Here is a 72,089-nt window from a genome sequence, read left to right on the forward strand (position 1 = left end):
TTAAATATACTAACCTGATGTTCAGAAGGTGTCATAAATACAGTAATAATGGTAATGACCAACCCACGTACCCAGGTACGTCACACCTCCCCCATAAGAGCGAACCTGTAGGGTTAGCAAAACATTATTACTTATTACCCAACATCCGATTAGTACCACACACCAGGGAAAACAGAAACAACAGAAAAAAAAAAAAAATTCTCCTCCCACAATCACCCACCAATGGGCACACCAGCACCACACAGGCCTAGAAAACCCAGCCTCCACCGCTTTAGAGCGAGCAATTGCTCGGGCGACACTGCTTCACGAATGTAAAAATGAGGTGGATACGATCCAGGTGATATGTCTTTCATCATCATCTCTCCAATAGATGGTTCGGGAATTACCAGCTGCCCCTGAACGCTACATACAGCAACCTCTTCCATCTCGCCAACAGATGGCCCCTTGTCCTCGGCGAGAGCCTCGCCCCCGACAGATTCACTCAACGTCAAAACTTGAGTTCGCTCCCCGGCCTGTGCCTTGGTGACAACACAAGCAGAAAACACATTGGGGTGATTATCAAGCAATTCATCACAACACAAGTCAGTCAATGGAGCCTTTTCAACCCCCACTACAGGAATCACACTCTCCCCAGCGAACTTGTTCCCCATGACAAAATCAACACTCACACCTTTTGGTTTCTGGGCTGACTTCGTGATTTTGTCCTGTCGCTTCCTCAGCGTACGACATCCTTTTACCACATGGCCTGTCTCTTTACAATAATTGCACACCACCGGTCTCCTAGACGGCGGCGAGCGTGGCCGGATTGCTGACTCAATCAACGCATCGCACAGAACTTTCCCCCCAGCTATATCATTTCCCATGATAAAATCAATTCCGGCTACCGGAAAAGAGGAACGAACCGCCACGGGAAAACAACCTGTGACTAGTTTTGACCTCACATGTATCATATGTAACGGAGCGGGCGTGTAGCCCATCTCTATCCCGCACACAATAGCACTTGTATTACAAGACGACTCCACACTTAACGGCAATACATCCGCCAGCATAAAGGACTGTGAACCACCTGTATCATGAAGGATCCTCACCTCGCGCTGGTCACAGACCTTACCCGACAGTGACACAAAACCAGAACATATAAAAGGATCAAAACAACTGTCCGGTTTCCCCCGCCCAGGGCGTGAGACAGTGCTAACCAACCCCACCACCCTTGGTTCCTGAGCTGGCCTGTCAGTATTTTGCCGATTGCGCACAAATGCATAACAGTCCGCCGCCAAATGACCTGGCTTGCTACAATAATTACAATGTCTCTTTTCAGACGGAGGCGAGCGTGGTCGAAATGATCGCTCGTCGCCTCCTACACACACATCATTTCGCACAGAACCATGTGATGCAGAAACATTTTTGTAGATCATTGCCAACTCGTCACACAAAACTGCAGCTTCCTGGAGGGTAGAAACCTTTCGCTCCTCCAACTGTATTATCATGTGTTCGGGCACAATTTTTTTAAATTGTTCCATGAGGATTAACTCGCTCAAAGCCTCGACCCCATCCACCTTACACGCTTCACACCAACGAGTGAACACCATCCGTTGTTCATGGGAAAATGCCACATGTGTTTGCGAGGGAGCTTTACTTAGTCCCCTAAACCGCTGCCTATACGCCTCCGGCACCAGTTCATATACGCGCAAGACAGCACCCTTCACTTTCTCATATACCATGCTGTCCTCCTTTGATAAAAACTGGCATGCGTCCTGAGCCCGACCCGTGAGCTTATATTGCACTAATAGTGCCCACTGATCCTCCGGCCAATTCGCAGCCCCCGCTACCCGCTCAAAATTAACAAAAAATGCTTCCACCTCAGATTCACGAAAAACAGGAACCATAGCAATATGTTGCCCAACATTAAAACTGCCCTGGCAACTTTCAGATGAGGGCGAAGAAGAGCCAACACTCTCCAGCTCCATCCTCTTCAGTGTAATCTGGAGCTCTCTATCTCTCTCCTTCTCCCTTCCTCGCTCTTCCCTGTCTCTCTCAGCTGCTCTGTCCTCTCTGTCTCGTACAGCCGCTTTGTCCTCTCTGTCTCGTACAGCTGCTCTGTCCTCTCTGTCTCGTACAGCCGATTTGTCCTCTCTGTCTCGCTTTGTCCTCTCTGCTTTGTCCTCTGTCTCGTACAGCTTTGTCCTCTCTGTCTCGTACAGCTGCTTTGTCCTCTCTGTCCTCTCTGCGCAACAGAGCTCTCTCCTCCATCTGGAGACGGGCAAAACGCAGACTAGAGCGCGCATGGCCAGAAGACGTGGAGTCTTTATCCGAATCGCCCGCGCCCTCACTTCCAACTCCGGCCGTACTACCATTCCTCCTAATAGCACCACCTTCCGGGTTAAGATCACGTAAGGGAGAGTCAACCCATTCGCCAGTGTGTGCAACCTCCTGATCACTATGACTCACTACTCCCTGAGCCGTGCTAAACACCTGTTGCTCCACCAACCCCGCTATTACAGCTGCCTTCATATCCGCCTTGGATTGGGAATTTTGCACAGTAATATCATAATGCCTAGCAATAAGGCCTAATTCCGCCTTAGTGCAACCTTCCACCTGATCCTCTGTCGGATCCGCCACGAAGGCTTCAAAAACAAACGCAGACGCAGCCATATTATGTTTTTATGCGTGCGTAAAAAAAATATATACACATATATATCACGTCCTCACTTAATTAACCATGACCGTGCACAATAATAATAGACACATTCTGCTTTTATACCTCTTAACCAAAACAATCCAACTGACCACATCTACTAAATGAAAATAATAACAAATGGTCCTAACCACTCAACTAGGAGTCACCTGTGTCACTCTAGCCTATCCCAGATAAACTACTCCACTACCTGGATGAAAGGCTACACATATCTTCAGCCGCTTACCGATTTCATTGCGCGCTCCACCGGAATCGCGGCTCGTGCCCCCCACCCTCTAGCCAAGCAGGTGACCCCCCCCCCTGTTACCTATGTGGCAGAAAAATAGAATGGTTAAGAGCATCACAACAATAATGGTTTACATCAATCAACTGTGCACGGACAATGGACCCCACTAACTTACCAATTTAGAAAACGCTATCTTATTACACCTGATATGCTTCAATCGACAAGTCACCCCGTTATTTTACCAACAAGGAACCATACAATTGCGCAAACTTAACGAGCCCCCATGTCATGTACAGAGGTCTATCGACCATATAAGATAGTAACTGGGCAGGTGGTACATGAGCAGAAACAACCCCCTCAGTAGAAAAAAACAGTCCCGGGTAGGCAGATAGTAAACAAAGACGTTTTCAAATGGTAAATTGGGTTTTATTGTAATGTGGGGGTTTCAACCCACGGCCTTTTCCCAAAGGGAAAAGGGATGTTATCAGTGGGGATTTCAACCCACAACACACACAAAGGAAAAGGGTAAGGGGAGAACAAACAAAGTGAAGAACAATAATAAGCAAGGCAAACCCGAACCACACAACCACATGCCACGTGGTTGGCAATCTGGGACCGAAGGAACACCACTCTAACCATGCAGTTCACCGTGTAGGACGAATCTAATATGGCCAACAATATACCTACCCCCCACAGGGTTTGGTCCACGCAGGCAGCACATAATCAAAAGTCCACATACCGTGGCAATTGGCATAACCAGCAAAGTAATAATTACTACACAAACAGTGGCAACCAGAGGCCACCTCACTCCACTTGGTCACTGGCAAAATGACACCATGACGTGCCGAGACGTGTGTGTGCTGTCAGGTATTTGGCTACCCATCCCTCTTGATGTGACTGCCATCAGCTGTTATTCATTAGGCAATCAGCACTCTTCAGTAGGGATGGGCAGCACCTGACAGGGAGAGAAGAGACAGCATTAACTCCCATGTTCAACACACACACATCATATACAAAACATGACACATTAAATATACTAACCTGATGTTCAGAAGGTGTCATAAATACAGTAATAATGGTAATGACCAACCCACGTACCCAGGTACGTCACAGTTCATACAAAGAACAAATACAAAAATGTTAAAAGCAGAGTCAAGAGACCCAAATGGCCTCCACTTGAGGCCTCCACTTGATTCAGAAAATACATTAAACAAAAAACAAAAACATGTTCGCTTTTTATGAGAACATATTGAAGACAATGAAAAAAAACTGTACAAATCACAGAAATACTGCCCGAAAATATGTTTTCTATCTACGTTCAACTGCGTTTGTAAACATTTAGAGAAGTAAATGTTATTGCATTATTTTGATAGTCATTCCAATGAATCACGCCCCTTAGATTTTATGTAAATGTAAATATATTTGAAAGAAAGCTAAGCTAGCATGTGCACTTCCTATTTACACAGTACAAAGTATTATTATACGCAGGGTCTCTTACTCTTATCAATCCCAGTTATTCCATTATATTGTGTCATATTTATTAAATGTCTGTCTGCATGATTCCCCCCCCCCATTATTTATGTGTTTTTTTACTTATTTTAAGTTGCCTGTAATGTCAACATCATTGCAAATTAAGGAAAACCTCATTGATTCTTTAGAGAGTAAATAATGGTAGCCTACCTCAAAACTGTACTTAAGTACACCGCTTTGAGTAGTAAAGCAGTTGCGTTTCTGGGCACCCCTACAATTGCATGTCTGATACGTCAGGCAGAAAGTAAAGGCTGAAAAATAATCGGATTCCCGCTAAAAATTGGACTCCATCGCATATCAACAAGAGGGAAGAAATGTATGCTTAAGTTAAAAGTAAAAATCTAGAGAGATGATGAAACATATCGCAGCGCAACGCAGCATGATAAAGTATTGGGGAGTATTTCAATTAGTTCAGCTATACTTAAATTCTTAGCAGTTTCTTTTGGTTGTTAACTACTTTTGGTTGTGTTATTTATGCAATTAACTACAAAATACAAATTTCTTTAAAATTGTTGCATCATTTGTTTCCTCTCATTTCATGCTGATTATATTATAATAATGTATCATTGGCCTCTCCTTAAAGGAACACGCCAACACTACTGTCTTCTCCAGAGTCAGACAAGAAGATTGATACAAATTTCCTCTCTGTGCGTTCAGTAGAAAGAGGTGTTTTTGGCCAACAGCTATAGGTTATGGGTCCATATCCATATTAGTTTGTGCTAGGGCTGACCCTGATTAGTCCAATAGTCGACTAATTGATCGAAAGGAGCCGTAGTCGACTGCCAAATTTTGTATCATTCTTTCCAAAAGCAAAGAGGCCTAGAAGCGTGGCTAATGGCGTGGAGAGGCTAACTGCCTAAGAAACGGGCACAGAGGCACTGAAAGAGGATTTCACCATCTAATGAACACACTAGACTAGACAAATATCAAGATGTATCCATCAGTGGACCAATTGCATGATTTCGCAGAGGACAAGACAGACAGGACAGTCGACTCCTTCAGACATTAAGCACCCCCAACAGCCCAAAAGAAAAAGAAAAAAATATATTATTTTACCAGTTGACTATCTGCACATTTTGGCCAATCAAAGTCGACTATACAAATCCTTAGTTGGGGACAGTCCATATTAGTTTGTGCTAAGGTAGTCTAGCTAGGAGCACGATATTAGTTGTGTCCTGCTACGACCTGTACATGACAACATCCCTGCAGTATTATCTGGCCTTGCGAGATCAGGTCAGGGGAGAATGCCTCTTGCACAATACCTGCCAATAGAGGCCTTTACCTTACTCGCATGGAATGTTAGTTTCTCTTTCCTCCAATGTGGCTTGGTTATTCCTAATGTCTGTGCAGTGGTAGAGTAGGTAAAACACAGGAAAAGCATAGTATTACTTTTCCACTGTGACTTGTTTACAAGATCCAGTAATAATACACCAAAGTATTACGGTACGGTGGTGTAGTGGTTAACACTGTCGCCTCACAGCTAGAAGGTCCTCCGGTACCCAGGTGGGGTATCTCCTGGGCCTTTCTGTGTGGAGTTTGCATGTTCTCCCCGTGCTCGCAAGGGTTTCCCCTCCCGATAAGATAAACCCAATGGAAAAACATGCACAACAGATTGCCAACACTGACGCGTCCCTGACGAAGATGGACAGGAGCACTTGGATTGGTCCCCGGGGCGGCGGGGCGCGGTCCCTCGCCGACGCCCCTACCTGCTCCCGGCTGCCCTTGGGGGGAAGGACGATGGGATGGGTCAAGTGCAGAGACTCAATCGCATCGGCGACCCCAAAAAAAATGCATGTGTTCCTGTGTGTGTGTGCAAGTGTGTCGTTGCATGCCGAATAAAGACTTCTAAAAAGTCCTGCATTATTATTATTATTGTTAAATCTGCGTGACAAATAAAGACTTCTTCTTCTTCTATTACATTCGTATTGATATTTCTCACATATCAACGCATAGCAACCATTGTTTTACACATTCCAACTGTTATATTGAAATTCTTTATTGGGAAAACCACATTGAGATACAGTATCTCGTTTTCGAGAGGGTCCCACATTTTGTGCAATGTAATTCAGAATCAGAACACATAACACATAACAACAACAAAAATATATAAAGGACGCATACAAAAACACAACAGAACAAGTACACATTATAAGAGGATATGTCTCATTATAAGAGGATATGTCTCAGACTTGGAAATAGATTTTGATTGGAAAGAAGTCTGGGCAAACGTTCGAATTGCGTCACACAACCCGGATCATCAACAAATTAATCTTAATTATATTCATAGGACATACCTGACTCCTATAAGATTGAACAGAATGGGACTTAGACAAGATTCTCTATGTTCCTTATGTACAAATGGTGATGAGGGTACATTTATGCACATGTATTGGAATTGCCCACCGGTTAAGATATTCTGGGAAGAAGTGACCCTGCAATTATCAGAATTCTTATTTCTGAACATACCTGTACACCCCTCTGTATTGCTGTTGAATGATGTTTTTCAGTTTGCAGCCCCTATACAGCTAAAGAGACTAGTTTTATCCGGTCTCACAGCTGCTAAAAAGCTGATAGCATCACAATGGATTCAACCGGATAAAATGTGCCGGAAGGTATGGGTTCTTACCTATCTCGATGTGATTTATCTAGAGATATCTACAGCAAGAATTTTAGGTGTCAGTGAAACCAACATTGCAATCTGGTTAGAAGTGGTGGAGAGAATAAAGGCTAGCATATGAATTGTAGTGCCTGGTTAGAAACAAATGAAAATAGATGGATTATCCAAGTAGGGGTCCTGGGGGGGAGAGCGAGCGAGAGCATATGTATGTATTGTATTAGATAGCAAGTATTCGGTATATATCTCGTAAACTACATTTATATTGATTCAAATGGAATTTATAGTCCTGTGATTTACTTTGGATGTTTACTGTTAATGCTTGTGTGTCTAATTTTATGTTATGTTTAAAAAATAATAAAAAAAATAAAATACAAAAAAAAAGAGGATATGTCTCAATCTCCATCATGATAGGCCTCTACTCCACGGCAGCCACATGACAGTGGCACCGCAGGGCAAACAAATATGCTTAACCCCGCGATGACACCGCCAGGCAGCCGCCGCGAGAAAGGCCCAACAAAACATTGAAAGGGTTAGTAGAATACAGGATGTAATAGATATTGAGCTCCAGGACTGGCAGGAGAAGAGGAGCAGTCACCCCCACCCAACAAGCGCCCCAAATCCACCAATCGGCCCCCCCCTGCCTAACAATAGGAGTAGAGCCAACTGTTGGACCTTTTCCCCTCACAATAAACTGTATTTTTGTAGAGATGCTCGTTACCTCTGTAATAATGCTACCTCTGTAAGTGTGTTCTAATCTAGTGCACAGGGTGTACAGTCTCCTCCCCACCGTATGTATATATTCTCTCCATACCATATGTATATTTCTCTCCCACCCACCCACCCCCTCCTAATGTACAGTCTCCTCCCCATCATATTTATATACTCTCTGTCAGGATCTATGGGTAACAGTACTGTATATTTGCATATCGTATATGTCACAAATGTAACAGTACTAAATACCTGTATGTCATGTATGTCCCTATGCCATAAATGGCATGTATGTTGTGTATGTCATAAATGTCGCTATGAATTGAAAATGGGGGACCCTGATGTAAACAAGACAAACGTCTTTCTCTGGTCTGCATCCCCTTAACAATTGTGTGTATTGAGCCGTACTGTATTGTAACCATTCTGCAATCTGTTAAATAAAGTTTTCATTCATTCATTCATTCATTCAGCCTTGTCACAGGCCATACCTATTAATGTCCTGTTGGGGGCAGTAACGCGCCAAGATGCGTCTAGTTTGCCCTCAAATCTCACACGAAGGAGGAAGATCATTGTTGTCATATTACCTTTCCACTCTTTCTAACGTGTTCGTGTGTATAGGTCAGTGTGTTTATGTTATAACTTCAGTACTAAGCTCTTAAAACACAATTATTCTGAACACTTAAAAAAAAGAGTCGTGAGTTCCATGCTAGTAATAATGTGTTAGCTTCTATGTGAGACGTTTCCTATAATAATGAAGTAGCATCAAGCTAAGTGTTGATCCACATGTCCACTGCCACTGGCTGCTGGCTCCTATGACAGTTCATGCTAGCTGCTACTTGTATTTTCATTTCTACTTATTTCACCACAACGTTTAATTTATTTTATTGCAAGTTGTTGCATGACACTGTTTAGGTAACCTATGTAAGAGATATGTCAGTCTTGGATGGGGTGGGTGGGGTATAAGGGATTATTACCACATTGACCTTGAATGAATGAATGAAAACTTTAATTAACAGATTGCAGAATGGGTACAGTACGGTACAGCTCAATACACACAATTGTTAAGGGGATGCAGACCAGAGAAAGACTTTCCTCTTGTTTACATCAGGGTCCCCCATTTTCAATTCATCAGGACATATATGACATACATGACATACAGATAGACAGTACTGCTACATCTATACATTTATGACATACCAGATTTGCAAATACAGTACTGTTTGTGATACAAGAAGAGTTACCTGGTTAGAAAAACGCCCCTACAATGTTCCTCAAACTCAAATGGTGCTTCTTTGACGCATTTGAACAATACCAGGAACTGTTACTGCAACTATTGGATCGGATTTAATTTGTGCCCACTTTCCTGAGTACTGTAATTTGATGAGTAATAACAATATTGAGGGCATAGAACTTTTCCAAAATCCAAATATCTTCCCAAATAGTTTAAAATTCGTACTTACCTGTTGCCTCAGTGTCATTGTATCAAGAGCTCAGCAAATCAACTAGAGAATGAAAACATCTTATTTTCGGTGGTGAGGGAGTATCTACATTTGGATCACTGGTTGGGCCTTTAAAGACAGTATAGAATAGTTACTCTCTGCTGGTCATATATCACATTCAGTCGCCAAGTGACTTAGGCTAACTGCAGAATATGCTAATACATGGGCTACCAAAAACAATATACTTTCAATGGACAATGTACAGTAAATGACCACGTATGTCTTTGTCAATATTCCAATGTACCGTTTTGCTTGTACAGTGTACACTGTCCCACACCCTACCCAACCGCCCCCCCCCCCCCCCCCCCCCCCCCAACCTCCTACAATGTACAGTTTCTACGTCAAATGTATATACTCTCTTTTCTGGACTCTTTTTGTATAACAGTACTGTATTTGCAAATCTTGTAATGTCATAAATGTATAGATGTAGCAGTACTGTCTATCTGTATGTTGTGTATGTTATATATGTTATGATGAATTGAAAATGGGGGACCCTGATGTAAACAAGACGAAAGTCTTTCTCTGGTCTGCATCCCCTTAACAATTGTGTGTATTGAGCTGTACTGTACTGTACCCATTCTGCAATCTGTTAATAAAGTTTTCAATCAATCAATCAATCAATGGACATGGTTTTTTCATCCCAAGGGTTCAACTGTCTATCGCCTGTTGTCTTATCACAAAGGTTTCTATCACCTCTGTCTCATTATCTCCAGAATGGCTTTGGCGTGTGTTCGACTGTGTTCCCGACACAGAAGCACAGGAGGGCTTGTAGCCGTACAGGGCTCTGCTAGACTCAGCAGTGCACCCAGACCACGGGAGAAAGCCAGCGACGGGCCGGTGTTTCAGTACGTCGGCAAGCACCGCAAGGCCAACCACAAGGTGTTTGTGTGGGGGTTCAGCTACACCGGGGCGCTCGGCATCCCCAGCTTCGTGGTGCCCGACAGTGGCAGGAAGAGGCCCCGGAAATACCAACTCACTCCTTACCGCCTGGAGACAGAAGACCAGGTAAAAGTCTCATCAGTAGTACCTCCTTTTCACTGTCCTTATACCCTCCTATTCCACCTGAATCATTACCAAATCACTCCTATTCCACCTGAATCATTACCGAATCACTCCTATTCCACCTGAATCATTACCAATTCACTCCTATTCCACCTGAATCATTACCGAATCACTCCTATTCCACCTGAATCATTACCGAATCACTCCTATTCCACCTGAATCATTACCAAATCACTCCTATTCCACCTGAATCATTACCGAATCACTCCTATTCCACCTGAATCATTACCAATTCACTCCTATTCCACCTGAATCATTACCGAATCACTCCTATTCCACCTGAATCATTACCAAATCACTCCTATTCCACCTGAATCATTACCAAATCACTCCTATTCCACCTGAATCATTACCAAATCACTCCTATTCCACTTGAATCATTACCGAATCACTCCTATTCCACCTGAATCATTACCGAATCACTCCTATTCCACCTGAATCATTACCAAATCAGTCCTATTCCACCTGAATCATTACCAAATCACTCCTATTCCACCTGAATCATTACCAAATCACTCCTATTCCACCTGAATCATTACCAACTCACTCCTATTCCACCTGAATCATTACCAAATCACTCCTATTCCACCTGAATCATTACCAAATCACTCCTATTCCACCTGAATCATTACCAAATCACTCCTATTCCACCTGAATCATTACCAACTCACTCCTATTCCACTTGAATCATTACCGAATCACTCCTATTCCACCTGAATCATTACCGAATCACTCCTATTCCACCTGAATCATTACCAAATCACTCCTATTCCACCTGAATCATTACCAAATCACTCCTATTCCACCTGAATCATTACCAACTCACTCCTATTCCACTTGAATCATTACCGAATCACTCCTATTCCACTTGAATCATTGCAGAATCACTCCTATTCCACCTGAATCATTACCAACTCACTCCTATTCCACTTGAATCATTACCAATTCACTCCTATTCCACTTGAATCATTGCAGAATCACTCCTATTCCACCTGAATCATTACCAAATCACTCCTATTCCACCTGAATCATTACCAAATCACTCCTATTCCACCTGAATCATTACCAAATCACTCCTATTCCACCTGAATCATTACCAAATCACTCCTATTCCACCTGAATCATTACCAATTCACTCCTATTCCACCTGAATCATTACCGATTCACTCCTATTCCACAGAATTATTATTATTACCAACTCACTCCTATTCCACAGAATTATTATTATTACCAACTCACTCCTATTCCACAGAATTATTATTATTACCAACTCACTCCTATTCCACAGAATTATTATTATTACCAACTCACTCCTATTCCACCTGAATCATTTAACGTCATTCACAATGAGAGAGAGAGAAGGAGTTGTTTTGTGCTGCTGAAATGTGTTGCGCTAACGGCAACTAACAATACTAACAATCAGGGCTGACCCAAATGCTTCAAAACTTCAATCATTGCCATGGTACTTGATAGAGAAATTTACCAACACACTTCTCTCTTTCTCTCTCTTTCTAACACACACATACACGAACACTATCTCTCCCTCTTTCTGTCTCTCTTACTATCACACACACACAATCACATGATACACATACAGTAGTTTACCTTCACTATCTACACACACTACCCCACTCTCGCTCTCTCTCTCTCAACTTGTACACACATATGCACACACACAGCTGTGTAAGTGTACATCATTATCCACATATCTCTGTACATCATATCTATGATTCATATTATATATGTCAATGCTCCACTTGTTTTGTATGCTCCTGTATAAATAGTTTGTTAGCTCGCCATTCTACGGAGATCTAGTCTAGGTGTCTCCATGTTGCAACATGTCATTCTGTCAGTAAACTCTATTCTTAATCAAAGACTCTGTTGCCCAGGGCGGCTGGGTGGCGCAGCGGACATTGCGCTCGTCACCAACGCGAGAAGAGACACCGGGTTCGAATCCGGCTGTCGGCGTTGTATCCGGCTTGGGCCGGCCGTCATACTGGCTCAATTGGCAGAGTCAGCGGGTGGAAGTCGATGGGGTGGGGATTGGACGTTGTGGACAGCGACTCCTACAGGTCGGTTGGGGGACGCCTGCACAGCAGAGACAAGAAATGGTGAGGGTAGTGTGAGCCTCCCACATATTACTCCTCGCCAATGAGAGTCCGCGCTGGCGGGTGAAAAGATGTGACAGGCTTCCTCCTTGTGTACCGGAGGGGACACGTGATGCAAGGCTTCTATCCTCCCTACAACCGACCAGTGGGGGGCATATGCGAGCAACGTTCAAGACAGGGGAGGGGAGAATTGGAAACAGCAAAATTGGGATGGGAGAAAAATAGAAAATAAGGAGAAAAAGTGGATACAAAAAAAAGACTCTGTGGTCCACCCTCCGTGAATAATATCCAATATCTGCATTTGAATACTTTTTTTTACCCCTCCAAAGATAGGAATTAGCCCAGGAAATTAAATATTGCTTATTGAATTAATAACCAGCATTATTCATTATGAATCAACCAGTTATTCTCAAACAACAGAACCCCCCCCCCCCCCCCCTCCGCTTGTCATCGCAAAGTTTTTAATGTTCGATGATAATCGGTGCTGAAGCTTTGAATCCCCAAAAACGATGTTTGGGACAGCCCTACCTCCCAAGACCTGACCCCTTCTATACATGCTCCATGAAGTGGAGTCCTTAGTTACCATGGCAATCACTCACTGCAGAGATTGTTATTCATTTGAAACCTCTTAAACAACAGATGTATGTTTATTTTGCAGCAATTCTTTGTCGTTGCCGCCATCTTTAGTGTTACAGCCCCTCACACTCCAGTTCTCAGGCTGCAGCTGGTTTGAAAGCGAAAGTACTGGCTGTGGCTCCAGGGGAGTTGGAACAGTTCTGGCTCTGCTAGTTTCTTTTCTATCTTTTGGCGCTTTTTTGGTGGACAAAAAAAAAACGTGACTCGCGACTGGAGACTAGCTCTGCTAGCACACATAGTCTACACTGTACAGACGGTTTCAAACTGTATTTTAAATTAGAAAGCAAACAATGGACAAGAGAAAAATAAATCTCAATTTGGTCAGTATTGTCATTTGGACAAGCAAAGCCATTACTTTTAAGTTGCAGGCAAGAAAGACAAGTCTGTCCACTGTCTCTGGTTTTAAAGCTGCCCTGTTGCAGGTCACAATAAACATTATATATATTTTTATTTATTTATTTATTTTTTATATTATCGATCGATATCAATTATTAAAATATATCGCGATAATTATCGTTATGGTTTTATCGCCCCCAGCCCTATGTTTGGGTTATAATGAGCTGTTCTCTGGTCCTCCACCTCTCCCGATGTCTGGGTTAATCCTCTGCTCCTGTGCGTCTGTAGATCTCGTCTGCTGCGTGTGGTTTTGGCTTCACCCTCCTGGCCTCCTCCACCAGAGACGTGACTAAGCTCTGGGGCATGGGCCTCAACAAGGACTCCCAGCTGGGCTTCCAGCGCACACAGCACAGCCGACGTAAGACACTCGGCAACACACAACCGACGGCGATGCTCCATCATTAGCATCATGATTACTGATGCTAATGATGGAGCATCGCCGTCGGTTGTGTGATAGTAAAGGGCTAACCTTCTGTCGTGTGGCAGTGAAAGGGTTAAGATAAAGTAGGAAATGTCAGCATTTGTGTTAGCATCATGCTATGTATGTGGGGCTCGATATTCTATTGCTATATATACAGTATTCATGCTTCGTTTGACTAATATGTCTTGTTGTCGTGTCTTCCCTTACCCACTTGTCTAGATAAGAGCTATGACTATATGTTGGAGCCCTCCCCAGTGGCCCTGCCCCTAGCCAGGCCCCAGGAGACCAGAGTCAGGCAGGTGGCCTGTGGCCGGGCCCATTCCCTGGTCCTAACAGACCTGGAGGGAGGTAAGACAACAAGAGGACAATAATATAATTTATATATATATATATTAGGGCTGTCAAAGTTAGTGTGTTAAATAACGTATTTATGCCACTAATTGTTTTGATGCATAAGTAACACGCATTACAAATTGTAATTTCAGAAATGTAGGCTACAAACATTCAGTCATACCAGTTTTCGTATATCACGAGGAGGAAATGTCATTTTGGTGGCAGACTTCAAGTCAATTTGAATCACTGACATGCATTTCTTGTATGTACTGTATGTGATTGTGTAATGTATGCGTCTGTCTCCCAATATTCCCAGACTATGAAAATAAACACTTGCATGGTACAGTGTGAGAGGGGGAGAGAGAGAACTTCAGTTTTACTGTACAAAAGTATTTTGTCTGTAAACGTTTGGCAAGAGATTAACTCTTTCTGCGCCATACCCGAGATTTCCCGGGTTTCAAATCCAACCATTGAGCGTCAACCCCGAGATTTCTCTGGTTTAGATCCTTTTAAATTTTTTCCGATTTCCCCATTCTAAACACTCGTGCGGACCTGCCTGTGTCTCCCTGGCACCGCTGCCTACGTTAAAATTGCAATGACGGGCGGCTAGGTGGTGTAGTGGGCAAGGCGCTCGCCATCAACGCTGGAAACGCTGGGTTCGAATCCAGCTCTCGGCGTTGCTATCAGCTTGGCTGGTCGTTCATACTAACACAATTGGCAGTGTTAGGGGTGGGAAAGCTGATGGGTGGGTCCTGGGCGTTGTGGACAGCGACCCCTACAGTTCGGTCGGGGAGCCTGCACAGCGAGGGTAGGATCTGGAGGGAGGTAGTGTGACCTTTCACACGTTACACTCTCCCAGTGAGAGTCTGCGCGGCCAGGCTGGCTGCCGGCTGGCTGCACATGCGTTGGAGGAAAACATGTGACAGTCTCCGGCCTCCCGGACCAACAGTAGGGGGGAGTGTGCAACAACCAGGAAGGGGGTTGGGAATCGACATAACGACTAAAACAGTGGGATGGGAGAAAAATCGGAAAAAGGGGGGGGGGGGGGGGGGGGAGAGATAATAAAAAAATATATATATAAAAAAAAAAAATGCAATGACGATCGAATCCCGACAGGTGGCAGTATCGCCTACCTTTTGAACTGGGTCTCTAAGGTGTCTCTGCCTCTGGCTGCAGGAATCCCTTCCCCCTCAAAGTGAAGCAGCACAGAGCCATCTGTTGGAGATTTGCTCGCCTGAAACCTATTGTTTCCTGTATTATAGCCGGGCCCAATGCACACGAGTAATTGACCTGTCTCAAACCCCGCCCTCTTTTCTTGATCCTCCAATCACAACTGTCGCTTACCTCGGACAAACCAAGTTTGTCCGAGGTAAGCGACAGTTGTGATTGGAGGATCAAGAAAAGAGGGCGGGGTTTGAGACAGGTCCATTGCGATCGCGATGGACCTACTGGGATTATTCATTTTGGAGTACCTTCTGACTAAGTGTAACGGAGGTACCGTGAGTATATCCACAGTCACGAGGGACTTCATGTGGAGTACCTTCTGACTAAGTGTAACGGAGGTACCGTGAGTATATCCACCACCGTCACGATGGAGTACCTTCTGACTAAGTGTAACGGAGGTACCGTGAGTATATCCACCACCGTCACGATGGAGTACCTTCTGACTAAGTGTAACGGAGGTACCGTGAGTATATCCACCACCGTCACGATGGAGTACCTTCTGACTAAGTGTAACGGAGGTACCGTGAGTATATCCACAGTCACGAGTACCTTCTGACTAAGTGTAACGGAGGTCCGTGAGTATATCCACAGTCACGAGTACCTTCTGACTAAGTGTAACGGAGGTCCGTGAGTATATCCACAGTCACGAGTACCTTCTGACTAAGTGTAACGGAGGTACCGTGAGTATATCCACCGTCACCATGGAGTACCTTCTGACTAAGTGTAACGGAGGTACCGTGAGTATATCCACAGTCACGAGGGACTTAAGTGTTGTGAAGTGACTGTGGCACGTAGCGGTACTGCAAGTAAACTCATCCACCCATAAAAGTAGGGCTGGGCGATATGACGATATTATATAAATATCGGGTACAGTTCATTAACGATACACTTTTTAAACGTATTGTGGATATCGTGATGTTTTGCCCTCGCGTTAGAGGATTGTGTCGCGTCAATCTGGTCCACACGTTCAAACTTTGAAAAAAGTTTCAGTCAAGCGACCTGCACAACCCCGCCCCCACACACACGCTACTGCATCAAAGTTACTTATGATTAAGTACAAAGGCATTTGTTTTGTGGCATTAACGTTATATAGTTACACATTCAATAACATCAGTATATTTACCCGACCATAGCTAGCATTGTTGGTCATTCATATTTCAGTTCCTTCCTTTGCTCAGAGAGCCCGTACTGAATTGTACCCATTCTGCAATCTGTTAATAAAGTTTTCAATCAGACAAATGTATAGAAAAGCTTTTATTATAACATTCGTTGCAGTAAAATCATCATGCCTCGTTTTGGTACTCCTGCGGAGCGCTGGTAGTCTACTCATGGGTGGCGGGGAGCTAACGTTATTAGCTCCGGTAGGTTTGTTATTGATACACTCGTGTAGATCAATGGCGGACTTCCCGGAAGTACAAAAAATTTAAATAAGCGCTTGCCGATTGGTGGTAAGAACAGCAGAGGCGGGTGCAAGCGGTGTGACGTAATTGGCAGAATTGACTGTCAATCAAATTTGTTCTTTTGCCGTCTACCATGCATTGCTTTGGTTGAGAGAGATAGTGCTCTCTTATTAACTCTTTCAATGCCACGCCTGGTTTTCCGTTTTACCGCTTGAATGCCACCATCGGCGCCAATGTTAACGTTAATATCGCCTAATCTATGTTTTAAATTATGGCTATGTGTCTAATCTGCCCATCGCATTATCAAAGACTATTTTCCAGTCAGTGCTGTGAAGGCAGATTGTTTTTTTATCGCGTCGTTGCCGTTTCAGAGCAGTTAGAAAAGCCCCCGTTTTGATATAAAAAACAGCTCATTCTGGAGCATTCTATGAAAATCGTCTTTTAGTGGAATATTCCACAACGTTGATATTCGTCGGCCTTTTTATGAATCGTTTTCAAATAAACGCTAGATGATCAATATTATACGTGCACGCACGCACATTACGGCCGCGCACTGATAATCGCCTCCTTGATTTCCTCTCTGACTTTTACAGTGAAACCGAAAGAAGACATTTCACAAAACAGCTTATAACTTCATCAAACTTACTCTGATTATCCTACCACTGATAACATAGAGTCCTTACCTGACATCAGATGGTATCCAACTGGTATATTCCAATTCCTGATCACCATTCGAAAAAATCGATACGTGTATGGATCCAACGCGACACAGTAGATCTCTATGATCCGCGGGGATCTGAGGCTCCAGAATGAACTCTGGTAACCCCGGCTGGATCAGTGAACTGGAAAATGTGGAGTACCGGATTTTTTTCCCCATTCATTTTCATTGAGTCCATTCCAAAATCACTTATGTCATCTGGGAGACGACAGGGGGCGCTTTTTTCCACAGTGATCGTCGGCGCCCCTCGGCTATACTCGGGTAGGCTCGGGTGATGCAATAATTTTTCAGATCGCAAAAAAAAAAAAAATCCGAGAAATCTCGTGAGTGGCTAGCAACCACCTATAAAAAAACACGAGAAATCTCGTGAGTGGCACTGAAAGAGTTAAAACTCATAAACAAGTCTCGAGCAAGACAAGTTAGTCTCTTAGGTTATGAAAGCCAGTGAGTATTGTATGACTCAGACTTCATCAATAATCATGACTCATGAGCATTATAAAATAAAAACACACACATGGCATGGTGGAATACCATAAACATATTTCTTGATGTTTCCTTTTTTTAAGTAAGTAAAGAGGCCTATGTTCATATCGGTGAGCACAATTTGTAACACAAAAAGAGAGCCGTGTAGCCTATTTATTTATTTAATATTTTATTTATTTATTCATTTTATTATTATTATTTTATTTGTTGCCATGCCTAAAATAATAAAGTCAAGCATAGGGCTAAAACATTTTCATAAACAATAATATAACTTTTTGTTATATGGTTATAATAAAAGCTTTTCTATACATTTGTCTGATTGATTGATTGAAAACGTTATTAACAGATTGCAGAATGGGTACAATACAGTACAGCTCAATACAACAACAGTGGACTGGAGGATGAAGACCAGAAAAATACTTTCGGCTTTTTTACATAAGGGTCCTCCATTTTCAATTCATCAAAACATTTAGAGACATACAAATATACAGTAGTTTCATAAAAATGCTAAATATATGCAATATATAATCTAATAATCCAATCATCTAAATCTAATATATAATATAAAAATGCTAAATGCATGGGTCTTTTGTCTTTAATATTAACTTGCAAACTAAAATACTGTCTTGGTAAGCCTCATAATGAATTGTTTGGGGGAAAAAGGAAAAACAGGCGAGCAACCGAACATAATATATATTGACAGTCCTAATATATATATATAGCTATATAGTAATTTCTCTCTTGGTAGAGCCTGAGGTGTGGCCAGCAATAGCAACCCCTCCACTATCCCTACTCAAATTCAACCCACACATCAGACCAAAACAAAAAAGCCACCGGCCAATATGGCTTACTACCTTAGTGTATTCATTTATACGTGTATCACTTTACATAATAATACTGTACATACATCAGATTAGCATATTTACTCAGTAGTACATTATTATAGTAGTTTATATCTTCCATTTTAATCAAAGCCATCAAAATAGAATGTTGAAAGTGTATTTCCAATTAATGGAACAATAACCACTGTCTCTCACGATGACAGGTGTCTCCAAAATTCTTTTAGGTTTCATGAAATGACATAATGCACTTCTATTGTCAAATTGTTCCCACCAAGCTCCTCAGTGAGAGCTTCTGTACTCCAGGCTGACCTACACACCGACTGGATTAGATTTCCTCTCCCATCTCCTCTCTTCTCTCTCTCTCCTCTCTCAACTCTTCTCTCTCCCCTTCTCTCCCCTCCTCTCTTCTCGCTCTCCTCTATCCCCTCTCTCCCCTCTCCCATCTCCCCTCTCGTCTCCCATCTCCCCTCTCGTCTCCTCCCCCCTCCTCTCTCCCCTCTCCCTTCTCTCGTCTTGTCTCCTCTTCTAATGGGGATCCTTAATTAAATAAAATCAAAATCTCTCTTCTCTCTCCTCTCCCCTCTCTCCTCCCTCCTCTCTTCTCTCTCCCCTCTCCCTTCTCCTCTCTCCCCTCTCCCCTCTCCCTTCTCCTCTCTCCCCTCTCCCATCTCCCTTCTCTTCTCTCTCCTCTCCCATCTCCCCTCTCGTCTCCCATCTCCCCTCTCGTCTCGTCCCCTCTTCTCTCTCCTCTCCCCTCTCCTCTCCCATCTCCTCTCTCCCCTCTCGTCTCCCATCTCCCCTCTCGTCTCGTCCCCTCTTCTCTCTCCTCTCTCCCCTCTCCCATCTCCCCTCTCGTCTCCCATCTCCCTTCTCTTCTCTCTCCTCTCCCATCTCCCCTCTCGTCTCCCATCTCCCCTCTCGTCTCGTCCCCTCTTCTCTCTCCTCTCCCCTCTCCTCTCTCCCATCTCCTCTCTCCCCTCTTGTCTCCCATCTCCCCTCTCGTCTCGTCCCCTCTTCTCTCTCCTCTCCTCTCCCCCACAGTGTTCAGTTTGGGGAACAACTCCTATGGTCAGTGTGGGAGGCAGATAGTTGCAGATGAAGTCTACAGGTATGAGTGGTAGCAGTGTACACACACACACACACACACACACACACACACATTGGGTTTGTACACTCACACACACACACGTTAGGTTTGTACACACACACACACACACACACACACACACACACACACACACACACACACACACACGTTAGGTTTGTACACTCACTCACACACTGTACACTAGTTTGTGTATTAAGTTAGATGTCAATTAAAGATTTGATTAAATAACATAAAAAACAAACAGTCTCTCACAACACAGTGACAGTAACTTAAACAGTCTCTCTCACAACACAGTGGCAGTAACTTAAACAGTCTCTCTCAACACAATGGCAGTAACTTAAACAGTCTCTCCCACAACACAGTGGCAGTCACGTCATTCACAAGATAGATGGCTTCGACACTCGGATCACCCAGGTGAGTTCAGCCTTCATGTCTGTGTGTGGATTCTGACAAAAGTCTTGTTAATTGGACAGCTATTCAGGAAAGCAAGTCATATACTGTGTTGTTGGCATTGTACATTTGCACATTTACACATAATTTCTAAAGCTTTAGTTCCAGGTCGTGGACAATTGAAATGAAACAAAAGAAGAATTACAGTGTTGGTTGGGACATCTTTTTGTCTTCTTGAGGATGTTCTTTAATTATTGCATGTGCACAATTCAAGTGCCCACAAGTGGATCGTTGGAGTAACGAGATGTTGTTGAGAATCTCTGGGTCTGCTGTCAGCCAGGTGATGGTGAGAAGTGGGATCTAGTTCAGAAATAACCAGAATCACCCTGTAATTAGTTGTCTCTATTTAAATGTGCTACATGTTTGCTCCCCAGTATAAGCAGCTGAATCAGAATCAGAACGAGGTTTATTAACAAGTACATCATACATTCAAGGAATCTGGCTTGGTGCTTGCTCACAGGAAGAGGACAAAAACAACACCTTTACGATAATATGAAAAGGGAATTGTTGGAGGTTTTGTAGGCAAAAATAGAATCTGTACGATCACACAGTAAAAGGAGCATAATAAATAGAATATACAGAGACATTATACACAGTTTGTAAGAGCCTTTACTCTTGCTGTAAGAGTTGGCTGAGTCATAATTCCCACAGTGACCGCATGTTTCCTGTCTGTCCTCTAGGTGGCGTGCGGGCAGGACCACAGTCTGTTCCTCACGGAGGATGGCAAGGTGTTGGCCTGTGGCTGGAGCGCAGACGGGCAGACGGGTCAGCACACGCTACACACTGCAGCAGCGCTGCCAACACGTTTTCACATGCAGGGCCGAGGGCCAAAATGTAACACGGGCGGTGGACCAAATAATACACTGGACATTGATGTATTAATAAATGTAATACGTAAATAACAGTGTCTTAGTGTGTTTCATAGTCAAGTTATTATTAAAAAAAATCCCCTCAAGTAGTTAGATTGCATCAAAATAGAACAAACTGGATATCTAATATTTCTCTGGAACCCTTTAGAAGGCCCTACTTTGGGCAGCCCTACACTAAAGCATCAGTCACGTAAGGGATAATCAAAGAGCAGGTGACCGGTTTTAAGGCACAACGTGGAGGTGAAGAACCACCGACGTGCAGCGGAGCGCGTAACGCCGGCCTAACCCTACGAGTTGATTATTCCACTTATACCCTGGACCGTTTAACCCTACGAGTTGATTATTCCACTTATACCCTGGACCGTTTAACCCTACGAGTTGATTATTCCACCTCCACCCTGGACCGTTTAACCCTACGAGTTGATTATTCCACCTCCACCCTGGACCGTTTAACCCTACGAGTTGATTATTCCACCTCCACCCTGGACCGTTTAACGCTACGAGTTGATTATTCCACCTCCACCCTGGACCGTTTAACCCTACGAGTTGATTATTCCACCTCCACCCTGGACCGTTTAACCCTACGAGTTGATTATTCCACCTCCACCCTGGACCGTTTAACCCTACGAGTTGATTATTCCACCTCCACCCTGGACCGTTTAACCCTACGAGTTGATTATTCCACCTCCACCCTGGACCGTTTAACCCTACGAGTTGATTATTCCACCTCCACCCTGGACCGTTTAACGCTACGAGTTGATTATTCCACTTCCACCCTGGACCGTTTAACCCTACGAGTTGATTATTCCACTTCCACCCTGGACCGTTTAACCCTACGAGTTGATTATTCCACCTCCACCCTGGACCGTTTAACCCTACGAGTTGATTATTCCACCTCCACCCTGGACCGTTTAACCCTACGAGTTGATTATTCCACCTCCACCCTGGACCGTTTAACCCTACGAGTTGATTATTCCACCTCCACCCTGGACCGTTTAACGCTACGAGTTGATTATTCCACTTCCACCCTGGACCGTTTAACCCTACGAGTTGATTATTCCACTTCCACCCTGGACCGTTTAACCCTACGAGTTGATTATTCCACCTCCACCCTGGACCGTTTAACCCTACGAGTTGATTATTCCACCTCCACCCTGGACCGTTTAACCCTACGAGTTGATTATTCCACCTCCACCCTGGACCGTTTAACCCTACGAGTTGATTATTCCACCTCCACCCTGGACCGTTTAACCCTACGAGTTGATTATTCCACCTCCACCCTGGACCGTTTAACCCTACGAGTTGATTATTCCACTTCCACCCTGGACCGTTTAACCCTACGAGTTGATTATTCCACTTCCACCCTGGACCGTTTAACCCTACGAGTTGATTATTCCACCTCCACCCTGGACCGTTTAACGCTACGAGTTGATTATTCCACCTCCACCCTGGACCGTTTAACCCTACGAGTTGATTATTCCACCTCCACCCTGGACCGTTTAACCCTACGAGTTGATTATTCCACTTCTGGACCGTTTAACCCTACGAGTTGATTATTCCACTTCTGGACCGTTTAACCCTACGAGTTGATTATTCCACTTCCACCCTGGACCGTTTAACCCTACGAGTTGATTATTCCACTTCCACCCTGGACCGTTTAACCCTACGAGTTGATTATTCCACTTCCACCCTGGTCATTTGGCAACAAGATGAAATAGAAAATGTTGGTGAAAGTTTTACAGCAGAAACCTGAATCCCATTGCCAAAAGAAAGTCTAATATGCCTATAAATACTTGTACTATGGAACTACACACTATTAATGTATTACATGGCCCATAAGGGCATCCAAACAGCATTGCCAACTTCAAGAGACCCGTTATACTGTAATTGTGGAATGAATATATGCATCAATCCACACAGACGATTAGGGATGGGAATCGAAAACCGGTTCCCGTTGGGAGCCGGTTCATAATTGTCCGATTCCTGGAATCGCATGCCTCCGTGACTATCGATTCCTCTTATCGCTGCCAGGTTTTTCCGACAGTTTAAAACAATAACGTTAGCGCCAGCATGCAGCAGACTATTTGATTCCTTAAGGGCTCGAAATTGCCTGGTTTTTGGTCATATGCTCCCGAAATGCTCCTGCTGTTTGACTGTTTCTATATGTGCAGTGAAAACTAACCCAATGCTTTAGAACCTAGTCATTCATTTAATTTTGTGTAACCTAAAGTTAGCCGCGGAGCTAACGCTAGCTAACACACAGAGACAGAGAGAGCTCAGGTAGAAAAAGGGTAGAAAGAGGGTGGGGCGAGCGGGAGGGGAGCCGTGTGCGTGTGTGTTGTGTGTGTGTTGTGTGTGTGGAATAACGACCTGTTGAATGCAACTACGGTTCAATAGATTAAATTAGTTTAAGAATAAAAAAATTAGTTTAAGAGAATCTCAAATACATTGTTTTATTTAAGTGTATAGTTAATATTTATTTTTTACAGTTTTTTTTGTATTTTTCTGACATGGGGGCTCAACAATAAATGACAATCAGAAATGTCAAGTTGCATGTTGTTATTCTAACCAGCTTAGTTCTGTTGCATTTCCAATTTATTTATTTATTTAAATTATAAACGTATCAGGGATCGATAAGGGAATCGATAAAGAATCGTATCGATAAGCAGAATCGATAATGGAATCGTATCGATAAAATCTTATCAATTCCCATCCCTACAGACGATGTCCTGGTGTACCTGTAAGTGTTCGTTCCATCCCACATGACTGCTTCTCTCCGGTCCTGCCAGGTCTGGGCCACCACGACATGACCGGGGGTCCGGTGGAGGTGGGAGGGGACCTGACGGGGGTCCAGGTGAAGCAGGTCAGTACCTACGCAGACTGCAGCCTGGCAGTGTCCACAGAAGGCCATCTCTACGGCTGGGGGAACTCTGAGTACATGCAGCTGTCCTCCGTCACCGAGGCTGCACAGGTGAGGCGGCTTTGATTGATTGATTGAAAATTGTTATTAACAGATTGCAGAATGGGTACAATACAGTACGGCTCAATGCACACAATTGTTAAGGGGACGCAGACCAGAGAAAGACTTTCGTCTTGTTTACATATTACATAACTGTATATTGTATAGTATAGTATTGTATAGTAGTGTACATAAGACCCAGTGCCTCATCCGTAGCTTAACACTGTATTGCACTATCGCAGGACCTTAGCATGTCTTTTACCATGCATTTTTTTTTTACTTTATGTACATTATACCTGTTATGTCTTATTCTTATTACTTGTATTATTGCACAATCGCTGCGGGCATGACCACCCGCATTTCACTGTATGCCTTGTATGCCGTGACAAATAAAACTCTTGACTTGACTTGACTACATCAGGGTCCCCCATTTTCAATTCATAATGACATTTATGGTTTATGGTTGGACATTTACGGGGGCCAGTTTCGAATTGCAGATGCTCTTTGAGGGCGGTTTTGAAGGTGGGTAGGGAATCACATTATTTTACGGCTGTGGGTTCCACATTGTTGTGCCATAATCAGTGGTGCGTTATTGAAATCATCTGGGGTGACACGCACCACGTGCACGCGCGCTCCCGGCGCGTGCGCGCGCTCCCGCGAATGCGCATTAATGTCCCCTCGCTAGGGCACAGACTAAAGACAGTGCCTAATTGCCTCTACGAATGGAATGTAACACGTCTTCACAACAAGTTAGGTGTGAATGTGTCTGAGAACGTATTTAACACACCTGACGACCGGCGCTATTGATATGCAAATAGCGAGTACTTATCATGGGGTGGCACACCGTGCTACCCCGTCCCATGAACAACGCATGCCTGGCCATAATTGCGAAACGTGTTTAGTCCCTTGTTGGAGCCAAATCTGGGTTGAACATGACTTGTGGAGCTCCCTCTGGTGTTGTGGTCGTGGAATTCACTGACCTTTGGGAAGTATTTCGACATGTACATGTAGGGCTGGGCGATATAACGATAACGATAAATATCGCGATATATTTTAATAATCGATATCGAATATCGAAATTAAAAAAAAAAAACTTTAAAACAGAGACAGTGGACAGACTTGTCTTTCTTGCCTGCAACTTAAAGTAATGGCTTTGCTTGTCCAAATGACAATACTGACCAAATTCAGATTTCTTTTTCTCTTGTCCATTTATTTTGTTTGCTTTCTAATTTAAAATACATTTTGAAACCGTCTGTACACAGTAGGCTATGTGTGCTAGCAGAACTAGACTCCAGTCACGAGTCACGGTGCACATGTGCGGTGGTTTGTCCACCAAAAAAGCGCCAAAAGATCGAAAATAAACTAGCAGAGCCAGAACTGTTCAACTCCTCTGGAGCCACAGCCAGCAGAGAAGCCGGTTTACTTTAGCTTTTAAACCAGCTGCAGCCTGAGAACTGGAGTGTGAGGGGATGTAACACTAAAGATGGCGGCAATGACAAAGAATTGCTGCAAAATAAACATACATCTGTTAAAAAAAAAAAAAAAGTTTTTTTTTTTTTTTTTTTTTTTTTTTTTTTTTTTTATACTTATAACAATTCGATAATTATCGATATCGAGAAATAAAATAAAATTATCATATCGTTATCGCGATATGATTTTTTTCCATATCGCCCAGCCCTATGTACATGGGTATCTTAGTGGTGTAGTGTATCTTGTAGACCAGGCCCATTGCAAGTTGCTGTACTCGTCTACTCTAAGCCATCCTAGGTTGTCAAAGTGGGCAGGGGTGAGGTGGGTTCTAGGAGTAAGGTCAAGCAGTAGTCTGACTAGTTTGTTTTGAGATGTTTGTAATTTTGTTTTTAGCGCCTTTGGGGTGCTTTGGTACCATGAGGTGCAAGCATAGTCGTAGTACCCTTGAATGAGTGCTCCTGCTAGAGTCTTCAGGGTATTCTTGTTTACCAGAGAGGAGATCCGGTACAAGAATCTTGTTCGTTCGTTGACTTTTTTTTATTACATTGGATGCCATCTTGTCACAGGAAAGATTAGCCTCTAGGATGGAACCCAGGTAGGTAATTTCATCTTTCCTTGTGACAATATTGTCACCCACTGTAACTGAGAAGCCGTCGGTCTTGCTGAGTTTGTTATTTGATCCGAAGAGAATGGACTCTGTTTTGCCCATGTGTAATGATAGTTTGTTATCAGCGAGCCATATGCAGATTTTGCCTAGTTCTGAGCTGAGGGCTTTTTCAACCTGCAACTTGTTCTTGTCAGAGACCAGCAGGGCTGAGTCGTCCGCGAACAGGAACAAGTTGCAATCACAAGCTGACGACATGTCATTTGCATAATTTAGGAACAGTAACGGTGCCGGGCACTGCCGGCTGCCGGTGCTGTTCATACAGACACGTGTTCTACTTAACGCTTTACCGTACTTTAACCACAGTGTGCCGAGTTTCCTTTCAAAATGAGAGAGCTGCCCCTAACCTTTTTTTTGCTCGATTGTAAGGTTTGTCATAAGATAAGATCAAATTAGATAAGATAAAAGTTGATTGTCTGTTCACACAACATACATACATTATATATACACACATACACACACACACATACATCCTACATCAGGGGTCGCCAATTAGGTTTTGCCGCGGGCCAGATTTTCCCCAAGCCGTTGCTTGGCGGGCCAGGATCAAAAACAATGGCTAATTTAATATACTGATATTGAAAAAAGACAAACGTTTTTCTCTGGTCTGCATCCCCCCAACAACCGTGTGCACTGCGCCGCACTGCACTGCACCCACTCTGCAATCCGCCAAACAAAGTTCTCACTCATCCATTCATTCATGAACAGCTCTCAGCTGTTGCAGATCAGCTTAACAATTGTGTGTATTGCGCCGTACTGTATTGTACCCATTCTGCAATCTGTTAAATAAAGTTTTCATTAATTCATTCATGAACAGCAGATCAGCTGTTGCAGATCACCGCGGCGGGTGATGAACAGATCAGAAGACAGAATGCATGAAAACACGACTCACCATACCTTGTTTGTTGTTCAGTCCTCCAAAATCCCTGCTAATGTTTGAAACATGTCACATATCCACTCGCCGCCCTCCAATTCCAGATTGGCGTTGAATGCAGCTACTTTATCTGCCAACTTGAACACAGTTGTAATAACAACCATTTCCTCGTTGTTGTTGTCGCCACATATTATGCAGAGAGGACGTCGGCTCAGCACGCAAGAATCACCGACCTGTTGCAATAAACCCGTATTTTAAGTATGGCTCCTGTTTATTAAAAGAAGCGTTATATTTCCCTGTTGCATTTCCCTATCCAAAGATGTTTGTTTTGTTTTTTAACACATTTTGTTACTCGCTCCATCTCGAACGCGGAAGTGAAAGTTCGTTAGGGACTATTCCATTGGTTCTCCCAGTCCACGTGACCATTTCTAGCATTTCAATTGGCTATAGTGCTATTGATGACTACCGGTAGATAGATACAGCTTCACAATAAAAGACACCCTGGCGTCCCGAGTGAATATTTCCTGCGCGTAAAATAAATATCATATTCTCAAAATAATCTGACGGGCCAGAAATTATTGCTGGCGGGCCAATGTCGGCCCGCGGGCCGCCTATTGCCGATCCCTGTCCTACATCATGTTACAAACAATTGAAATAACATAAATGATCATATTTTATACCAGACACTAAACAATATATGATTTCTATAATTGACTGGTCTCAGATCAACTCTCCTAGACGCCTGCCTTTCAGAGGAGTGGGCAGGGTGGTTCAGGCGGCCTGCGGAGGCACACAGGTGGCCATTCTCAACGGTGAGTCTAGTCACATACACTGTTATTCATATGAAGGGTTTGTGATTTGTGAACACGAGAAGTCTGTCCCATAGCTAGATATGAGGAGGCCAGGATCCTTGAATGAATGTAGACATGGTTCATACCCGTTAACACGACAATGAAATAAGGTATCTAATTCAATTGTAATTGTATTGCCTATATTTATGTCTTCTACTATTACCATGCCCATACCTGTCCTGTACGCGTGTATCACTTCCGCAACGGATTTAGTCGGATTTCAGTTTCCGGGTTCGCCTGATTGGCCGCGACGGCCACGTGACACGCGTGGCACGCCCCCGCGGCAGCGAATCAGTCAGAGCAATATTGTCGCGCCCATCTGCTGTTTAATAATATTGTTGCGTTGTGGAAAACAGGATGAGAGAGCGTAGATTTCAGTGTGTATCATTTAATCATTTATCATTTAACATTTGAAAGGCATACATTGTTGTCATACAGAAGTACAGAATACTTTTATCCAAAATGCTTAACAGTCTCTGGAGCGCGCCAGTAAGAAGCATTTGCACTGCAACTTGTACACCTTACATTTCTGCGTTGCACTATAGCGTATTGTATATTAGTACATTGCATAGTATATTGTATATTGTATGGTAACTAGTTACTTCTATTCTGCATCGAACATTGTACATATGTCTATACTGAACAGCGTGACCTCTATTTTTACTTCTATTTTACATGCTATACTATTTTATTTCATACTTATCTTGTCTAGCACAGTCTCTAACAGTAACAGTAAGAAGCATTTTGTATAAAAGTATTCTGTACTTCTGTATGACAACAATGTATGCCTTTCAAATGTTAAATGATTAAATGATACACACTGAAATCTACGCTCTCTCATCCTTCTTAAACAGCAGCGCGTCAGGGCGGCTACGTGGCGTAGTGGGCAAGGCGCTCGCCACGAATGCGGAGACGCTGGGCTCGTCAGTTCGAGCCCAGCGCTCCACATTGCTTTCAGTTTAGCTGGTCATCCGTACTAATACACATTGGCCGTATTAGGGCGTGGGAAACTGATGGGTGGGGATCGGGCGTTGTGGACAGCGACTCCTACAGGTCGGTTGGTGCGCCTGCGCAGTAGAATCAGGAAGTGTCGGGGGCAGCGTGAGCCTCCCACGCGTTACTCCTCGCCACTGAGAGATCGAGCTGCGCAGGTGAAAAGATGCGACTGCTGTTACCTCAAGTACCGGAGGGGACTTGTGCTATGTATGACTTAGTCCACATTGCAGCCGGCTTGTGGGAGGCAAGAAACAGCGTCAGGGGAGGGTTGAATTGGATGATACGAAATTGGGATGGGAGAAAATGGGAGAAAAAAGTGGATACAAAAAAAAACAGCAGCGCGTCTGCACTCAGAAGATGGCGCGACAATATTGCTCTGACTGATTCGCTGCCGCGGGGGCGTGCCACGCGTGTCACGTGGCCGTCGCGGCCAATCAGGCGAAACCGGAAACCGAAATCCGACTAAATCCGTTGCGGAAGTGATACACGCGTCCTGTACCCCCCTCTCCCATGCTGCTATGACACATTTTCTCAATGGTGCAGTTCCAGGTTTTATCTCTAGGTGGCATCATAGATTAGAACCTGACTAATCTGGATTTTAGTTTTAGGAGAGTTGTTTGTGTTCCCAAAGATTTTATCATCATAACAAATTAGGTGTATAAAATTATATCGATGCATTGATATGAATATGACATTTTATATTTGGACATTTAAATTAATGCATATATACAATTAATTTCAATACATAATAATTACATAATTGACATATTTTAAGTAGGATAACTACCTTGGTGTAAGGTTTTAATGGCATATAATTCAGTCCTGTGTGTAGTTTATTGAAGGGTTCAAGTCTTAGTTTATTGAAGGGATCACATCTTAGTTTATTGAAGGGATCACATCTTAGTTTATTGAAGGGATCACATCTTAGTTTATTGAAGGGATCACATCTTAGTTTATTGAAGGGTTCAAGTATTAGTTTATTGAAGGGATCACATCTTAGTTTATTGAAGGGATCACATCTTAGTTTATTGAAGGGTTCAAGTCTTAGTTTATTGAAGGGATCACATCTTAGTTTATTGAAGGGATCAAGTCTTAGTTTATTGAAGGGATCAAGTCGTAATCTATTGAAGGGATCAAGTCTTAGTTTATTGAAGGGATCAAGTCTTAGTTTATTGAAGGGTTCAAGTCTTAGTTTAGTTTATTGAAGGGTTCAAGTCTTAGTTTATTGAAGGGATCAAGTCGTAATCTATTGAAGGGATCAAGTCTTAGTTTATTGAAGGGATCAAGTCGTAATCTATTGAAGGGATCAATTCTTAATCTATTGAAGGGATCAAGTCTTAGTTTATTGAAGGGTTCAAGTCTTAATCTATTGAAGGGATCAAGTCTTAATCTATTGAAGGGATCAAGTCTTAGTTTATTGAAGGGTTCAAGTCTTAGTTTATTGAAGGGATCAAGTCTTAATCTATTGAAGGGATCACATCTTAGTTTATTGAAGGGTTCAAGTCTTAGTTTATTGAAGGGTTCAAGTCTTAGTTTATTGAAGGGTTCAAGTCTTAGTTAGTTAGTTTATGCCTATTAAACTATTCAGAGATATCAAAGGTATTTGACTTGGATTGAATCAAACTGCCATACCTGTATTATCAGTGTTATGTTAAATATTTCACAGAGAAAGGGCAGGTGTTTGTTTGGGGCTACGGCATTCTGGGAAAAGGCCCAAATCTGTCTGAATCTTCCACCCCTGAGCTGGTGCCTCCTACGCTGTTTGGACACTCTGAGTTTAACCCTGTGACCGTCAGCCAGATCAGGTGTGGACTGAACCATTTCGCCGCCATCACAGGTGAGAGAGAGAGAGAGAGAGGTTTCGTTTATTATTATCATTCATCAGAATGATGTCATGATATCCATTTGTCATTTTAGCACAGGTAAAAGAAGCAGTATAAGTTACACAATAACAGCAAGAATTGTGCAGGAGAGGTTGAAGAGTAACCTCCCCTAAAGAGGAATCCGTATGAAGTATTTAGTATTTTAAGTACAATAGCCCTAATATACAATACAATTAAATACAAGGTTCTAAGTTAGGGTGTGTACAGTATAGTGGACAGTGTGGGAGATGTGGTTGTATTATGGGATGGCAGTCCAATCCCTGAGGTTTAAAAGAACAAGGACTCTGTCATAGATGCAAAGCGCTTTACACAAAGCACATGCCCTGTGAGCCGCCACTAGGGGCAGAGCGGCTAGTGTGAGCAGTGAGGTAGTGACATTGCTGGTCATAGTCGAGATGCTGCTTTGCATCTAAAAATTTTAAACATCACCCTTCCCAATTTTTTTTTATGAAAACACAGATTGTGCAATTCCATCAAATCTGGCTGTTTTTCTTAATTCCTCAAAAGTGTACCCTTTTGGTGATGCAAGGTTTTTCGCCAACAACAACAAAAACAGTGAAATGTGAGGTCACATGGTGCCCCCAACACTCAGGTCACATGGTGACTCAGGTCACATGGTGCTCCCAACACTCAGGTCACATGGTGCTCCCAACACTCAGGTCACATGGTGCTCCCAACACTCAGGTCACATGGTGCTCCCAACACTCAGGTCACATGGTGCTCCCAACACTCAGGTCACATGGTGCTCCCAACACTCAGGTCACATGGTGCTCCCAACACTCAGGTCACATGGTGCTCCCAACACTCAGGTCACATGGTGCTCCCCACACTCAGGTCACATGGTGCTCCCAACACTCAGGTCACATGGTGCTCCCAACACTCAGGTCACATGGTGCTCCCAACACTCTGGTCACATGGTGCTCCCAACACTCAGGTCACATGGTGCTCCCAACACTCAGGTCACATGGTGCTCCCAACACTCAGGTCACATGGTGCTCCCAACACTCAGGTCACATGGTGCTCCCAACACTCAGGTCACATGGTGCTCCCAACACTCAGGTCACATGGTGCTCCCAACACTCAGGTCACATGGTGCTCCCAACACTCAGGTCACATGGTGCTCCCCACACTCAGGTCACATGGTGCTCCCCACACTCAGGTCACATGGTGCTCCCAACACTCAGGTCACATGGTGCTCCCAACACTCAGGTCACATGGTGCTCCCAACACTCAGGTCACATGGTGCTCCCAACACTCAGGTCACATGGTGCTCCCAACACTCAGGCCCGCCCTGCATGACGTCACGTCAGGACACCGTACATCCAGGTAGAAAGTGTAACTAATCTAATATTTGACCCTGTCGTTCCAGACCGAGGGGAGCTGTTTGTGTGGGGTAAGAATGTGAGAGGCTGTCTGGGCATCGGGATGCAGGAGGACCAGTACTTCCCCTGGCGTGTGAGTCCACACAGACGGCTCAAAACAACACACACTTCAAAACAACACACCTCAAAACAACACACACTTCAAAACAACACACACTTCAAAACAACACACACTGCAAAACAACACACCTCAAAACAACACAGACACCTCAAAACAACACACACTTCAAAACAACACACACTTCAAAACAACACACACCTCAAAACAACACAGACACCTCAAAACAACACACACTTCAAAACAACACACACTTCAAAACAACACACACTTCAAAACAACACACACTTCAAAACAACACACACCTCAAAACAACACACCTCAAAACAACACACTTCAAAACAACACACTTCAAAACATCACACACTTCAAAACAACACACACTTCAAAACAACACACACCTCAAAACAACACACCTCAAAACAACACACTTCAAAACAACACACCTCAAAACAACACACTTCAAAACAACACACTTCAAAACAACACACCTCAAAACAACACACCTCAAAACAACACACTTCAAAACAACACACACTTCAAAACAACACAGACACTTCAAAACAACACACCTCAAAACAACACACTTCAAAACAACACACTTCAAAACAACACACTTCAAAACAACACACACTTCAAAACAACACACACTTCAAAACAACACAGACACCTCAAAACAACACACTTCAAAACAACACACACTTCAAAACAACACAGACACCTCAAAACAACACAGACACCTCAAAACAACACACTTCAAAACAACACACACTTCAAAACAACACACACTTCAAAACAACACACCTCAAAACAACACACCTCAAAACAACACACACTTCAAAACAACACACTTCAAAACAACACACACTTCAAAACAACACACTTCAAAACAACACACTTCAAAACAACACACCTCAAAACAACACACCTCAAAACAACACACACTTCAAAACAACACACTTCAAAACAACACACTTCAAAACAACACACACTTCAAAACAACACACACACTTCAAAACAACACACTTCAAAACAACACACACTTCAAAACAACACACTTCAAAACAACACCCACACTTCAAAACAACACACTTCAAAACAACACAGACACCTCAAAACAACACACTTCAAAACAACACACACTTCAAAACAACACAGACACTTCAAAACAACACATGCTTCAAAACAACACACACTTCAAAACAACACACTTCAAAACAACACACACCTCAAAACAACACAGACACTTCAAAACAACACACTTCAAAACAACACAGACACTTCAAAACAACACACTTCAAAACAACACAGACACTTCAAAACAACACACTTCAAAACAACACAGACACTTCAAAACAACACACCTCAAAACAACACACCTCAAAACAACACAGACTTCAAAACAACACATGCTTCAAAACAACACACACTTCAAAACAACACACTTCTAAACAACACACACACCTCAAAACAACACAGACACTTCAAAACAACACACTTCAAAACAACACACACACCTCAAAACAACACAGACACTTCAAAACAACACACTTCAAAACAACACAGACACCTCAAAACAACACACTTCAAAACAACACAGACACCTCAAAACAACACAGACACCTCAAAACAACACAGACACCTCAAAACAACACAGACACTTCAAAACAACACACTTCAAAACAACACAGACACTTCAAAACAACACAGACACCTCAAAACAACACACACTTCAAAACAACACACTTCAAAACAACACAGACACTTCAAAACAACACACTTCAAAACAACAATAGCACTGCACAAGACCGAAGCAGACTACAAAGAGTGACACGTTCAGCCGAACGCACAATTGGAGGGGGGTTCCCCACCCTCCAGAACATTTACAACAAGCGTTGCAGGGGCAAGGCTAAGAGAATCATTAAAGACTCCAGTCACCCGAACAACTGCCTCTTTGAACTGCTGCGGTCAGGCAAGCGATACCGGAGTCTCAAGGCGAGCACAGAAAGACTCAGAAGAAGCTTCTATCCCCAGGCCATCAGGCTGCTAAACGAACAATGAACACTACATAACAACAACCACCAAACGCACATAGCACACACATCCACACGCACACACTCACTTTAAACAAACACACTGTAGCACCCACCCCACACACTTTATAGCACACACTCACTTTAAACAAACACACTGTAGCACCCACCCCACACACTTTATATTTATTGATGAAGGATTGCACTACAACTCGTACACCTTACTGTAAATTGTACCTAAATTGTACCTCATCCCATTTCTGCTCTGCACTATATAGTATTGTATATTAGTACACTGCATAGTATTGTATATTATATGGTAACTCCGTTACTTCTATCCTGCATCGAACATTGTACATATGTCCATACTGAACACTGTGACCTCATTTTCTACTTTTCTACTTCTAAATTACATGCTATACTATGTTATTTGATACTATCTTGTCTAGCACAGTCTCTGGAGCGTAACAGTAAGAAGCATTTTGTATGAAAGTATTCTGTACTTCTGTATGACAACTATTAAAGAAACTTGAACACAAACACTTCAAAACAACACAGACTTCAAAACAACACAGACACTTCAAAACAACACACTTCAAAACAACACAGACTTCAAAACAACACACCTCAAAACAACACAAACACTTCAAAACAACACAAACACCTCAAAACAACACACTTCAAAACAACACACACACCTCAAAACAACACAAACACCTCAAAACAACACAAACACCTCAAAACAACACACTTCAAAACAACACAAACACCTCAAAACAACACAGACACTTCAAAACAACACAAACACTTCAAAACAACACACTTCAAAACAACACAAACACCTCAAAACAACACACTTCAAAACAACACAAACACCTCAAAACAACACACCTCAAAACAACACACTTCAAAACAACACAAACACCTCAAAACAACACACTTCAAAACAACACAAACACCTCAAAACAACACAAACACTTCAAAACAACACAGACACCTCAAAACAACACACTTCAAAACAACACAGACACTTCAAAACAACACAGACACCTCAAAACAACACACTTCAAAACAACACAAACACTTCAAAACAACACAAACACCTCAAAACAACACAAACACCTCAAAACAACACAGACACTTCAAAACAACACAAACACTTCAAAACAACACAGACACTTCAAAACAACACAAACACTTCAAAACAACACAGACACTTCAAAACAACACAAACACTTCAAAACAACACAGACACTTCAAAACAACACAAACACTTCAAAACAACACAAACACTTCAAAACAACACAAACACCTCAAAACAACACAGACACTTCAAAACAACACAAACACCTCAAAACAACACAAACACTTCAAAACAACACAGACACCTCAAAACAACACAGACACCTCAAAACAACACACTTCAAAACAACACAAACACCTCAAAACAACACACTTCAAAACAACACAAACACTTCAAAACAACACAAACACCTCAAAACAACACAAACACTTCAAAACAACACAAACACTTCAAAACAACACACCTCAAAACAACACAAACACTTCAAAACAACACACCTCAAAACAACACAAACACTTCAAAACAACACACCTCAAAACAACACAAACACTTCAAAACAACACACTTCAAAACAACACAAACACTTCAAAACAACACACTTCAAAACAACACAAACACCTCAAAACAACACAAACACCTCAAAACAACACACTTCAAAACAACACAAACACCTCAAAACAACACACTTCAAAACAACACAAACACCTCAAAACAACACACTTCAAAACAACACAAACACCTCAAAACAACACAAACACCTCAAAACAACACAAACACTTCAAAACAACACAAACACTTCAAAACAACACACCTCAAAACAACACAAACACTTCAAATCAACACACTTCAAAACAACACAAACACCTCAAAACAACACACTTCAAAACAACACAAACACCTCAAAACAACACAAACACCTCAAAACAACACAAACACTTCAAAACAACACAAACACTTCAAAACAACACACCTCAAAACAACACAAACACTTCAAAACAACACACCTCAAAACAACACAAACACTTCAAAACAACACACTTCAAAACAACACAAACACTTCAAAACAACACACCTCAAAACAACACAAACACTTCAAAACAACACAAACACTTCAAAACAACACACTTCAAAACAACACAAACACCTCAAAACAACACACTTCAAAACAACACAAACACCTCAAAACAACACACTTCAAAACAACACAAACACCTCAAAACAACACACCTCAAAACAACACACTTCAAAACAACACAAACACCTCAAAACAACACACTTCAAAACAACACAAACACCTCAAAACAACACACCTCAAAACAACACAGACACCTCAAAACAACACAGACACCTCAAAACAACACAGACACCTCAAAACAACACACACTTCAAAACAACACAGACACTTCAAAACAACACACACTTCAAAACAACACACCTCAAAACAACACACACTTCAAAACAACACACCTCAAAACAACACACACTGCAAAACAACACACCTCAAAACAACATACACTTCAAAACAACACACGCCTCAAAACAACACACACCTTAACACTTTCGCGGCCACTGGGATCCGTCTAATCTCACTCTATACGGCCAGCTTATCATAACAACCTTTCATTGTACGTGAGGCTGTTTGTAGAGCTAAATCTATACTTTATATTATTGCTATCTGTCCATTGTCATTGTCAATTGACACTATAAACCGTCCCTTCAATATGCCTTAAAGAAAAAAATATTTCATGGGCGGCTACGTGGTGCAGTGGGCAAGGCGCTCACCACGAATACTGGAGACTGGGCCCGAACAGGTTCGCCTCCCTGTTCGAGCCCAGCGCTCCACATTGCTTTCAGTTTAGCTGGTCGTCCGCACTAATACACATTGGCAGTATTAGGGGGAGGGAAACTGATGGGTGGGGATCTGGCGTTGTGGACAGCGACTCCTACAGGTCGGTTGGTGCGCCTGCGCAGTAGAATCAGGAAGCGACGGGGGCGGGGGCCCCTCCAAAGCCCAGACCCCTGACGCTGAAAGATCGAGCCGCGCAGGTGGAAAGATGCGACGGCTGTTACCTCGAGTACCGGAGGGGACTTGTGCTATGTATGACTTAGTCCACATTGCATCCGGCTTGTGGGAGGCAAGAAACAGCGTTCAAAGACAGGGGAGGGTTGAATTAAACGATACGAAAATTGGGATGGGAAAAAATTGAAAATGGGAGAAAAGGTGGATAAAAAAAAGAAATTTTTTCATCAATACGTTCCCATTTTATAGCGTCGTGAATATGAACTATATACCGCAATGTTCTGGGGTATTTCCTGGAAGGCGAGATACAAGGCGCTAAGCTAATAACGTTAAATCGAATGGCGTTTCGGCTATACACAAGCTAGAGCTAAAACTCAAAATGCATATTATCGGTATCATGGTCCACCAAGTGTGTGTTGTTTTGAAGTGTGTGTTGTTTTGAAGTGTGTGTTGTTTTGAGGTGTGTTGTTTTGAAGTGTGTTGTTTTTAGGTGTGTGTTGTTTTGAGGTGTGTGTTGTAAAAGATAGGAATAAGTGGCGGTGTTTGCAGGGCTATATAGCTATGGATACAATACTATGGCCCATTTCACATCAACTATCTACTGTTCAATATGTGAAAAAGAATAAATGTTTTCATCAATACATTCGCGTGTTATACCGTGGTGAATATAAGTATAGTTTTAGAGTGATCCTGTCTAATCCCAGAAAACGACGATATGCAGCAAAACGTGAATTTCACTAAAAGCGTTGACATTTCTCACCTGGACACGCTACTATTTCCAAATCAAATGTATATAATAGGTATTATGTTTCATCATGAATGCATGAAAGGAGGGGGGGGGTAGTTTTTTGATGCTTTGATCGTCACCAACGGCATATGCTGTGGAGTAACGTTACACACGCGTTGCGATCGAGTTGAAATCATGGTTGGATCAAAGCAGGATTGATATAATTTAGTCCTTACCTTCACTAGGAGGTACCCCAAAAAGAATATTCCAATTATCTGATCGCGAGTCTCAGTATTGGTGTCAATCGTGTCGCCAACATAATCCGCCACACATCATGCACCGGGAGCAATTCACGCTTCTCAATCTGACCGTTATAACCGCCCCCCTTGCCCAACCAATAGAAATCCGACCGGAGACTTTTGATCGACCCACAGGCCAAGATATAATGTTTCAAAGGGTGCTCGATACTGCCACCTGGGTGGATGTGGCCGGTATTGCACTTTGGCATTCTCAGGATGATTCCCCATGTTAACTCATTGACCGCCTGGGATTAGCCTCATCCTGTAGTAGCTACCGCTGTAAACGATGGGAGTCGCTCACCTTGTTTGCAGGGCTATAACTATTTAAATATTATAGCTATGGATGCAATACTATGGCCCATTTGACATCGAGTATCTATCGTTCAAGATGTGAAAAAGGAATATTTTTTCTATCCATACATTCCCGTTTTATACCGTGGTGAATATAAGTATGGTTTTAGAGCGGTCTAGGGTAATTCCTGGGAGGCCAGTAATAGGCTGCGACGCATATTATACTTAATCCATTGGCATTTCGTCCCTATACACGCTACAATTAAAAATTCAAATGCAGATCGTGGGGCGGCTAGGTGGCACAGTGGGCAAGGCGCTCTCGCCACCAACGCAGGAGATGCTGGGTTCGAGCCCAGCTCTCGGCGTTGCTACCAGCTTGGCTGGTTGTTCATACTAATACATTTGGCAGTGTTAGGGGGTGGGAAGCTGGTGGGTGGGGATCGGATGTTGTGGACAGCGACTCCTACAGGTCGGTTGTTGCGCCTGCGCATTAGAATCAGGAAGCGACGGGGGCGGCGTGTCCCTCCCACACAGACCCTCGCCGCTGAGAGATCGCGCTGTGCAGGTGAAAAGATGCTACGGCTGCCTCCTCGAGTACCGGAGGGGACACGTGATGTAAGGCTTCGTCCACATTGCAGCCGCTTTGTGGGAGGCATGGCCTAACAACGTTCGAGACAGGGGAGGGTAGAATTGGACAATACGAAATTGGGGAAGGGAGAAAAATAGAAAATGGGGAGAAAAAAAGTTGATTAAAAAAAATGCATATGATCGTTATATTATGTTCCATCATGCATGCACGAAAGGGGGGGGGGATTCTGATTAATTGATTGCCAATAACGTAATTCGTTATTACCACAGCATACGCTGATCAGGGGGATGGCTATGAAATCCTTGCACGATCAAGCTGAAATTGACGTTAAATTGTCCTTACCTGTGGCCGGTCGGATTCCAAAAAGAATATTCCAATTATTTGATTGCCATCTGCTAGATCGTATGTCCATTTGGCCCATGATATAACCCACCACAGCGTGGTGAGTCGGGGATCCCGAGGGCTATTCAATGCGATCCGGTGAAGCCATAGGTTTCATGTTAGTAAAAAAGTCCGCCCGGAGCGTTTTCAGTGTGGCACCCGGTCTGCAACAGGGGTTACTGCATTCTCGAGACAGCGCCACTACCAGGATTTGGCCGGTACTGCACCTTCGGAGTCCCAATATGCCTTTTCCAGGCAAAATACAGCTCTGTGACATTGAATAGGATATTAAAATCGAAAAAAACAAGTCAAAAACGTATATATACGTGATTGGCCGGGAATGTGTTAAAACAACACACACTTTAAAACAACACACTTTAAAACAACACACCCTTTCATAATTCATACATGTTATTCCTATGGTTCCCCTTAAATCTACAGCAAGGTTCTTCAAAGTGAAGACTGCATGATTTCTGATTCCCCATACTGTACATACCCATATGCTAACATAATGTGATGGTGGTTGTTTTTGCCAGGTGACAGTGCCAGGTCAAGTGGTGGATGTAGCGTGTGGCGTTGACCACATGGTGGCGCTGGTCAAGTCCCTGATCTGAGCCTCTACCCGGCGTGGAACCTCTGTCGGTGTCCCCGACCGCTGCGCCACAGGGAGTCGGCTTGCCTCATATTCCTGGGCTGGTTTGGAGGTCTGAACCCTTCCCTGTATTGACTGGATGGTCTGAACTCTGAACTCTGCCCCCCACAGGACGTGGAGCCTCCTGTCTAGTCCGTCCTCTATCCATGTCCTTCAGTCTGCTGTTGAGAGGGATCAAAGGTCAAGACACTCACGAGGACCTGATATTAAAATGGGGTCCCTTGAAAATGTGTAATCCAACTAAAATACAAACAATATTTTGAAATGGGGAAAATACCATTGATGGTCCTCGACCAGCATACGAGAATGTAATGGTGTGTGTTTGCATGCTGTTATAGTCAACCTCGACGTGCAGGTACTGTACTGTACCGCTCCTTTTCATGTTGTCACAGTCAACTTCACTAGGAGGTCACCTGTAAAACAACTTAGGAACCCCTGGCTTATAATGGAGCTATGCTCAACTAGAATTAGCATGTCAAATGCAATTTGTTCATAAATATGGGTCACTTTGTATTTGCAAGGCAGATCACACAGATCACGGTGTACATTTCCTTTTGATAAAGTATATTTAAAAGCAAATAAAAACATTTATAAAAAAAAAATATTTAGTTTTTGCTTGACTTCCATCTTAACACTTTCAGGGCCAGCCATTATATCCATCCTTGTAATCAATGGGCCACGCTTTAAAAGATAGGGATTTTCACTGTGCGTCACAATGTTTGCAGAGCTATATCTATATTCTATATTATAGCTATGGAGACTGATTTGATTTGATATTTTTTATTTTCGTGTCTTACATACAGATGTATGCCCAGCCCATATGGGCTTACAAGACACATAACAATCAGTATATAATAATATACTTTACCAATTACTTAACAAATGACATAGACCAAGATGGCCATAAAAAAAATACAAGAAAATACAATAAAACGTAATATAACACAAGCTGTACTCAATGTAAATAAACAGAAAAACAAGGTGAATTCAAATACAATTATATAGGATACAGTGTGTTTTGTCTCAGGTGCCATGCCTTCTCCAAAAATCCTGCAAAACCGAAGATGTCCTCCACAAAAAAACAACTCAACATACAACTCTCAGACTGCCAAAACAAATCTGGGTTTACAATTTGAATTTTTTCAAATAAAGCCCTCCTCAAAGTGGTGTACAAAGGGCAATAAAAAACAAAATGATATTCATCCTCCACCACTCCCAGATCACACAGAACACACAACCGCTCCTCCTCAGGTTTACCCTGGAATCTACCCACTTCCACCGCCAATGGCAGGGTGCCAGACCTCAACTGGGCACACAGAGACCTCCGTCTTCTCTTTAAGTTTAACATTACATAAGGTTCAGTAAAATACTAATTTTTAATTGCAATATATTTTCTAAGTTTAGGTTTTTTCAAAATCTCCACCTTCCACTTATCCTGATGGATTGTTGATAATTTTGTTTTAATTATGTGAACCTTACACTGCAAATTGTTCATAAAAATCATACTCAAGTCAGTAGAAGAAAAAATCTTCAACGAGACAATACTATGGCTCATTTGACAGTCACTATCTCTCGTCCAACATGTAAAAAAAATAGTAAATTCTTTCATGTATACGTTTGCGTTATCCCGTGGTGAATATTGTATAGTTTCAGAGTGATCCTGGCTAATTCCTGGAAGCTGCGTTATGGAGAGATATGCGAATTTCGCTAAAGGCGTTTGCGTTGCTCGCCTGGACACGTTACTATTTCCAAATCAAAGGTATATAATAGGTATTATGTTTCATCATGAATGCATCAAAGGGGGGGGGGGGTAATTTTTTGATGCTCTGATTGTCAGCAACGGCATATGTTTTGGAGTATGTGACATATGATCGTTGCGATCGATGTGAAATTGTTGGATCAAAGTAGGATTGATGTCATATAGTCCTTACCTTTACTAGGAGGTATCCCAAAAAGAATATTCCAATTGTCGGATCGCGATTTCCAGTATTGATACTGGCACAAAATATGGATGAAGTGTGCTGAACGCGTTCGAATAAAAGACAAAACTGAAAACTATTGAAAACCCGACTATACTCGGGTTTTGGCACTCAACGCATGGCGAGATAACCCGACTATAGTCGTGGTTGGCCGTGAATGATGAATATGATATGATAAATTTATTTATATTGCGCCCCTCAACCAATAGTTACATCGGCCCGGGCCGCGTGTAACTGTTCCGCAACAGTAAGTGACTTCCGGGGTAGGCCTGATTGGCCCCGACAGGCACGTGACGCGGCAAACTCAGGACGCGCAACGAGGCTGCTGAGAGCTGTCGCGCGGAAATAGGCTGTCTATTGCCATTCTCTAACACAAACTCTAACCTTAACCAGCTCCTTAACAGCGCCTAAACTTAACCGTTCTAACCTTAACCAACTCCGAAACAATGCCTAACCTTAACCTTAACCTTAACCATGCCTAACCTTAACCATAGAAAGAATATTGCCATTCTCTAACACAAACTCTAACCTTAACCAGCTCCTTAACAGCGCCTAAACTTAACCGTTCTAACCTTAACCAACTCCGAAACAATGCCTAACCTTAACCTTAACCTTAACCATGCCTAACCTTAACCGGCGAAAGAATACACGTTAAAAAAAAAATCACGTTAAAAAAAAAAAATTCGATGGGATTCGAACTCGTCAACAACGGACCGCAGGACCGCTGCTCTGCGAGGTGAGCTGAAGCGCCGAATGAAAGTCATAGCGGATTTGGACGGTTACATCATTCCGCAAGCTCTGCCGCTCCGCTCCGCGGAGCGTGCCGCGCGGCAGAGAAAGTTGCGCGTCACGTGCCTGTCGGGGCCAATCAGGCCTACCCCGGAAGTCACTTACTGTTGCGGATAAGCTATAAGCGCCCGGGCCGCATGAGTTAACCCTTTCTCCGCCGATGACGTGTTAAGACGTCATTCCTCGCCATGCGTAATCTGCCAATGACGTTTTACAGTGTCTTTGAGATCAATATTTCACATTTCTGTCATGGTATTCATATTTCACCCACGGATCCTTGACTGGTGCTGTAGGACTCCGCTCAACTCTCCAACGCTTCAATACCACCACCTGGTGGCCGATCGGCGAGTTGCAACCGGATGTTGATAATTGTGACGCCGGTGTGTCTCCCTATTCCCTCCGGCCACTCGCTCGGACTCCATCTTGACACACTGGATAATCGATCCGTTGCCATAACTCAATAAACAACGTTATTTGGACGTATATAGTATTATACAACCTGGAAATGGATTGCATAGATCAACATCCCATAATAGCGATCTTTTTGCTCCACGCTCATCACCCAACGGTAAGAGGAGACTGAGGTGAGTTTCAGCGTTTTTTATTATTATTATCCATACAAACTGTTCTGATCTATATATCACCCATACTACATGAATGATTTAACGTCGGCCACGGACTTATAAATGACCCCCCCCCCCCTCCTGTCAACCGCGCATGATGAGTCATAACGTCTGGGACCTTGTACAGTTGAAATTTATTATCTGCCGTCAATTGGTATCAAACTGCATTTGATGATCTAATATAGCATTTATGGCTATAACTCACGTTCTATGAAATACTGCAGAAAACGATAAAAACATATTTATACTCTAGAGTACCGTATTTTTGTGTGAATGAAAAAGTTAAACGTTCCTACATCCTGAACGATAGCTAATCGATGTTGAATGGGCCATAGTAATGTCAATTTAGCAATACAATTTAAAAAGTTATAGCCCTGCAAAGTAGGTGAACATCTCCATAGACAAATAGAGCTGGCAGACTGGCTACAAGGATGGATATAAGCGTGGCAGAGAAAGGGTTAAGAGTTAAGCCACAAAACAGGGACACGTATCCAAATACTTCAAAATTGCGAGAGTAACCCCCCTGCACAAAAAGGGCAGCAAATTGGACCCAGGCAACTACTTCCCTGTTTCTATTCGTACCTCCATCTCGAAAGTCATGGAAAAAATAGTATACGAACAGGTTGAAAAGTACATTGCAGGAAAAAATCAAATCTACAAATTCCAATCTGGCTTCAGAACATCCCACTCCACTGACACATGCCTTCTCTGGTGGTTGAAAACCACTGCTGTAGATCACTGCCGGTACGTGTGTGCAGAACCTTTATTTCATTGACGTTACAGCCGTGTACTGCAGTGAAAGGGTTAAGTTTAAGCTCCTCTCCACTCCTCCACTCATCTCCTCCTCAGTGAAAGGGTTAAGTTTAACTTAACCCTTTCACTGCAGTACACGGCTGTCACACACACTGTGGAACAGTGTCTGTCTGTCTGTCTGTCTGTCTCTCTGCTGTCTGTCTCTCTCAAAATAGTATAAGTGCTATCTTGGCCCTGAGAGCGTTGCTCTCCGGTTATGCAGCTGGATGGACCCTTCGCAAATAAGCACGAAAAAGGCTATAAGCTTATACAACCATTTAATATGCTAAACTTCGTTTTAAATTCTTTAATTCACATGTGTTTATTTCATTTGATTTTTCCCGACATAATGCTACCTGCCCCAACCATATCCGTATAAGTGGCTATCTTTTATGTGTATTTTACCACTGGTTGAAAACCACTGCTGTAGATCACTGCCGGTACGTGCGCTGGGGTGGCAAGCCTTAATCGCTACCGGGGAACATAGGACCCGGGGAACATAGGACCCTTTTTTTTGTTCGGGAGCGTTCGGGAGCGGGCGGGACCGGGGAACATAGAACCCTTATTTCGGGAGCGGGGAACATAGGACCCTTTCTTTGGGAAAAAAGCGGGGAACATAGAACCCGGGGAACATAGGGATGACCCTGTATGTACTAGCTGCTGTGTATATTAGCTGCTGTGTATACTAGCTGCTGTGTATACTAGCTGCTGTGTATATTAGCTATTAGCTGCTGTGTATATTAGCTGCTGTGTATATTAGCTGCTGTGTATATTAGCTGCTGTGTATACTAGCTGCTGTGTATATTAGCTGCTGTGTATACTAGCTGCTGTGTATACTAGCTGCTGTGTATATTAGCTGCTGTGTATATTAGCTATTAGCTGCTGTGTATATTAGCTGCTGTGTATATTAGCTGCTGTGTATATTAGCTGCTGTGTATATTAGCTGCTGTGTATACTAGCTGCTGTGTATATTAGCTGCTGTGTATACTAGCTGCTGTGTATATTAGCTATTAGCTGCTGTGTATATTAGCTGCTGTGTATATGAGCTGCTGTGTATATGAGCTGCTGTTTATATGAGCTGCTGTGTATATTAGCTGCTGTGTATATGAGCTGCTGTTTATATGAGCTGCTGTGTATATTAGCTGCTGTGTATATGAGCTGCTGTTTATATGAGCTGCTGTGTATACTAGCTGCTGTGTATATTAGCTGCTGTGTATATTAGCTGCTGTGTATATTAGCTGCTGTGTATATTAGCTGCTGTGTATACTAGCTGCTGTGTATACTAGCTGCTGTGTATATTAGCTGCTGTGTATACTAGCTGCTGTGTATATTAGCTGCTGTGTATATTAGCTGCTGTGTATACTAGCTGCTGTGTATATTAGCTGCTGTGTATATTAGCTGCTGTTTATATTAGCTGCTGTGTATACTAGCTGCTGTGTATATTAGCTGCTGTGTATACTAGCTGCTGTGTATACTAGCTGCTGTGTATATTAGCTGCTGTGTATACTAGCTGCTGTGTATATTAGCTGCTGTGTATATTAGCTGCTGTTTATATTAGCTGCTGTGTATATTAGCTGCTGTGTATATTAGCTGCTGTGTATACTAGCTGCTGTGTATACTAGCTGCTGTGTATATTAGCTGCTGTGTATATTAGCTGCTGTGTATACTAGCTGCTGTGTATATTAGCTGCTGTGTATATTAGCTGCTGTGTATATTAGCTGCTGTGTATATTAGCTGCTGTGTATACTAGCTGCTGTGTATATTAGCTGCTGTATGTACTAGCTGCTGTGTATACTAGCTGCTGTGTATATTAGCTGCTGTGTATATTAGCTGCTGTGTATATTAGCTGCTGTGTATATTAGCTGCTGTGTATATTAGCTGCTGTATGTACTAGCTGCTGTGTATATTAGCTGCTGTGTATACTAGCTGCTGTGTATATTAGCTGCTGTGTATATTAGCTGCTGTGTATATTAGCTGCTGTGTATATTAGCTGCTGTGTATATTAGCTGCTGTGTATATTAGCTGCTGTGTATATTAGCTGCTGTGTATACTAGCTGCTGTATGTACTAGCTGCTGTGTATATTAGCTGCTGTGTATATTAGCTGCTGTGTATATTAGCTGCTGTGTATATTAGCTGCTGTGTATATTAGCTGCTAGCTGCTGTGTATATTAGCTGCTGTTTATACTAGCTGCTGTCTTGACAAGCATTTCCCCATGGGTATCAAGAAAGTGTCTGTCCGTCAGTCTTCTGGAAGAGATTTGTAAGAGCATTATTCCATCACAATATTTCTCCTTTTATTAACAAGAATAAGACACAAGGACTTGACTTCTTCATCCATCACTGGTGTTTTCTCATGGTCATCCCTGTAACAACACTAACATGTCGACACTAGTAGGTGTCTCAGCTGTTCAGTTTAAACCCTAGTCTACACTCAGCCAAGCTGTTCAGTTTAAACCCTAGTCTACACTCAGCCAAGCTGTTCAGTTTAAACCCTAGTCTACACTCAGCCAAGCTGTTCAGTTTAAACCCTAGTCTACACTCAGCCAAGCTGTTCAGTTTAAACCCTAGTCTACACTCAGTCAAGCTGTTCAGTTTAAACCCTAGTCTACACTCAGTCAAGCTGTTCAGAGAACATACACAACACACGTGTATAACATACACAACACACGTATAACATACACAACACACGTATCCACATGACTCTGTCAGACACAATAGCTGCTGGTATGTTGCATCATCAGGCTAGGAGGGGAGGGCAGAGCCAGGGTAATTGTGACCCAAGAGATACCTCTCTTTGCCGAGCGAGAGGGGTGACCGTGTGTGTGTAGTGTGTGTGTATGTGTGCGTGCGCGCATGCTTGTGTCCGTGCGTGCGTGTGTTACCAAAAAGCCCACCACCACCACCGCTGCTGCTGCAATCCCCTGCAATCATTTCAAAGCCCCACCACTCTTGCTGGTTGCCTAGCGACGGGGTCACCTAGGCCACCCCGGCTAATGATAACCACCAGAAGAGGAGAGATCGAGAGAGATGTAGCCTACTCGGAAAGAGCGGAGGAGAGAAACATTGGGGGGGGGGGGGGGGACGGCACATCCTAAAAACCTTTTCAGTTACATAACAGGAAGCCGGTCTCATCATCAGGCCAGTTTGAAAAGCCTCTGGAACAAAGGGCAGACATAGGAAACAGGTTCATCAGGAAGAGGACGTCAAGGTTTAATTCATAGTCCCAAGTTTAAACAAAGGCGAAGTCATTGACATTCAAATCAGGATTAGAGATGTGTTTTCATTTTACAATGGGTTGTCAAGTCCCTTGATCAAAGGACTTATGTTTGTTTGTAATGTCTGTAAACAAAGACTGTGTTGGGTTAAGAGACTTGTTTTCCACATACAACTCTCGAATGTACATCAATAGGCTATAATCCAAATTCAGCCCTAGACATAAAAGAAATTCTGGATAAGGGCTAGGAAAATTCCCATAATTCCTATCATCTTGGACAGTTCAATCTAGACTGGTGATCGTGATCAAGCTCGGCCTAGTCTGCTCCATTAACGGTGTTACATTCAAGCCTAAAGTATGGCTCGTGTAGGCCTTGAATGCAAAGTGGTGGACACAGGACAAGACAGGAGTTTATCAAAAATAACTATTTCGCATAGCAACTTATTTAGAGAACAAAAAGATGGGGAGCTGGGTGCTCCAGACTCCCTAGTTCAGGATATAATTATAAAGTAAAGCACAAAGGCGAAAAGGACAACATGCCAAAAATAGACAAGTCAAACAGTGAGCAGGTGAGACCAGTGGCGGCCCGTGGATGCTTCGCCACTAGGGGCGCTATACCAAACATTTTGCAAACATGTACAGTACCACGCAACCGACTCATGGCAAGACGTGAGCGATTCGACTCACGCTCACGGCAATGAATCGGCTCTTATGAACGAGTCGCTCAGCTGTTACTACAACAACACACAACCAGTCAAATAAAGTATAGTCTAATTCACAACTTGAAACACAATATATAAATAGAAAAGTTAGAAACAAAACTCGCTCCGTCTCCAAACACAGGCAGATCTCTCCCTCTCTCCTTCTCTCTCTCACACACAGCGCGACGTGGAATCGATTCGTTACACAATCAGACCTATTATATACCAAGAATAACTTCAGTATGAGTACAGGGCTGTACACATATTTTGCATATTGTTAAACGAGCCAAGGCTAGCTATTAAACTATCGATATGAATCGAAAATCTGGGACCCTGATGTAAACAAGACAAACGTCTTTCTCTGGTCTGCATCCCCTTAACAATTGTGTGTATTGAGCCGTACTGTATTGTACCCATTCTGCAATCTGTTAATAAAGTTCTCATTCATTCATTCATTCAAACATAGACGATATTGAACAAGCCATAATCCACGTATTTTCAATCCAAACGCGAGAGAGAGAGAGAGAGAGACTCACTGTTTAGTTGACACGTCCAGGGCAGGAGGGCTTGCCTTGATAAAGTAGTGTATCACTGTTGATGTATTCCAGACCACTGTCCACTGTGTCCAGACTGCATCCGCCATATAGCTTGTTAGCCAAGTGTTAGCTTGTTAGCAGTTAGCAGCACCACACAACAGTCACAAGTACTTCATTCCTTTGTCCATTTCCGCTCGAACAGACTGCAAACTACCTGGCGTTCTATCGCCATGCTCTAAGACAAACTCTAACCTTAACCAACTTTGAAAGAGTGCCTAAGCTTAACAGTCTAAAGAACTTGCAGTCACGGCACGCTCTAAGACAAACAGCTGCCTGCATCAACAACAACACAACTATCTATACCACCAACGGACCAACCTAGGAATAAGCTAGAATTGGAACATTAGAAATTGGATTCGGCCAATCAGAGATCGTCTCTGTGAAATTCTGCTACGGAAAAAAATACTGGCGTCGGCCAATCAGAGAGCGTCTCCGCGAAATGCGGCTACAGAAATTCTTGACGCTACTGGCTAGACCGCTTCAAATCGCGCCCGGATTCCAACATAATAGTCATATTTCAACGCACAACGCGTTATGCACTGATTGGCTGTGACGGATACAGCGATCAAACTGTGACGCGCACTCAGAGCGCTATCGCGTCTAGCCCGGGCCGAGAAATACGAAAAATTAAAAAAACATGATGTCACTTCCTGCTCAGGAAAACGAGTGTTTTTTATTTGAGATAATAACGTTATATTGTGCATTGGAAATACAAACATACTTAAAATGAGTAAATATTATTCATTTTAAACATGTTTATATTATTTATAGGGCTATAAAACAAAAAACTAAAAAGTTTTATTTTCTTCTTCTCTGATTTAACAGCAGGTGGGTCGGCGCCCGTGCGCCCCTAGTGGCAGAGCCGCCACTGGGTGAGACTCTGGAGAGCTGAGATCTCTTGTGAAGTGGGAGACGAACTGCAGCCTGCACTCTGCATTTGTAGGACGTGGTGCCTCATCACCACACCTGTGATCAATTAGAAAAGCGGCCATTTTAACTACATGGAAATGACAACAGAAAGAAAACAGAAGTGTGTATCAATTAAACCACCAATTAGTGACAGCACACTTAACCACAATGTGAATATGCACCACAGACAGTAAGTATTCCTCCACCATGTGAAAGTAATACGTAACAAACGGCCAGTAGGAGACATAATGACAATACCCTTGGAGGTTTTCCGATGTAATTGTTACATTTTCTGGTTCATAATTGTCAGCGCTACAAGGAAATTAAGCTCATTTGTATGTAAAGGCGCAAATAGCCTATTACAAAAAAGAAAAACTCCTTCTCCAATAAATTTCCAATAGAGACTTAGATTAGAACTTTAAAGTACACAGCTGTTTTGAGAAACAATTGTTATATACTGTATATATATATACACTCATTACACTGTACAATTAATTTAGTTTAATTGTATTTTAGGTTGTATTTTCCCTTTAACATCATGAGTACAACCAAAGATGCTCTATGGTGCAGCATGAGGGCAGAGTGTCGCCGCAAATGTCTGTCACGACACGGCCCCCCTGCTGGCCTGACAACAGCACAGCTGCAGGTAGTGTCAGTGATTGCTCACCTTTGCACCATGCCGCACCCGCGAGCGAGAGAGAGAGAATATTGGGAGTTGCTAATTGATTTCTTCCCTTGGGGATATCATTTCATCATACTCGTGTTTTTAACCCTTGTCTTACAACAGCCTTGCAGCAGTTGGTCTCCACGGAGATAGGATCCTCTGGGGGAAGAGCCCCTGGTAGAGAGAGAGAGAGAGATCCCCTACTACAGTGCAGTGACTCAGGGAATAGGTGGTGGTGATGGAGTTGAACTGATTAAACTTGATATAGGAACACTATGGAGGTCACAAACAATGCACTCTAGTACCGGTAATTGCACATAGCTAAGTTTGAGGAGAACAATAATATGGATCACAGAAATGTCTTCATTAAACATGAGCAGAGCAAAACTAAATTAAATGCGTCTTATCTCCATGAGATCTGACTACTGCAGGCCAACTGGCCAGTGATTGCAAGTCAAATGGATTCTGCAGGCTACAGTGGAGTAAGACACACAGCAGGAAACCCCATTGGGCCAGGCTGTAATATGGGCTTTGTATAAAAAATTTATTGATTACGAACACTGACTTATAGTGCACATCAGGGTTTCCATTTTCTGCTGGGCCAAACTGGCCAAGGTAGACTGCTTGATCCCTGTCTTGAGTGTGCCCTCTCTGATTCATCAGCTTAGCCACAATGTTGTTGATGGAAAACTCAAGACTGTTGCCTGTGTTGATGAGTCAAGTTAAATAAATGGCGAGACCCTCCGAACATATATCTTTGTTTTTGTATAAGTGAATGACAGAGAAATTAGACTTTTTCAGTTGCCTCTCCGCTCACTGTCCAGTTCAGCACCATGGACAGCGCTGAGCCACACAGCTGCCAGAGTGTGTGTTTCACTACACAGTGTTGGAGTCAACAACATTATGGCTAAGCTAGTCTGACAGGAATGCATTATGCACGTCTTATTCTTTTCAATAAGAATTATTATAAATCTACATACTTTGATGATGCCCTTCTTTATATAGTCTATTCATTGTTTTTAAACTCATTAAACACATGTCTGGGACTGAAACGTGTGCGTGGCCACTGGGGACTCACTGTAACAATAGCACCAGAATGGTAGCTTCACGGGGACCTTTACATAAATTAATTAATTATAGTGGTCATTCAGGTTTTTAATTGGGTTCGGACCCAAAACTGATGCCGTGGTTCGGGCTTGGACAGAACCTACAAGGTCGGGCCTGATTTTATTCAGCCTGATCAAAGCTTTTAGGGTCATGGAAACCAAAGTGCAATTTTCAAAAAGAAAGTGTTTTTTTCATGTCCGGAAAGGTTATGGACAATGATGCATCTCCAAAATGTTTCAACAATGCCATGGAAATGTGTTCATAATATTTCATCATAATATAAGAAACAAAGCATAATAATTAGGGCTGTCAAAATGAATGCTTTAACTCTGGAGATTAATTTAAATTCTTTAAAGCGTTAAAAAAAATTATCTAGATTAATCTATGGAGTGAAAAACTTTCAATATAATATAAGAAAGCGGTCTAGCTGAGTCAATGTTGATGGTTTTGTTGAACATTTGTATTTCACAGGAGAGAAACTGTATTCAAAGAAAGCTATTAAAATAGTCTTTGAATCTAAATATACTTTCTTTGTGTTGATTTTACATTAATTCCATGATTTTACTCAAGTAAATATCTGTTACAAGCTTCGGTATTAAGTAGAAAATGCGATTTTTAATCTAGATTAATTACAGAAAATTGTGATTAATTAGTTAAAAAAAAATTATCTATTGACAGCACTCATAATAATGCTTGGGTTTAAGATGGGCTTTCCAAGTTAAAGTAACAATTGACTATAGTTCACAAATATTGGTCAAGGAAACTGTTCCGTTGTGGTTATTAGCTAAAGAAGATCCTGACCTCTGTACAGGCTGGCAGCACGTGACCTCTGACCTCTGTACAGGCTGGCAGCACGTGGAATAAGTCAGTGGAGCAGGTCAATGCTAATCTTAGCTGCTGGAGCGCTGCTGGGAAGGGCAATAAATGACCAGGAATACGGTAAATTGATACAACATGTTCAATCAATCAAACAATCAAATAAAGCCTTAACTCACTCTAGAAGGAGATGGAGAAGTTGGCAATGTTGTCATACAACCCCAGAACAGAGTCCCGTTCCATGTACGTGGTTCAACTAAGTCGATCAACATGTCCATTATCCAGCTTCAGTTAACCCGATGTTCAAAGCCGGGATTTTCCTGTTTCACAAAGCAGGATTCAGTCTCGTTAACTCAAGCCAGACTTGAGAGTCAGGCTCAAGTCAGGCTAGATGCGCGCTCCCGTTTTAGGTGGAAAGCCAGCACGTATCGATGGCAGAGACCCTGATTCTCAACGGCATTGATTGATTAATTGATTTAAGACTTTATTGACAGATTGCAATAGGCTCAATCGCCTCGCCGACAAGTTAAATGCGTTATCTATAGGCTAATTCTAAGTCCCTCATTACCTCAATCAATCAGATTATATTTCTTTAAACTTGCCTGCTGGATTGAATAATCAAATGAGATCTTGCTAGCGAAAATAACTAGTTAACTGTTATACAGAATTACGAGACGGCTTTCTTGCCCATTGATTGATGTATAGTCAATGTTTAACTTATCTCCTATGTGGTCCAACGGGTTGTTCTTTTGACTTCCACACGGACGACCGGGGTTCAATACCCGCCTAGTCTTTTCCTTCTTTTTGCAATATAGGAATAATTCAATTTGGTGCACGTTGAGAGCTATATAAAGAATGACATCCTCAATGCATGTAGATTTATAACATTTTAACTTAAAACCAGGCTACTTTGGCGTATAATCATTAATATTATATTCAAAAAAATCATATTGGAAACACGGGGATTTGAACCCGGATCGCTAGGTTGGGAGACATGAGCGCTACCGCTGGGCCACTGTGCCAGATGGGATAGATTCATTGTTTATACATTAATGAACGAGAGACCCGTGTTTAGAATATCCCTTATTTTGAATGAAGTTTTATTTCTTCATCCTCATTCATTCATGTGACGTCAACGGCTCATTCAATTTCTCAAATCCGTCAAACAGCGCATCTCATCAGACATCTTAATCCCAGTTACAATTAAAATAACCACATCATGTGTACGTCGCACGAGCGAGCGCCACCGTCGCCACGGTATATATAACGTGCATTATTTAGGACAAAGTGAATTTAATATCAGCATTTTGGGTCTATTTTACATTTCAAAAGCCCCCTCTGGAAGAATGGAGCACAAAAACGTAATTCAGAATGGTATAATGCAGATCGTAGACTGTGGGAATAGTTTCAGGAAACGGGCTGTCACTTCTTTGCGGGGGCGTGGCTCTGCGTGATCCGGCTAAGTTGAACTTGAACTCTGCTTTCGAGCAGGCTCAAACTTTTGGATATGTTGTCATGGTGATTTGGGAAATCCTGGTACATGAAATCGGAAAGTCAGGCTAACCGAGTTATCCAGCTAAAGTTATCCGGCTAACTCGGTTATCCCGGTACATGGAACGGGGCCCAGGTGTATATACCCTTGGAATTGATCAAATCGCTCTCTCTCGCTCTCTCACTGTGCATGTTGTAAACCTATTTCTGGCTCCGACAAGACTGTTGACTCATTTACCACCAGGACAAACCTCCAAATATACTGTTGACACATCACAAGACTGTTGACGCATTTACCACCAGGACAAACCTCCAAATATACTGTTGACACATCACAAGACTGTTGACGCATTTACCACCAGGACAAACCTCCAAATCACTTGTGACTGATACTGTTGACACATCCCAGCCTCCCCTCCCCCATCACTCCTGACCCTACGTGATCCGGACACGTGAATGAAGTGGAAAAAAGGAACCGTTGCAACAGCTCTGTAGCACAAACGACATGCAGACCTGACAACACAAGATCACGGTGTGACAATTATTTTATTTATCCGACAGTGCCTAATAACAAATACAATTTGCTAACAAACATTTTAAATAGGTAGATTCAGATCACTTATATGACAAAACTATAAGAGGACAGTGGACTTCCAACAGAGTCCAAGTGTTTGAGATGTCAAATGAAAACCAGCTTCTTTCATTCCATGCAAATTAAATAAAGGCCAAAAGACACATTAAAAAAAAATAGTAAATACATAATATATATATATATATAAGAATATTCAACATGCTATACTGCTATTACAGGATACATTTCAGACACTTGGACTGTAAGGTAAACCGCAGCCCTGTTAAAGCTTTATCATGATCTACCTTTAACTTCTAGACACAACATTAAGTCTTTTGTTAAGACGTATAAAAACACATAAAATTCAAACACCAAAAACAATCTGTAAAAAAACATCACAAGCTCCATAGGGCATGAATAAATTACATTGCTACGTCATTATAAGGCATACAAAAAACATTACAAACGTTAATGCTGAGGTTAATATGAGAAAGTGTCAAAAGTCAGTGCAACAATCGCATACAAATATGAGCCATGAGTTGAGGTACAGGTTGTTCAACTTGACACCACACATATATATCGGCCTAATATCAACATTCTAATTGGCCAAAATTATATTCCCTGTTGCATTGCAACCAATCAATCAGAAGTTCTCATTTAGAAAAAGGAAATCAGTTTATTTTGTGATCATGGACTGGACGGTGTGTCAGATCTCAACGTCTCGTCCAGATGGGCCAGAATCTTCTCCCTGTGAGACTGAGTGAAGCAGTAGCCAATGTCCTGCTCCGCTTCCTGGACCCGCCTTCGGAAGCGGTCCCTGTCGCGTGCCATCTCTTCCCAGTGTCCCTTGCGGGAGGCCTGTCGAGCGAACAGCCAGGTGCGCATCACATGGACTTGGACAAGAGGAGAAAACCGCACCTAAGAATGTACAAACGAAAGCCATGTCAGTGATGGTGTTTGAATGCGAACATTCAGTTCAATAAATGAAGTAATAAATGTAATCAATTTAATAAATGAAGAAAACCCGTGTACTTTCCCATATATATGATTTATCTTTACTTAGACAGTAGCTCCACTATGAAAAGCTGGGCTAACATGATACATTGTTTGTCTTGCTGCCTCTGGGTTTAACAATGTATAGCTTGTATGATGGAATGGCATGCTAAGCTGCGGGTTGTCAGAGAGACTTTGTAACACTCATGCAACACCCATTAACTCCATGCAGAAGTCAAATCTCAGTTGACTGTTTAGTGTCACATGACCTGGCTTAGTCATGACAACCAGCGGTGTTGCTAGCAGACACCAAACAAGGGCTCAGCTAAACACACGAGTACGCCCTGTTACGCACTGGTGAGGCATGAATACTGAATCGACTCTGACCTCACTGAATGCTTACAACAGCACATAATAATCCTATGTTTATCTCAGCTACCCCATGAGTGCATTCTAGGGGTTTGGTCTGGGTTAAAGGAACACACCAACTTTTTGGGAAATTCGCTTATTTGCCATCTACCCTGGAGTTTTTCAAAAAACAGGGCTTTTGAGGTGATGAAATCACTGCGCCCAGGGAGCAGTGGTTCGGCAAAAAATTGTTCCGAGTATATATCTGCTTAGAAAACGAAAATGTCAAATTTTTTAAAATGTCTCCACGTGGTAAATACACGGGTCACAACATGTTTACAGGAAAGTTTTAGAGTTGTATTTGGAGTGTATTTCGTGACTGGTGGGAACTAGGCTACACTGGCACACCTACTTTCAGTGAATGACGCTAAGCTAGGCTAACGGTGCGGCTTCAATCAATCAATTCAATCAATCAATCTGTTCCCTAAGCCTAATGCATGCACAGAGAAGAAAAGGGTATGTATCTGCTTGTCTAACTTCAGGGTAGGTGGCAAATAAGCTAATTTCCCAAAAATTGGCGTGTTCCTTTAAGTAAACTTGTAGGCCTAACGTCAGCTAGCAATTTTGTTAACGTTGTACGAGTCATTATTCAAGAGTTTTGACATTTGTATAATGACCTTTTTTTGCGTGGTGCTGGCCTCGCATTCTGAAGCAGGCCCAGATGTGTGTCCAGCCTTTTTCCATGGAACAAGCGTGGTATCAGGGTGACGGTGAGGCTGTTTGTCTCCGTGTCTCTGTTCCAGTGCCGGGTTGGTGGCTCTGGTTCTCCTGGTGTTCACGACCTCTTCTCCACTTTGTTTACCCAGGGAAGGTGTGGTTTGTGTTGGGGGGACGAAGGACGTATCTGGGTCTAACCAGGAGTGCAGCTTGGGTGGGAGTACGGTCGTAGGGGAGGTCTGGAGGCAGGCTTGGAAGTTGAGAGGGTGGTAAGGGTCGTCGTTTTGGCAGAGAGATTTCCATAGCTGCTCCTCCTCCTCGTCCTCTGACGAGGAAGGGGCAAAACTACCATCCTTCTCCTCCGTGTCGGTGTCCGACGTGGAGCGAGGTGCAGGGAGTGAGGCCTGTTGAGTCTCTTGGGAGAGAGAGAGTGTTTTGGTGGTGGTGTGAGGGGCCGTGCTGACTGTGCAGGCTGTGAAACACATGGGATTGTAGGGGTCCACAGGACTGTTGAAGAACTCCCACAGCCTCTCGCTCTCCTCCTTGTCCAGGTCGGCGCACGAGCCGTCCGAACTGCCCCAGCTGCTCTCGCTGTCCGAACGGGCGCCCCAGATGTTCCGTCCACGAGGCCCTGAAAGGTCCTCGTTGGCCTTGCTGGGCGAGAGCCATTCACGGTCATCCTTCACTTCTGCTTTAGGCGTCCCCATGGTGGCGTTGGTTGAAATGCAGGCAGAGAAGAAGAAGGGGTTGTACGGGTCATTGGATTTGGAGAGGGACTCCCAGAGAGCCTTGCTTTCTTCACTGTCAAAGTCCCCCATGTTGTGGTCTTCCTCACTACTCCAATGAGAACTTTTCTCCTCTTCTGAAATGTCGTGTTTGAACTCAAAGACTTTGTCAGTGCTCATGTGACAGGTGTCACTCTTCCCAGAGCCGTCAGTGCTCGATACGAAGATGTTCCAGTCGCCAGGGAAGCCCATTTTCCAGCTGGGGTGGTGTCCAAGGAAGATGCCTTCTTCTTTGCCCGTCGTTCTGGAGACAAACTCGTCCACTACGCAGCACAGCTCGTCGGCACATAGGCTGGACAACAGAGCCTCGGCGGGGGAACTCCCAGGAAAGGGGTCGCCAACATCTGCGCAGAAATTAGAGAGTGGATTCGATCCCCCGACCATGACGCCGTTATCACCGTCAAACAGCGAGGAGAAGAGGAAGGATTCGGTCGGGCTTGCGGCAGTGCTCATGTGCTGGACGTGTTGACCAGTCTCGTCCGTGATTCTCAGATGTACCTCAACCCTGAACATCTGGAAAACTGAGAAAAATAGGAGGGAAATGAGAGGGGCTCATTTTACAAAATAAATTTTTCTTTTCTCCTTTCAACTTGTGAAATTCTATCCTGTAAAGTCCTTTGTTACAGACACTGTTACATTGTGGCAGCTGAGAGCCCAAAACCAAACGTTGTATCAGAGTGATTTATTTTATTATTATTATTATTTTGGTTGATTGTTGATAACATGAGTAGTGGGACCCTTGTGTAGTGTTTCGGGTCTGTGGGACACATTGTCAATGTTTACTAAAAGAGAAATTATACAATTTTATATTTTTAGAGACTCATTGGCCATGGCTCATTTTATTTTAATAACAGGTAAAATAACACATTTTCTTTCCCCTACACATGTATAATATGTTATGATATATTATTATGTTTATAATATGTTATAAAATTGTGTTATTTTACTTGTGACATCCGTGGTGTTCGCTAAAGTTTGGAAATTGGAACTGAAAACAAGTAAACATGGCAAAAATGTAACAAAAGGGTTCATTGTGTACCTTCACCTTGTAATTTACATTACATTTACATTTAGCTGACGTAATTGAGATAAAGTTAAGTATTGTTACATAAACAGTTATGGCTGTATGTATAGTTTTAAAATCACACTGTTGTGGGTGCACCAGACCTGTAAACATTGGGTGAGAACAAAAAAACGCGAACACACCACACAAGGGCCAATAATTAATCTGCTTAATAACAAATAGCTAACCTCCATAGTTCTATCACAAACATTGAGAACCCACTTTTTTTTGTATTACTAATTATGTTATACCTACAACAATAACAGCATATTTATTTTCAGTAGTTAACGTCCATCGGTAAACACAAGTACAACATATAGCAGAGTCTGTGCCGGGCTGTCTTAAATACTTTGAAGCTTCGTTCGATGGGCATGGGATTCGAATATGAAAATAAAATGCGATTATAAAAAAAGAAATAATAATAATAATATATATATATTTTTTGTGCAAAATCAACTCTGCCTCTCTTTGTTATCTACAACAAGCAATGCTGTTTGTTATTTAAAAGGGGAACTATCTTATAAATGGCCTTTTTCAGTGTTTAGCATTGTTTCCTGGCTATGTGGACTTATATTAATAGGATCCATGTCTCTAATTCTCATATTGGCGCATTCTTCCAATTCTCCTCTCACAATATTCACCCTCACTGAACTGAGTCATCTGAAAATGTGCATATCTGTGATGTCAGAGATTTCTCAGCTGCATAATAATGTGGCAGTTGTCACCAGGCCACACAGTGGTTGGAGCCCAGCCATAGGCGGCGGGTATATAAGGCCAGGCTAGGCTATGCCTACCCAAAATATTATGCTGGGAATTTTGAAATGTATATATAATATATGTGCGCAGGCTGCTGGCTATTGTGTGTGTCTTGTGCTGCAGCCCGCTGGCCGAGGTGTCAACGACGAAGGTGTCAATCGGTGGCAGCGTTTAACATTCCAGGTACAGGCAGTAACCAATCACGCATAGGCTCAGGTTAAATAATGTAGCCAATCACATCATTCACATGATCATCCTGATCCCGCAGTAAAGCAAACATCTGCGTTCCGAATTTCAGCCCGCCGATCGCTTTGAGTCAAATTTCTAAAAGCAAAATGGATATACAGTATTTTTCCAAGGCATATAAACAAAGTAATTTAGAAGCTGCACCGGGCTGGCCCTGGGCATAACTACGGATCACCTGAGGCTGTATGTTGTTTTATCTTGGCAAACAAGGGCTTGCTCTAAGAGGACATGATGAGAGTCCGAGTTCATCAAATCGTGGAAACTTTTTAGAGCTACTGTATGTACATTGTTTTCAAAGCATGATGAGATCTAAATGACGAAAAACGTTCCCTTCATTGCGGTCAGCACTGCAACTTGTGATTCAAGTTGTGAACGGTCTCTCTCAGCAAGTCTGCTTCACATTGAAAGTGATCTCACAGACAAAGTTAAAGCAGAAAAGATCATTGATGCCAAGACGAAATGTCGCATTTTGCTGCATTAAGGTAAGACAATGGTTAATCTATTATTGGATGCCTTCATTTGAACACTTAATTTGCACTATATATTAAATGAGTGGGGCTCGCCTTGCTAAGCCTAGTGGGTGTGTGTATTGACAAAAAAGGAAAAAAATTGCGAGCTCCGCCGATATAGCCTACCCTAATGTCCGGTTCACACGCCGCCTATATGAGCCCAGTCTCAAAACGGCTTAAGATCTTGAGGTAGAAAAATGCTGTTTGAGTATTTGATTAGAAATACAAAACAATTAATATTTTTGAAAAAAAACATACAGAAGTGTTCCATTGACTCACAGGAATTGTGTAAACGTGCCAACATAGTGAAAGAAATAGTAAAGTAGTTCCCCTTAAGTTTAACTTAAGATGAGGTCAGACTCGGCACTGACAGATTTGTGTTCATTGTGCTGCTTTTATAAAGCCTCAAATGAAGGCTTACAATATTTCATGAAAGCAAAGTGTTTTGTTTGTCTAATATTTAAAAAGGTTTAAACTTTACAGCACTGACAAAGTTGAACAAAGTGCTGTACAAGTCCCACAACATAAAATAATAATAATAATAATAATAATAATAATAATAATAATAATAATAATAATAATAATAATAATAATAATAATAATAATAATAATTAAAATTATATATTTTTTTTATCTCGAAGCTTCGAATTCCAAAAAGAAATTCGAAGGTTAGTTTCGGTGTATCAAATTACCTGACATGAAGCTGTAGTAAATATAAATGATCACATTATTACCTGACATGAAGCTGTAGTAGATATTAATAATCACATTATTACCTGACATGAAGCTGTAGTAAATATTAATAATCACATTATTACCTGACATGAAGCTGTAGTAAATATTAATAATCACATTATTACCTGACATAAAGCTGTAGTAAATATTAATAATCACATTATTACCTGACATGAAGCTGTAGTAAATATTAATAATCACATTATTACCTGACATGAAGCTGTAGTAAATATAAATTATCACATTATTACCTGACATGAAGCTGTAGTAAATATTAATAATCACATTATTACCTGACATGAAGCTGTAGTAAATATTAATAATCACATTATTACCTGACATGAAGCTGTAGTAAATATTAATAATCACATTATTACCTGACATGAAGCTGTAGTAAATATTAATAATCACATTATTACCTGACATGAAGCTGTAGTAAATATTAATAATCACATTATTACCTGACATAAAGCTGTAGTAAATATTAATAATCACATTATTACCTGACATGAAGCTGTAGTAAATATTAATAATCACATTATTACCTGACATGAAGCTGTAGTAAATATTAATAATCACATTATTACCTGACATGAAGCTGTAGTAAATATTAATAATCACATTATTACCTGACATGAAGCTGTAGTAAATATTAATAATCACATTATTACCTGACATGAAGCTGTAGTAAATATTAATAATCACATTATTACCTGACATGAAGCTGTAGTAGATGATCTGCACCAACAGCCTCAGTTGTCCCCACAGCACGCCGAGCATCAGTCTGGTCCACGCCGGCAGCAGCGCCCTCCCTGCGGCGTCACACCTCTCCACCTCGGCGGTCCGCGGCTCCGGAGCCAGGCTGCTCAGACCGTCAACACTCGGTGCCATTTTCTCCTCCGGGGTTAAATTAGTCCAGTATTTCTTCACGTATTCTGGTATTCTTGGTCAAAAAGGGACCGATTTCGCTCAATTGTCAACGACAGTTGTTGTAGTACGATGATATGTAGTCGCTTCATTTTTTCAGCCCTTTGTGTGTCGTTTTAATAAGATTACGTTCGTCAAACGTGAAGTAGTATTGTCTCCATGTCTTCAGTTGTGTTGTTGTTGTGTTGTGTAGAGATGAGTGAGTGTCGGGAAGCTGCGACACTGCCCTGAAATACACACAGTCTCGACGTGAGCAGTGCTGTGATTGGACAATGGACTGTCACTCCTCTTGGTCCCGCCCTTCTTCTAAAAACACTCCCTCAGAATGACGTATATTATCATTGATTGATTGATTGATTGAAAACTTTATTAACAGATTGCAGATGGATACAATACAGTACGGCTCAATACATACAATTGTTAAGGGGATGCAGACCAGAGAAAGACTTTCGTCTTGTTTACATCAGGGTCCCCCATTTTCAATTAATCATTACATATGACATACATGACATACAGATAGACAGTACTGCTACATCTATACATTTATGACATACCAGATTTGCAAATTCAGTACTGTTTGTGATACAAAAGAGTCCAGAAAAGACACTGTACATTGGAATATTGACAAAGCCATACTTGGTAATTTACTGTACATTGGAGGGGGTTGGGTTAGGACATTTGCAGGGGCCAGTTTCGAATTGCAGTCTCCCGTAGGTGTTCTTTGATAGTATTTTTGAAAGTGGGTAGTGATTCACATTCCTCTACAGCTGTGGGTAGGGCGTTCCACATTGATGTGGCATAATTGCGAAACGTGTTTAGTCCCTTGTTTGAGCCGAATCTGGGTTTAACATGATTTGTGGAACTCCCTCTGGTGTTGTGATCATGGTATTCACTGACCTTTGGGAAGTATTTTGACATGTACATGGGTACCTTGGTCGTGTAGTGTATCTTGTAGACCAGGCCCATTGCAAGTTGCTGTACTCTGTTGTCTACTCTAAGCCATCCTAGGTTGTCAAAGTGGGCAGGGGTGAGGTGGGTTCTAGGAGTCAGGTCAAGCAGTAGTCTGACCAGTTTGTTTTGAGATGTTTGTAATTTTGTTTTTAGCGCCTTTGAGGTGCTTTGGTACCATGAGGTGCAAGCATAGTCGTAGTACCCTTGAATGAGTGCTCCTGCCAGAGTCTTCAGGGTATTCTTGTTTACCAGAGAGGAGATCCGGTACAAGAATCGAGTTCGTTGGTTGACTTTTTTTATTACATTGGATGCCATTTTGTCACATCACAAATAGAACATGATCACATCACAAATGTTCTAGAATGTTCTATTACAATGTTGTATGATGTCATTGTAGAAGGGTGGATTATGAGAGTGGATATGAACTGTCACCAGGTAGTGGGAGCACAGCAGATCTGGGTCCGGCTGAGCCCCCGACTGTAGTGTAAGAGTATTAGATTTAGCAGCGGGGCAGATGGGGCCTAGGGTTTACTAACCTAGGGGTTCTACGCTGGTCCTTCTTGCCCTCCAGGGCGACCGTAGTATTTCCTCCAACACCCACACTCCCCTTAATACATCCCACACCCTCTCACACCCGGTGGCAGTGATGGTAGATAATACAATTTCTCCCCAAAGCAGTACCTTTCCTTTTTGACTGGTGAATACCTGTACAGTTTCAAGTTCAAGTTTCAAGTTTCTTTAATAGTTGTCATACAGAAGTACAGAATACTTTTATACAAAATGCTTCTTACTGTTACGCTCCAGAGACTGCTAGACAAGATAAGTATGAAATAAAATAGTATAGCATGTAAAATAGAAGTAAAAATAGAGGTCACAGTGTTCAGTATAGACATATACATATATATATATATATATATATATATATATATATATATATATATATATATATATATATATATATATATATATATATATATATATATATATATATATATATATATATATATATATATATGTTCGATGCAGAATAGAAGTAACTGAGTTACCATACAATATACTATGCAATGTACTAATATACAATACTATATAGTGCAGAGCAGAAATGGGATGAGGTACAATTTAGGTACAATTTACAGTAAGGTGTACGAGTTGTAGTGCAAATCCTTTATCAATAAATATAAAGTGTAAAGTGTGTTTAGGTGATCTAAAGTGTGGAGAGTGGGTGCTGCAGTGTGTTGTTTGTTTAAGTGAGTGTGGGTGTGTGTGTTGTGTGCATTTGATGGTTTGATGGTCATAGTGTTTATTGTTCGTTGAGCAGCCTGATGGCCTGGGGATAGAAGCTTCTTCTGAGTCTTTCTGTGCTCGCCTTAAGACTCCGGTATCGCTTGCCTGACCGCAGCAGTTCAAAGAGGCAGTTGTTCGGGTGGCTGGAGTCCTTGATGATTCTCTTAGCCTTACCCCTGCACCGCTTGTTGTAAATGTTCTGGAGGGTGGGAAGCCCCCCTCCAATTGTGCGTTCGGCTGAACGTGTCACTCTTTGTAGTCTGCTACGGTCTTGTGCAGTGCTATTCCCAAACCAGGAGGTGATGTTGCCAGTCAGGATGCTCTCTATTGTACATGAGTAGAAGTTCTTATTTTTTTTAAACTTAAATTTTTATTGAACATTTATAGACAAACAACACAACATATACAATAACATCAACAACACTATTAAACAGACATAAATAATAAAGAAAAAATGTAATACCCAAAAAGACGAAAATAAAAAATATTGACTTAAGCAAATATTCACATACATAAATAATGAAGTGGAAAAAACATAAAACTATTGTCATATCTTAAACAAAAATAAAATTAGAAAACATTAAGTGTGTGACATGGGTTCAGAGACCCTCCTTGAACCTCTTTCCTCCTTTACCCTTCGCCCTCTTGTGTTTCATTTGTTCCTTCCTTTGTGATGTCATTTTCGTTCCCCTTATAATCCTCCCACGTTCCCCATCTTTCCCCAAATTTCTCTTCCTGTAGCCTCAGCATGTGTGTTATTCTCTCCATATCCTGTATCTCCTCTACTATTCCTACCCATTGTGCTATTGTCGGTGGGTCTTCTTTGTACCACAGTCTCGTTATTGCTTTTCTGGCCGATATCAACATTATCTTTATTAAATACTTGTCCCCCCCTTGTATTCCCTCGTGTGTCAGGTCCCCTAAGTAAAGCACCAGTCCTGTTTGTGGTAACCCGTATCCTAATATTCTGATCATTGCCTCCCCTATCTCCTCCCAATACCCCTTCAGCTTCTGACATCCCCAGAATATGTGTGTGTGGTTTGCCCCCTCCTTCCCACACATCCTCCAGCATGCCCTTTGTGTTGGTACATATTTTCCCTTCAACTCTGGGGTTATAAAGAATCTGATTATGTTTTTCCATCCAAATTCTTTCCATATCCTCGATCCTGTTGTTGAATGTTGTACCTCGCATATGTTACCCCATTCCTTCTCTGTTATTCCTATCTCTAGTTCTCTCTCCCATTTCTCCCTTATGTAATCGGTCGTGTGTCCCTTGCTGTTCATTATAGCCCGGTATATTGCTGATATTACTCTTCCTTGCCCCCCTTCGTATGCCCATACTATCATCTTGATTATTCCATTCTGTTCTTCGTCTTTGGCCCCCCTTATTTCTTTGTTGTAGTAGTCTCTAACCTGTAGATATCTGAAGTGGTCCCTGTTTTCTAGTTCAAATTTCTCCTTTAATTTTTGTAGTGTTTGCATTTCCCCCTTCTCTATCATTTTGCATATCGCTGTTGCCCCCCCCTCTCCCACCTTCTGAATCCATGGTCCAACCTCCCTGGTTTGAATCTCTTGTCATGTGCTACCCATCTTAGAACCCCTGACTGCTTCTCCAATTTGTGTGTTTTTACTACTCTGTTCCATCTAACAGTCCCTCTTTTTCTTTGAATAGTTCCCTATCTCCCACCAGAGCTTGTATCTTGTATCCCTCCCCTTCTTTTTCAATGTCTTTCCATCTTGCCTCATATCTGTCGTTACACCAGCACGTCACTGCTCTCAGTTGTGCTGCATAATAATAATCTTGTAGGCTGGGTACTGCCATCCCTCCCTCTTCCTTTGGTAGTTGTAGTGTTTTATATCTGACCCGTGGTCTTCTCCCCGCCCATATGAACCTCGATATCAGTCTGTCCCACTCCCTGAATTGATTCTGTGGTATTTGTATCGGTAGTGACTGGAACAGGTACAGTAACCTTGATAGTATGTTCATTTTAATGACCTCTATTCTTGAATTGAAGTCCAAGGGCATTACTGTCCATCTCTCTAAGTCTCTCTTGATGTTCTGATTGATCTGTGTATAATTCGCCTCAAACAGTTTCCCAACCCCTCTCGTGATGTTCACCCCTAAGTATTTAATCTTGTCCATGTCCCATCTTATCCCGTACTGTTCCCTAATTTCCGTCGTTGGGGTATAGTTCCATGCTAAGGTCTGTGTCTTTGTCACGTTTAGTTTGTATCCTGAGTAGTGGCCATATTCTTTCAGTAGATCCATCAGTGCCGGGAAGCTCTTGTCTGGTTGCCTCATGTATACTATCACGTCGTCCGCAAATAGGCCTAGTTTATATTCCGTTCCCTTTATCCTTACTCCCTTAATGTCCTCGATCTGTCTGATCAGTTGTGCCAGTGGTTCTATGAAAACGGCGAAGAGCGTTGGTTAGAGACAACATCCCTGTCTGGTAGCCCTCTCTAATCTGATTCTATCCGTCAGGCTGCCATTCACCTTAACCCTCGCTGTCGGTTCTTGATATAGCGCCTTGATCATCTTCATTGCCCTCCCGTTCAGTCCGAACCTCATCAATGTTTTATAGAAAAATGTCCAGCTCACACTGTCGAATGCTTTTTCTGCATCTAGGCTAATCAGTACCGCACTACCACCTTGTTTTTGTATCTCCTCCACTATGTGTAATGTCTTTCTCACGTTGTCCTGTGTCTGTCTCCCTTTAATAAATCCAGTTTGATCTTCATCTATAATGTCTGGCATAAACGTCTCGAATCTCTTTGATATTATTGATGTATACATCTTGTAATCCACGTTGAGTATGGACACAGGTCTGAAACTACTACATAATTCTCTATCCTTCCCTTCCTTCGGTATCTTGGTGATTACGGCTTCCTTCCACGAGGGGGGCATTTTGCCCTCTTCCATCGTGTGTCTGAATGCCGCCCCTAACATGGGTGTTAATTCTGTTCTAAATGTCTTGTAGAATTCCGATGGGAATCCGTTGCTCCCCGGAGATTTGTTGTTTTTAGCTCTACTAATTGCCTCTTCCAGTTCCCGTTCTGTAATTATTTTATTTAATTCTTCATTCTGTTCTTTCCCTATCGATGGTAACTCTAGCTTCTCCAGATAAGCTTCTATTTCCTCTTCTCACGCTGCCTTTGGCTGTGTGTATAGTTTCTCATAGTATTCTCTAAATGCCCTCTCTATTTCAGCTGGGTCCCTCAATATTTCATTAGTCTTTGTATCCCTTATTGTGTGTATCGTGTTTAACTTCTGTTGCGTCCTGATTCTCCTAGCCAACAGTCTGGTCGCTTTTGGACCCCCTTCATAGTACGTTTGTTTCATAAACCTCGCTTTCTTTTCTATTTCCGTCAATAATTCCCTATTTATCCTGGCCTTTACTTCTTTGATTTCTCCGAGCGTTTCCTGTTCTTTTGATATCTGGTGTCTCCCCTCTAGATCCTTCAGCGTCCCTATCAGATTGTGATATGTCTCCGTTCTGGCTTTCTTCAGCATTGCTGTCTTCTCCATCAATTTCCCCCTTATCACCACCTTCAGTGTGTCCCATAGAATGTTCGGGTCTACCGCCCCGTTGTCATTTTCCTCCTTATACCTGGCTATCTCCTCCTTGATCTGACTCACCACCCCCTTGTTATTTAGTATTCCTACATTTAGTCTCCAGATCGTGTTCCTCCGTCTCCCTTCTAGATCTACTGTCAGATATATGGCGCTGTGATCCGATATGTCCGCTACTCCTATTCTGCTCTCCCGTACCCTGTAACTGTCCCCCGTCGTCATCAAAAAATAGTCTATTCTCGCATATGTCACGTGTGGGTGTGAGTAATGTGTGTATTCCCTGTCCATGGCGTGCATCCCCCTCCAAACGTCTGTAATTCCCATTTCCGTCATTTGAATATTCATATATCTGCTGATCTGTGGCCGTCCTTTCCTAGTACTCGTGGTGTCTAAGTCGTGATTCAGTACCACATTAAAATCTCCCGCGCATATCAATATCCCTTCTAGTTCCATCACTATCATATCAAAAATGGTCTCATATAAATTCCTCTCACTCTCTGGGGGTGCATAAACATTCACTAACGTAACCATTTGACCCTCCATTTTCCCCTTCACCAGAACAAATCTCCCCTCCTTGTCTCTTACTTCTTTGATCAATTCAAATTTGACTGTGTTCTTGATTAACGTGGCTACTCCTCTCCTCAGGGTCCGTTTAAAGGAACTATAGTATGCATTTTCATATCCAAATCTTTTCAGTTTCTCATGATCCTGTGCTATCAAATGTGTCTCCTGCAAAAAAATCACTTGCATCTCACTTTTTTTACATTTCAACATCACTTTTCAACAGCCCCTCTTTATCGGATTATTCATTCCATTAACGTTTAACGACATCATTTTTATACCTTTAACCTTTGTCATCTTTCTTCTTCTTTCGTCTGTCATTCCCCCCCATGTCACACTTATTTCCCCCTCCGGTTGTAGCCTCCGCTCTCTTCACCGAATACATATAATGATTACCATAAATAAAAAACATAAACTCTACATAAAGTGCTCCCAAGGCGTTCGGGGGGTCCCTGTGTCCCCCCCTGTCCCCTGCTGGTGGGTGAGGAGTAACTGCTCTCCTAGTGAGAGGCCTCCTCCTGACGGCTTGGGGGTCTGAAACCCTTGCCCCCAACCGCTCGTCATATTTGTCCAGCCATCTTGCTGTTTTTAGTGCTGTCGAGCTCCTGGTCAAAAGCGCTCTGTGTCTTTCTTTCTGTCCCAAGATCCCCATTTCCTAGGTCTCTCTCAATGTGGCTCACATGTTCCAATGTCCCTCCTTCCTCCCAAACAAGCGTGTGGCGTCCTCTGTGTACCCCTCTTACTTTCTTTTCCTCCCCTTTATTTTCTATGTGATGTTTATTTATCCCCTTAATTCCTTCCAACTGTGTTACTCGCAGCGTGTGTCTATGTATTTGTTTCAATATGTTTTGTGTTCCGTCTATTATACCTAATTATATTTCCATTTATTTCCTTCATCAGCATTTGTATTTCGTGTCCATGCATATGTTATGTCTGTTCCTATACCTTGTCTCTATTTGGGTAGTCTTTTCAATCTCTTGTGCGTGTACTCATCCGTTCATCTCCTCCCGCCTCCTCTCCCCTCCTTCTCCATCTCTGGCCTCTTCGTCTGTCTCCGCCTTCGTTCTGTCACGTCTCACCTCGGCCTTCATCTCTCTCCTCCCTCCTCTCCCGGGTTCCGATCTCCTACTCTGGTCCACCTGCATGCTTTCTCCAATCTCTGCTGCAGGCTCAGCGTCTGGTCCTCCTGTCTCCTTCCGTCTCCGTCCTCCGCCATCTGCATCCCCCGTCGTCTCATTTCCCCCGCCGCCTCCCGCGCCGTCGCGTACGTCACCGTCCCTTCCTTCCAGTGGATCCTTAGCGAGGTCATGGGTGATTGGAATTTCATTCCGTTTTCTTTCAGAATTTTCTTCAGTCCCGCGTAAGACCTGCGTGTTATTGCCACCGCTGTCGAGTAATCGTGGTCAAACGACAGTCTTTTCCCCTCCATTTCTATCTTCTTGGTCCACGCGGTTCTGAGAATCAACTCCTTAACCTCGAATCTCAGAAAGTTAATAATCACCGCCCTCAGGGGTCTGTCCGGTTGTGGTCTCGGAGCCAACGCCCTGTGGGCTCTCTGTATCTCCATTTTTTCCAGTCCCGTCTCCTTCAATTGTTCTTTGATAAGCTTTTCCACATACAGGGTCATTGATTCCCCTTCGACTCCTTCTTTCAATCCCCATAGCCTGATGTTATTCCTCCGTGACCTCCCCTCCATGTCCGACATCTTTGTCTCCATCTTTTCTTGTTGTTGAATTGCTCTCGTTAACACCTCGTGTATCTCTGTGTTCCATTCTTCAGCTTGCGCCACTCTTGTTTGTAGCTCGGCTACTCCTCTACCCTGCTCCGCCATCTTTTCATCCACCATTTTGAGTTCTGTACTTATTTCGCCTCTGAAATCCTCCTGTTCCTTCCTCAATTCCTCCCGTAGCTTCTCAATATCGCTCCTTATCATGTCCGTGTTCGACTGTATGGTCGCCAATATTCCGGCCCGCATCGTGTCCGCGTTCATTTGTATGGTCGCCAATATTCCGGCCTGCATGGCCACGGCCCATCATGGCATTCCCGTGTCTGTCCCGGCCGGTCTTCCCCCCTCCTCCGCCTGCTTTTCCTCTGCCTCGCTTCGGGGACTCTGTTCCATCAAACTCTCCTCTTCCCGTGAGTCCTCCATTTCTCTTTCCTTCACAATTGTTTTTTCCTCCTTCCTTCTCGTTTGCATCTTCATTTTTAATCACTTTTCGGGTCTTTATTTATCCGTTTTTCACTCTTTTGACCAGGAGCTCCACCGCATGTGTGTTACCCGTCTGCTCTCATACCGGAAGTCCGAGTAGAAGTTCTTAAGGATCTTCTGACTGACTTGGAACTTCCTTAGGCGCCTGAGGAAGTAGAGGCGTTGTCGTGCCTTCTTCACAACACTGTCAATGTGTGTGGTCCATGTCAAGTCCTCGGATATGTGGGCTCCGAGGTACTTGAAACTGTTCACTCTCTCAACCGGTGCCCCGTCGATGCTGAGGGGGCTGTAGTCCTTGACCCCCGACCTCCTGAAGTCCACAATCATCTCTTTTGTTTTGCTGACGTTCAGGGAGAGGCAGTTCTCCTGACACCACTGTGACAGATTCTCTACCTCTTCCAGGTAGGCCCTCTCGTCGTTGGCAGAGATCAGGCTCACCACTACTGTGTCATCAGCAAATTTGATGATTGTGTTGTTGTTCCGCTGTGCCACGCAGTCATGTGTGTACAGGGAGTAGAGGAGGGGGCTCAGAACACAGCCCTGGGGGGCCCCTATGTTGAGCGTGATGGATGAGGAGGTGCAGTTGCCTGCTCTTACCACCTGGGGTCTGCCCGTCAGGAAGTCCAAGACCCACTGGCAGAGGTCATAGTTCAAGCCCAGGTCCCTGAGCTTGGCTATGAGTTTGGAGGGGACTATGGTATTGAATGCTGAGCTGTAGTCGATGAACAGCATTCTCACATAGTTCCCCTGCCTCTTGTCCAGGTGTGATGCTGCTGTGTGCAGCACATGGCCTATGGCGTCCTCCGTGGACCTGTTGGGGCGATATGCAAATTGCAGGGGGTCCAGGTTGATGGGGAGGGAGGAACAGATGTAGCCCTTCACTAGCTTCTCAAAGCACTTCATGACTATGGAGGTGAGAGCTACAGGGCGGTAGTCGTTGAGGCAAGCGGGCGTAGATTTTTTGGGTACAGGGATGATGGTGGACTTCTTCAGACAGGTGGGGATGACAGCCTGTTCTAAGGACAGGTTAAAGATGTCAGTGAATACCGGGGCCAGTTGGTCGGCACAGACTTTTAGGACGCGGCCGGGGATGCCGACCGGTCCTGCTGCCTTCCTGATATTCACTTTTTTAAAGATCCGCCTGACCTCTTGCTCTGTTACCCTGAACACTGAGTCTCCATCAGCAGACCCCCCCCCCCCCCCCATTGCCGTGGCTTGTAGGCTGGTATTGTTATTCACAGCCTCAAACCTCGCATAGAAGGTATTGAGATCATTTGCTAAGGAGATGTCACTGTTCAGTTTGAGGGAGGTGCCTTTGTAATCTGTCATTGTTCTGAGGCCCTGCCACATACCTCTGGAGTCAGCCTGTTCAAACTGAAGTTCAACTTTATCCCTGTAATGCCGTTTTGCCTCTATTACTGCTCTCCTGACGTTGTATCTTGCCGTCTTGTGTTCATCCATGTTGCCTGTCACAAGCCCGGTGTTGTAGGCTGAGGTGCGCACTTTCAGAGCCTCACGGACGGATTTATCTACCCAGGGCTTTTGATTTGGGTAGATTCTAATTGTGGTAGAGGGGATTGTTTCTTCTACCAGAGTACAGACAAAGTCAAGCACCGTTTCAGTGTATTCGTTAATATTGG

The 72,089-nt window shown here is 42.8% G+C and overlaps 2 protein-coding genes across 2 annotated transcripts; one reads left to right on the forward strand and one right to left on the reverse strand.

The window, feature by feature from the left end:
* Nucleotides 1–8,329: 8,329 nt before the first annotated feature.
* On the forward strand, nt 8,330–41,126 carry rcc1l (RCC1 like). Its single transcript, XM_084316810.1, has 12 exons — nt 8,330–8,394; nt 9,989–10,280; nt 13,706–13,835; nt 14,118–14,246; nt 19,940–20,006; nt 20,369–20,420; nt 21,137–21,221; nt 24,115–24,296; nt 28,017–28,104; nt 30,806–30,976; nt 32,392–32,477; nt 40,423–41,126. Exons 2-12 carry the CDS (start codon nt 9,990–9,992, stop codon nt 40,498–40,500), a joined length of 1,359 nt encoding a protein of 452 aa, XP_084172936.1. The 5' UTR covers nt 8,330–8,394; nt 9,989; the 3' UTR covers nt 40,501–41,126.
* A 13,629-nt stretch (nt 41,127–54,755) lies between these two features.
* Nucleotides 54,756–62,057, reverse strand: LOC311230358 (uncharacterized protein). The gene is made up of 3 exons (XM_084316624.1): nt 61,657–62,057; nt 56,810–58,155; nt 54,756–55,709 (listed from the first exon to the last, which is right to left on the reverse strand). The coding sequence occupies exons 1-3, from the start codon at nt 61,832–61,834 to the stop codon at nt 55,479–55,481; spliced, it is 1,755 nt and encodes a 584-aa protein (XP_084172750.1). The 5' UTR covers nt 61,835–62,057; the 3' UTR covers nt 54,756–55,478.
* Between the last annotated feature and the right edge of the window lie 10,032 nt (nt 62,058–72,089).

This window comes from Notolepis coatsorum (assembly GCF_963971535.1).
Source record: "Notolepis coatsorum genome assembly, chromosome: 6".
NCBI lineage: Eukaryota > Metazoa > Chordata > Actinopteri > Aulopiformes > Paralepididae > Notolepis > Notolepis coatsorum.

Excerpts from the sequence above, each read along its gene's own strand:
- rcc1l (XM_084316810.1), top strand. The coding sequence starts at position 9,990 with ATGGCTTTGGCGTGTGTTCGACTGTGTTCCCGACACAGAAGCACAGGA. Across the intron at positions 13,836-14,117 it reads GCGCACACAGCACAGCCGAC|ATAAGAGCTATGACTATATG; the intron begins GTAAGACACTCG and ends CCACTTGTCTAG. Across the intron at positions 24,297-28,016 it reads CCGTCACCGAGGCTGCACAG|ATCAACTCTCCTAGACGCCT; the intron begins GTGAGGCGGCTT and ends GACTGGTCTCAG.
- LOC311230358 (XM_084316624.1), bottom strand. The coding sequence starts at position 61,834 with ATGGCACCGAGTGTTGACGGTCTGAGCAGCCTGGCTCCGGAGCCGCGG. Across the intron at positions 58,156-61,656 it reads CTACTACAGCTTCATGTCAG|TTTTCCAGATGTTCAGGGTT; the intron begins GTAATAATGTGA and ends TATTTTTCTCAG. Across the intron at positions 55,710-56,809 it reads CCAGCACCACGCAAAAAAAG|GTGCGGTTTTCTCCTCTTGT; the intron begins GTCATTATACAA and ends GTACATTCTTAG.